The sequence below is a fragment of the Silene latifolia genome, chromosome 5, assembly GCF_048544455.1.
Source record: "Silene latifolia isolate original U9 population chromosome 5, ASM4854445v1, whole genome shotgun sequence".
Classification (NCBI taxonomy): Eukaryota; Viridiplantae; Streptophyta; class Magnoliopsida; order Caryophyllales; family Caryophyllaceae; genus Silene; species Silene latifolia.
In genome coordinates, this window is record NC_133530.1 from 83850196 (window position 1) to 83922284 (window position 72089).

Consider the following 72089-nt stretch of genomic DNA (forward strand, 5'->3'; position numbering starts at 1 on the left):
TGCTTGATTCCAGACGACATACAATGGGAGAACCTAGCTTTAAGACTAATTTTGACCTGTGTAGCAACATACTCAAGCTTATCAACAACAAATTTCAGACGAGCAGAATTCCTTTGAAACCATATAGCATACCAACAAGCTAGGAGAGCTGTAGTAGCCATAGTCTTCTTAAGTATACTCCATCTTCTTCTATTAATGGCTTCCAAAATATTATTCTGATTGAGATCTACTGAGAGCCATGAACCAATCTGCTGCAAAACTGCTTTGCTGAACATACACTCTGAAAATAAATGTTTCTGGGTTTCAGAGCATTGCATACAAATGCAGCATAAATCATCAGTACATACTTGAAAGCACTTCAGCCTGTCCTTCAACATAAGTCCCTGGTGAGCAATAATCCAGGCAATAAAAGAATGCTTAGGAACTGCCATAGGGCACCAGACAACATTATACCAGTCCACCTGAGCCCTCCTCTCTCGAACCCATTCATAACACCTCCTAACAGAGTACTCTCCCACACCAATACACCACTGACCATCCAAAAAACCCTCCTTAATGATCTCCTTCACACTGCACACTTTCTTCCAGTACCAAGTGACATCAGTAGAAGGCTTATAATCTGACCAATTAGAATTTTTAATATAGATGTGGTTCACCCATTGAACTCACAGTCTGTCAGGCTTACAAAATAACCACCAAACAAGTTTACCAACCATTGCCACATTCCAATAATAACTTTGCTGCAATCCTAGGCCCCCTCCCTCTTAGGACACAAACTTTATGCCACTCAACAGAAGGTACCTTATTATACTCAGTGTTTCCTTCCCAAAGGAAGTTCATACAAATGGCATCCACTCTATTAAGAACTCCCTTAGGTAAAACAAAAATAGAAGCCCAGTAATTATGCATAGTGGATAAAACATAAGACACCAAAGACAAGTCTTCCAAAGATAGAATAAATTTCTAGCCCCCAAACTTCGATTCTTTCCACTATCTTGTCTATCGGCCTCCACAATCTTTTTCTTGACCTACCCGCAGAATGGTGGTACCCCTAGGTACTTAAAAGGCAGTTTACCTTCTAAAAACCCAGAGACAAAGAGGATTTCCTTCCTGAGACTGTTACTTACACCATTAAAATAAGCACAGGATTTTTGAGCATTCATCCTAAGACCTGATGCTTCATTCTCAATCGCTCTTAATGGTGATATTTTTGGCTTCTTCCCTGGAAAGAGAGGTCTTAGGCAAGGTGACCCCATGTCACCTCTTTTATTTACCTTGAGTATGGAATACTTGAGTAGAATTATCAAATGTGCTACTGAGAAGCTTCCTTTCAATTATCACCCCTTGTGCAAATCAATGAAGTTAACCCATCTTATGTTTGCTGACGATCTTCTTTTGTTTTGCAAAGGGAATGCACATTCCATTATGGTGTTGTTAAGAGCTTATTCTGCTTTTTCTATTGCTTTCTTAGTTGAATACACAATGGATCGCAGAAACGTTCTCGCTCGGCTGCGAGAGATTGACACTCAGTTGGTGGATCTAATCAACAGAGCGTCTCATGTACGAGACTTGGCGATAATAAGAGGGATGCAGGACGTGCAAGCAAATATGGATGATATGATAAGTTATGTAAGGGCAAATCGCGAACCAGCGCAAGTAGAAATTAGGAAAATTGAAAGGGAGATTGTTCAACTTGAATCTCTTGGATTTTAATTAATTTTAGTTAATATTTCGTATTTTGTAAGGATTATTATAAATATGGTTTGTACTATATTTTATAAATCTATAAATATCCTTTTTAATTACCAAAATACTCCACATGCATGTCTCTTCAGTTGCAATATGTGGACGCGGGCCACGGGGGCGCTTGGGAAATAAGCGTTTGCATTTGTGGAGTCGCCACCAATTTATTGTGGAAAATTGGAAACCGTTCGAATACCTCGTGTCATGTCAAGACACAAAGTAGTGACATGAACACCAAGAACTCGTTACCCTTAGCATTCTATGTCTAGAATGACTCTCGTGGATGCCAATGAACACGGATGTTCACAGAGATCTGGAGTAAGGGGTGAGGGTACGTATTAGGAAGCTCTTTTGATCGAACACCTAATCCCGCCCGCCTCGATAGCGGCCTCTACTAATGATTAGGGAAATTATCTAAACTCGATATATTGTCGATTATATGCATGCAATGCAACATCCAATAAATTGATCCTAACATATGAAGAATTAGACTAAGTCGGTTATCAATTAACTTAGCATACAATTGAGTCGAGGTAGGGATTTAGATTCAATTACATGTGAAGGCATACAAATGGTAGAATAAAAGAAATACAATAAATACAATAAATAGAATTACAATAATTACATCGGATTCATTGATTTATGTCGAAAATACTTTTAAAACGGATAATTTGAGAAAGAAAGAATAAACAAATAAACGAACAGGAATTAGGCGATAATACGAATAATAGTTAATTACATACGTAAACTAATTAAACTAGGTCAAGGCAGAACGGAAGTTCAGAGACAGAAATCAACCTGGAACAGGCAATGATTGTTGCGTGCATTTCCAAGGCCGAGTTCAGGCCGTGGCGAATCGCAAATCGTTAATATTCGTGGGTGAATTTAATGATTGATTATGATATTCGACTCGGATGAAAGTGATTTAATACATTAATTACATGTGAATGAGTCATAAAAACGATAAAACATGGATGAAACGAATGTAAACAAATTAATTACATGAATGAAAGATTGATTAGTGATATGGGTGAACTAATTAGGTTAAATATGACAAATTAACGAAGAACCAATGACGGAAAAACAGATGGGAATATATCAAAGATCGAATTCCAGAAACTCAATATGAAAGAATCGAATCTCTACAACCCGGATTGATTTTAATGACGAAAACCCGCGAATATTGATTATAAGGGATTAAAGTCGGGATTTAATGATGAATTAAATGATAATGAATTACTTACATGTTAAAATTGCTATACTTAAAATTATCGTGTTAAAGAAACAATGAACAATTGATAACGAAACAAAACAATTGAATTATCAAAAGACGAAGGAAGAAGAAAGGAAGCAGGAACTGCGGCAGCCTCACAAAGAGGCACAGCAGGTGCTGCGTCCCTTCGAAGAGGCGCAGCAGTTGCTGCGTCCTTTCTCGACGTCTGTCTCCTGATAATCCGTAAAAAAGGTTTTAAACATGGTTTTACAAATCGGTTTTAGAAGTATTTTCGACATAAGTCTTACATGATGATTACAAAAAGTAAATAACAATAAACAAAGAAGGATTTGTACCCTCAGATTTACATGTTTGACGAAACAAGATGAACTAAGTTTATGTTTTAGTGATGCTCGACTCGAATGTAACGAAAGTGCCCTTGTAAGAGGAAAACGAACAGATTAATTAAGTTGATTGTTGTGGAGTTGGTCAAATTGGCCGGTCATGCAAAACGAGGCTGGTACTCAGAAAGATCCGAGCTTACGTGGTCGAAAGTTCAAGCATGTAGGCGCCAAAAATTAAGAACGTGGTCTAGAATGCAAAGGGAGAAGAGAAGGGCGGACACTCGCGTGAGAAATATGAGGAGCGAAGGCTCCTATTTATACTAATCACGTGAAGGATTTAGGGTTTTCGGAGAAACTTTGGAAGTGAATCTCGAAAAGATATGAAAAGATACGAAAAATACGCAGAAAAGGACTTGGGAAGAGGCGCAGCAGGCACTGCGTCCCTTGGAAGAGGCACAACACCCGCTGCGTTAGTTCCCAGGTGGTTTCCTCCTGCGGAAGAAAGATTTCCGTGTTTAATTTATGGAATAACGGAATAATCTTGTTTTCCTTAATATTTTGTATGAATATTACGGGAAATTCTTTGCCAAAGATTAAAAGATTGTGAAATATGGAATAGAAATATCCGGAACATTCCAGAACATTCTGACTCGGGATTTTAGCGGTTATCAGAAAATGAAGACGGTTTTAGGCCCGGACTCCAAATGTACTCTAATTATCACAAAACGACCGTCACTAGCGCGTAGATGACAATTAAGAGGTAGACACCAGTGTTTGAGCAATCACTTGACGATAAACTTACGAACTGTCACAAATCGTTCTGCGTACCAAACATGCGGCCCAATCATCACCGGGTGGTTCGCGGGAGGTGCGGAAATGAGGTATCTACACAATATGATTTAATTTCGAGTTAACATTCAAATTATACTAAAAAAAATAATTAGAGGATAAAACCTCAAAATGTAACAACCAAAATGGATTATTATTAAGATAAACTTAAAAAAAGAAAAGTACAATATTAAGCCTAATCCTTATTAACTAAGGACTGTAAAGTCTTAATATCATCTTCAAATTCTTCCCTAAGTTTGTAACATTTTTCATAAGTACCCAACACGGATTTGATGAAACCATCCGTTTCCTTCTCCATTTTCTTTATGCCTTTTGTATATCAATCGTTGCGAATTTCAATCACCCCGACCACCATCTTCATCACTTTCAACTCCTGTTCACGGAGTATGAAAACTTGTTCATCTAAAAAACTCAAAGATTGAATCATAATATCGTTACGGCCCCCATTTGAAATTTCTGAGTTTTTAGAGAGAAGATAAAGAGAGATAAAGTGATTGAGTAAGAAAAGTTTAGGTAGAAATGAGATTCTTCTTTTAACCCCCCCCCCCTCCCCCGGGTATTTATAATAAGGATGGTGACCTTTGGTGAACCATAACATGAATAAAATTAAATAAAATAAATTAATTTGGTGGTTCATGAATAAATTCAATTAAACTATTAAATTAAATAAGACGCCTCGGAATACTAAAAGACAGAATTTTCTAAGATTACAATATTAAGGAAAATAACAATATTAAGAAAAATTAAAGATTACAATATTAAGGAAAATAAAGATTACAATATTAAGGAAAACTAAATTAATAAAAACTAAAACTAAATTAAAGGTTACAATATTAAGGAAAAAAAGAAAACTAATTTCTAAGATAAAAAAGGCAAAATAGCCTCTAAGGCCCCGATCTCCCTCTCCAAGTCCTTCCTAAAATCGTATGTTCTTTGATATTCACTTAGGAAGGATTGTATAAGGCCCGCGAGTGATTTGTAGAAATCTTTGACACCTCTTTCTCGCCAACGGTTGCGGCGTTCCATAATGGTTTTCATCATGGAAACATGCTCCAACTCCGTCACACGGAGCTCATCCACCAAAGCTTGTTTACCTCTGATTGATCTTTTAACAACATCAACGACGCCGTTTTCCATCTTGACGTATACAAAATTAAGGATTAAATTAAAATTAAGAATATTAAAGGTATTATTGAGAGAAGAGAGAGGGAGAGGGAGAGAGAGAGAGAGAGAGAAAAGTTGAATAAATAGAGAAGAGATAAAAAAAGTATTATTGAGAGAAGTTAGAGAGAGACTGTGATTATGTTTTAGTTGATATGATAACAAAAAAAATGCTTATAAAGGTTGTAATATTTACTAATCCGTGGCTTTATTTGTGATTGGTCACTTATAGGATGAACGGCCACGATTTAATGTGGAATATCATCTAATATTTTATTAACAACTGAATGGCCACTGATACGTGCAATTTATATAGACTTTTTAGCCTCTTATTGCACGCATTTCTATGCTATTTGTATCGCTTTATATTGCAAAATGCCCGAATTGGCTACTTTGGTTTGTTTTGTCTTAATTGCAGAAATGGACTTAAAAGTAGTGGAATCGTCCCTTATTCGTCCCATTTAGCATGCATTGTAAGGAGGCGGAGATTTAGAGCAGAAGTCGTACCTCGGGAAGCGTGAAGGGAGGTCTTAGGAAGCTGACCAGACGAAGTCAAGGCTGATTCATTGGATATCCACTCGATCAAGATGATACGATTCCGTATGATGGCATATTTAAAAATTCATTAGTTTATTTTCTAATTTAGTTATCTCCTTATCTCAATTTTAGGAAGTTTAATTATCTATTATATCTTTTAGGTAATTTATTATTTAGCTAGAATAAGAAAGATCTCATCAGAGATACTAGGTTGTTATTCAGTTATTTTTGAAGCCTATATAAGGCGTGTAATTGCGGTCACAATAGATTGATTTATTGAATAAAACAGTGAGTTTTTCGTTTACAGTTGTAAACATCGGTTCGACGAGTTCGTTCCAAAATTGTTATTGTTTGATACGTTTTCAAGCATTAACCCGAGTTATAATCAATAGGTCTTGATTATAGTTCACCATTGTTCGATCTATAGGTCTAGATCGCGCAAATATCCCATTGTTTCGATTTCAAGACAGATTTCGAAGCAAATATCCTTATTTCATTATTGTTCTTTATTCTATTAAACTGCTTCCGTGCAACTTTCGTATCATAATTGGTATCAGAGCTTCGGCTCTTGATTTCCCTAAATCTAGACGGTCCTAGATGTGTCACACCAAGCTGTTAGTTGAATTTCTGATTGCGATTGGAGTTCAAGGGTTAAACTCGTACAGGTAGTTCGAGGATTAATCGGTTTTACATCTCAGGAGCATTCTAGTAACTTGTTATTCAATACGTGACAGTTACAAAAAAAAAAAAAAATTACTGTTCACGCATGGTACTGTTCATCCGCGAAAAAAAAAATTGAAAAAAAGGGCAAAAAGAAGAAGACATGTCGAGGGTATTCTCAAGTCAAAGCATCTACGAGAAAAATGTTAAGTTTGATCCGAAATTGCTTCCTATTTTTGATGATTATAATGATGAAAAGACAATTGAGGTTAATGGTGATGTTATTTTTCAAGAACAAGATCTAGTTAATAGGTGCGTCAATGGAAAATTATTTGGTAATGCTGATGGGCATAATTATTTTATGAACCGGATTCCTGTAGTTGACATAGGTGATTCAAAAGAATTAAAGCTTGATGTTGTGCAAGGAGGGTGGTGGGGTGGAAGGCACGAGCTCATATGGGAAAAGATGGATAAGCTTGAAGGCTGCATTGAAGATGGCGAGCTGAAAAGGAGATCAATGATTTTCACGAATAACTTCATGTTCTTAGTCAATTTTGCATCTGAATTTGCTAGGATTGTATTCGATCCCGGTGGATTCCATGGTTCTAAGAATCGGGACGATGCTTTTGAAGAAAGGGAGTATGATACAAAATAAAGGTTTTCCATAAATCATTAGGACTAGTTTATTTCCTAATTAGAGATTATTATTATTATTAGTTTATTTTATTTCCTAGTTAACAGAATAAGGCAAGACGGTTTTAGGTAAGTTTTATATTGTGTTTTAGGTTAGCTAGGTTGGTTTGTAACTCCTATATAATGAGGTCTAATGTATTGTTTATCACAGAGATTGAGTTATTGAATAAAAACAGTGAGTTTTTCGTTTACAGTTGTAAACATCGGTTCGACGAGTTCGTTCCAAAATTGTTATTGTTTGACGCGTTTTCAAGCATTAACCCGAGTTATAATCAATAGGTCTTGATTATAGTTCACCATTGTTCGATCTATAGGTCTAGATCGCGCAAATATCCCATTGTTTCGATTTCAAGACAGATTTCGAAGCAAATATCCTTATTTCATTATTGTTTTTTTTTTTTTTTGCAACCGTCACACCTTGAGTAGCAAGTTACTAGAATCTTGCCCCTGAGATGCAAAACCGATTAACCCTCGAACTACTTGTTCAAGTTTAACCCTTGAACTCCAATCACAATCAGAAATTCAACTGATAACTTGGCTTTGACACGCCTAGGACTGTCTAGATTTAGGAAAATCAAAAGCCGAAGCTCTGATACCACTTATGATACGAAAGTTGCGAGGAAGCGGTTTAATAGAATAAAGAACAATAATGAAATAAGGATATTTGCTTCGAAATCTGTTTTGAAATCGAAACAATGGGATATTTGCGCGATCTAGACCTATAGATCGAACAATGGTGAACTATAATCAAGACCTATTGATTATAACTCGGGTTAATGCTTGAAAACGCGTCAAACAATAACAATTTTGGAACGAACTCGTCGAACCGATGTTTACAACTGTAAACAAAAAACTCACTGTTTTTATTCAATAACTCAATCACTGTGATAAACAATACATTAGACCTCCTTATATAGGAGTTACAAACCAACCTAGCTAACCTAAAACACAATATGAAACTTACCTAAAACCGTCTTGCCTTATTCGATTAACTAGGAAATAAAACAAACTAATAATAATAATAATCTCTAATTAGGAAATAAACTAGTCCTAATGATTTATGGAAAACCTTTATTTTGTATCACAAGAGCTTCTAGAGTTCGATCGAGTGGTTTGGCAGTTGCGGGTGTAATACTACGGTTTTATGAGTCTTCGGGTACTCTATCGAGTGGGGCTCTCTGTTGAGTAAGTATGTTTGGTATACGAAACAGTAGTTTGCCTGTAGGTTACTCGATCGAGTAGCCTTGGCACTCGATCGAGTAAATGGCACTCGATCGAGTAAATGACACTCGATCGAGTACGTGACTTACTCGATCGAGTAAGTTGGTTATCGGGTGATTTGCGTGCGATGAGTTTGCTAATAATGCGGATTAAAATATAATACTCCGTCATTTTTTTCCTAAACACTTTTACAAACCTAAAAACACAAAAAAAAGAGATTGCAAGTTACGTTGTTCAATTCGTTCGCATTATTGGCAAATCCCGGAGCTAGAAGCGTCGGTTTCCTTTATCCTTTATACCGTTATGATCCTTGTGTCAAGGGTAAGTTCTACGTATCATTTTTATAGCAATTGGTTAATGTTAGTTAAACCCTAATTTTGGGAATTGGAGGTTTTTATGATTGTATTGTTATGGTAGTAATTGTATGAATGTGTGTATAGGAGGAGGGTTCGTAGAAGAGAGGTTTTGAGACAGCTGCTAGATCATCTGATTCTGTGATTGCATTCCAGGTAGGGTTTCCCTACTCGGTATTAATTACATGATGTGTGTGGTGGTTGTATTCTTATTGTTGATTTATCATATAGCTGGTGTTTGAGACGGTTGTTGAATAATATCGTTGATTGTTATTGTATCTGTCTGTGATCTTCGGGGTGCGTCCCTGGCTGTGTGGAGTCACTTGCGGAAGTGGCTTCACGCCCTTGATTCGCCTTCTGTGGAACCCGCCACAGAAGGGATGTGCACATTAATGAACATGGGTTTATCACTCGATGGAGATGAGCGGGGCTTAGGTGGGAACGGCTGCGGTCCTCCACTGGCGGTGTGGAGTACCTGTTGCGATGGGTACTCTGGCAGGACTACACACTTTAGTGTGTAGTCAGTTGTGTGGAGTTTGGTGATGGAGACTGGGATTTTGATGTGTTGATTGAGTTGTTTGGCATTTGTCTCATGTTGGTTATATTGTGTAATTAGTACTGACCTCGTTGTTTGTTTTGTAAAATTGTGGTGTCCATTCGGGGATGGTGAGCAGTTGTTGATCAGGTTTGATACGATGCATTTGGGCTAGCTGAGATGAGTCATCACCTGGCATTAGAAGCGTCTTCCGCTGTGTCAGACGATGTTTTAGTTGTTCAGTTTTGTTAGTAGACACTTTTGGTTTTGGTTGTATTGGATTTAACTGTTTTAGTTTTGAACATGTAATCACCTAAACTATATTTACTTTTAAAGTACGTTTCTTTATTGTCTTTTGATTATCATTGCCTCGGTAACCGAGATGGTTATGTTCCTATACCTGAGTGGTCCTGGTAAGGCACTTGGAGTATGGGGGTGTCACAAAGTGGTATCAGAGCGACGATCATGAAACCTGTAACTAATGAATCTAATAAACATAGGGAGTCAAATTAAAATGAACCCGGGGTAGAAGTTGTAGGAGCTAATGCAAAGGCTTGGGAGACGTCCTAAAGTCGCGAACTTGCCCTGCAATTTTGAACCGGTCACAAGGGGTACGTGTAATACAATATTTCCCTCCAAAAAAAAATCAAATTTACCCCAATTAGTACTGACCCCGTTGTTTGTTTTATAAAACTGTGGTGATCCATTCGGGGATGGTGAGCAGTTGTTGAGCAGGTTTGATATGATGCATTTCGGCTAGTTGGGATGAGTCATCACTTGGCATTAGAAGAGTCTTCCGCTGTGTCAGACGATATCTTAGTTGTTCAGTTTTGATAGTAGACACTTTTGGATTTGGATGTATTGGATTTATCATTTTGGCTTTGAACATGTAATCATATAAATTATATTTACTTTTAAAGTACGTTTCTTTATTGTCTTTTGATTATCATTGCCTCGGGTAACCGAGATGGTGACGTTCCTATACCTAAGTGGTCCTGGTAAAGCACTTGGAGTATGGGGGTGTCACAAAGTGGTATCAGAGCGACGATCCTGAAACCTGTAACCAATGAATCTAATGAACATAGGGAGTCAACTTAAAATGAACCCGAGGTAGAAGTTGTAGGAGCTAATGCAAAGGCTTGGGAGACGTCCTAAAGCCGCGAACTCGCCCTGCAATTTTGAACCGGTCACATGGGGTACGTATCGGGATCGTATGTGTTGTCTTCTGGTTTGTGTATCTATGTAGTAGCATGTGATGTGAATTGATGGATGTATGAATGTGGAGGATTGGAGGAATGGAATAGAAGTTGAAAAATATGTGATTTATATGTTGGATTGGATGAAAGCATGTTGTTTGTTTTATAATGTGGCATATTAGTGATATGAAGCAAAGTTATTATGTTGAGTATATAAAGAGCTGCGTTTACACATATGAATTGTTGTTGTTGTTGTTGTTATGTTAATAATATAAAGGTTGTATGTATAGTTGGGAAAATAAAGACAAGAATGCGGGTAGTTATACGAGTCTGCATGACTCGATCGAGTGGGGGGCACTCGATCGAGTAGGTGAGGTGCTCGATCAAGTGGGTCTGACTCGATCGAGTAGGTAGTTTAGTGTTTTCTGGGCAAAAACGTGTTTTTGGGAACTCGATCGAGTACGTGGAGGCACTCGATCGAGTGGGGTCAGCTCGATCGAGTGGCTTGTCAGCTCGATCGAGTAAGTTTTTGAGCAGAGGTCTGATCAGGTTCTGGAGTCGAGGCACTCGATCGAGTAGGTGTGGCACTCGATCGAGTGGGTTTTGGTACTCGATCGAGTGGGTTCTATACAGGTCGCAGTGTTTTGGGTTATAGTATGCGTGTTTATGTCTACCTTTTCTTATCAAGATGCCGCCAAAGAAAACTGCCTTGTATGCTAGAGCTGAGAGCATGAACATTGATGACATGTTAAAGATGTTGGAGCACCAAGATGCTCTTACGGAAGCTTTAAAGAGAGTGGGAAAGGATAAGGAGGTTGATCACTCCAAGATAAGCATCCATATAGCGAGGTTTAATCTAAAAGAGTATAAGGGAACTGGGGAGCCAATTCTTCTGGATAATTGGCACAGGGAGATGGAGAATATCCTGGAGTTGGTGCACCACCCGGATGAGTGGAAAGTGGAACAAACTGCATTCTACTTAAGGGAAGCGGCAGGTGAGTGGTGGGGTAAGGTCAAGGTGAGTGTTAGGGAGATGTATATGAAGCAGGGACTACCTGCAATACCTTGGGATGAGTTCAGAAGAGCCATGAGACGTGAGTTTGTGCCGGAACATGTGAGGAGTAAGCTGAGGGAGGAGTTCGATGAGTTTAAGATGGCATATGATATGACGGTGGCTGAGTACTACCGTAAGTTTAATAAGAAGTCCAGATACGCTGAGGATATGGGGCTGAGTGAGGAGAATCTAGCTTTGAGGTTTGAGAAAGGGTTGACCCCCAAGATTATGGAAAAGCTACCGGTGGGAGTCCTTACAGATGTTAAGCAAGTTTATGAGAGAGCAGGGAGGGCTGAGAGGTTGGTGGATATGACCAGGGAGAGAGGTGCTGAGAAGAGAAAGGCTGAAAGCGAGGGTGGTGGTCAATCCAACTATAAGAAGGGTAACCACACTCAGGCGAGAACATATTCATCTGGTTCGGGGTTAAGTGCTGGGGCTTCATATGGGCCCGGCCGTGGGAATGGTAGCAGTAACTGGGAAATGACCTATTTTAACTGTGGTGGTGTGGGCCACAAGAGACATGAGTTCACCAGTGCGCTGAGTAGGGGTTTCCAGAGGCCATTACAGGGGAGCTTTTCACAGGGTCCTGCATAGAGTTATGCGAGTAACAGACTGGCTGGGTCATGCAACAACAGGAGAGGTCAGAACAACAACGGTGGGGTAACCGCAATGGCGGTAGTTCTTATCAGAAACTAGCTACGAACACCAACAACAACCAGGGGTCGGGTGCTAAGCCCACTACCTCAGCTAGTACTGTCCATGGAGGTGGGCAGAAAACCAGTGGCAAGCTGTTTATGATGGAGAAGAAAGCAGCTGAGGACGACGCTCATGTTATCACTGGTACATTTCTTGTTAATGGTGTTTATACCTTTGTTTTGTTTGATTCGGGAGCGTCACAGTCGTTTGTATCTTCGAGTGATGTTAAACAGTTGGGTTTGAGTGAGTATGAGTCTGTAAGAGAGGAAGTTTTTATACCTTCGGGTGAGTCTGTATCTTGTGGGAGGTTGTATAGAGGTGTATCCATGATAGTTGGGCAAGTTAATCTACCTGTAGGCTTGCTAGAGTTTCCTTTAGACAGTTTTGAGATGATAGTCGGGATGGATTGGTTGGGAAAGTACAAAGCTAAGATAGATTATCATCAAAAGAAAGTTTCTCTGAGAGTTCCTAAGGGGATTAGTGTGTCTCATCTTGGGTTTGTTGTCAAATCCAAAGTTAAGTTGATTGTAGCCGTGACCTTGAAGTCCTATCTGAGGAAAGAGTGCCCGTTGATCTTGTGCCATATGAGGGATCACAGAGTGGAGAGTCCGACAGTTGAGCAGATACCAGTTATAGAGAGTTTCCAGATATCTTTCCATAGGAGATTCTGGGGTTGCCACCAAAGAGGGAGATAGATTTCAGTGTCGAGCTGAAACCGGGGACGGGGCTAATCTCTAAGGCACCGTACCGTATGTGTAACACCCCGTATTTTAATAAGTTGGATAAAATTCTTTTAATTGCTACTTTATATTTAATTTCGTTGGTTAACGATTTATATATTTATTTTTTCAGCTAATTAATTAATTTCATTATAATTCGTTACGTTAAATTTAATAATCGTTAATAAGTTCTTTTAAAAGTTAGCTCGAGTTTGTTTAGTTGACTTTTTATGGGTTCATGTAAATAGTTTTATTTATTTAATAACTTTTTGTTTCTTTCTAAGTCCCTTATCGAAGTCGAGCTAAGTGGGCTCCAGACGGATCAATTAGCTATTTCGAGTTTGTTCCGCTAAATTAGCAAATATCTTTAAAAGCCGCTAATTTAGTTAAAATCTCTAATAATTCCGATTCGAGCTAATTTCGTATTATTTTAGTTAACTGGCTGAGTTTATTTTATTTTCACTCATTAAATTTATTTATTATTGATTCCGTTTTATTACTGAAACTTTTACTAAAACCGATTTTATTAACTCGAGACGGTTTTAAAAACGAGCGATATTACTTAACGATGAAGAAACGTACGTATAATTAGTAGCTAGCAAGCTAGCTGGTGTCTCATTATTATTATTATTATATTTATTATTACTAATATTATGTTGTTGTTGTTGACCCGTCCCCGCACCCCCCTTCATTTCCTTTCTTCCTTTCGAAAGGACGGACAACAAACCAAAACCAACAACAGCAGCTAACCTTCAATCGTCCACCATTTTTACAGACCTTAAAACCTCAGATCCCGCCTCCATTCTCAACCAAATTCGATAATTTTTGTACCATTCTCTTCCCCTTTCCTTCCTCCTCCTTTTAAGGTAAGAAAGTCTCCTTTTTGTAGTGGTTTCGTCTTTCGCCGTCTTATAAAAGTGTCGTCTTTTAGCTTCTTTATTCCGTTTTCTTGCCCTTTTATGAAGGATTCGAAGACCCGGGGTGAGGCTCGTGCCTTGTGGACCATTTATTCGAAGAATAAGGGGCGTTTAAGGTAACACGATTTTACCGATCCTAATATTAATACTATTGTTCGGGGTTATATGAAATCTGTGCTAACTATTTTTCGTATTCAAAATTAAGTGGTGATATCCGTACTAGTAATTTAATATTTTCTACTCTTAATTTTATTATTGTGAGATGGGTTGAATTATGATGGGTTTAAACTTAGATAATTGAATGAGTTGAGATATATAACGGTACTGAATCGGGTTAGTTTGGAATAGAGTGCCATCGGTAGCGTCGCTTGAGCGTGTAAGTTTATGTTGCTGTTGAATTGTAATCAAGCACCAAGGCACCTTAATCAAATCTTGTCATTTTACGGAAGTGGTCAATGATTCGGTGCACAGGAGATGTTCTTTTAATAAGGAATTCAACTTTGGTTTTTTTTGTCATTGGGAGGCTGACATTATTTATTTTGAGACTAAGGTTGTAAATTAATTTTGTATTGTTAATCGTCGTATCTTTCGGCATCGACTAGTGGGTGAGTAGCTTAGAATTATACTCTAAATGTTGAGCAATTCCTTTAATGGAATATTTGACAATATCGATATTGAATTTGAGATGGAAATCTGGTTACTATGGAGTATTATTTTATAGGACGGAGTAATGAGAGAGATGGGGTAGAGAGTTGAGATTGAATTAATTTTTGGGACGAGAGTGACTTTTATAAGGTTGGCCTGTTGTAGCCTAGCAGCAGCTGGTAGTGGCCTAGCTGTGGCCTGGCTGTGGCCTGGCCGTGGCCTAGGCAGTGGCCTGGCTAAGTCGCGAGTTTGGGCCGTATCTATAAATTGTTTTGACGCTAGTTTGGTTTATTTAAAATATAATTAAATTAATTTCCGTCTCATATTTTATATAACGATAATTCGTTAATATCGTCCTTTCACATAATTATTTTAGGTGACTCATATGTGGTTGAAGATGAAGAGTAATTTTGGGTTTTAGAAGCTTTCTCAAGTTTATTGCTTGTCTCTTTGCTAGCTTAAGGTAACTATTCCGAGTTACTCGACGAATTAATGTCACATTAGTAGTAAATGTGGTGCTTGTTGTTCGTTAAGTGTTTAGGTGATTGATAATGTTTTACTTTCATTTTTCACATGATAGAAATTAGAAATAGCATGAGAATAATATAGCGATAATTGTAATGTTGGATGATTATGCCGAAAACTGATCCTTGGTCCCGTTGACTGATTCGATGTCAGTCAATTGTGTGATTGGTCAGCCGCAATTTAACCCGTACCTGTCGCAGGGCTGGGGTTGCGGGTAAAAATTCGGTTGGATGAAATTTTGAATGAATTAGATAATCGGCCTTTTTCTTGTTTTAGGCCATTTATTATATTTTTATTTCACATGTGTAGTTAGTTAATTTAAGTAGCTTCTTATATTGTAGAAACGGCCCTAGTTTCCCCTGAAGCCTTTAATATGGTTACTATTGTTAGAATTAGAAGTTAGTATTGAATACTTATTGAGGATTCATTGGGATTGTATCTTTGTAAATAGACATTATAAGCCTTTCACATGATAGAATGCTAGAATTTATATTGATAAGTAGGACTTTTTGCCCTCTTAAGGTTAAGTGGGTGTCTTACTTGACTTGTGTGGTGAGTCATGTGTGGTGTGGGTTAAAATATTCAAGCTGGGACTAGCTGGGACTAGGTCCTAGGTGAGTATTTCGGCCTCCATCATAGATAGGTCTTTATAGTCTTTGACGAGTATATGTTCACCGCTTGATAGCCTTTGTGTTCTGACTAGTGGATGTTTATCCAAGTTGGGGCATGACCTCGGTACTTATTTTGATAGTATGGGGTCGGCTTAAGTACTAGCCAACCCTTCGGTGGTGTCCTTAGGGTACTCACTTCACTTTGTTTTAAAAAAGTTGTGGGTCTTGGGTGCGGTGGTGTGTATCCGCATGTCTAGGTCTCTGTGATTTTAGACTAGGGTTGTGTTGTCTCTTGGCCATGTTTTCTTAATAGTAACCGCTGAGCCAAGATACCGGTTCGATTACCTTCCCTACCTCGTGGTATAGACTTGAGTTACAAAGTGACTATTGACGGTACTAAGAACTTATGCCTGTCTTTGATATATTGCCCTTTCTTGTATGGTGATTCTATGAATCATAGAAGGTGAGATGCAAGCCGGCTATGGTTGATAGAGTTTGGATTCTGGATGTTATGTGATTCACATGATAGTGTAGTATGAGTCGGTCTAGTATTCACATGCTAGGACTATGTGTTGTTATATTGTTGTTCACATGATAAGCACGATTGTCTAGCATCTATATGCTAAGGCTATGTGTGATTCGTATTCATATTCTTATGTTTACATGTTATATTAATTATGACATTTCGTGGCTGGAAGAACTCGGAGTTACTCCCCACTGACCGTGGCTTTCGTATTTGTATAAAATGCGAATGACAATTGTAGGTGATGCATATATGGGGTACATGGACGAGCTAGCGAGCAAAGTAACCTTGGGACCTAGACTGGTTTTATTTTATTGTGACCCTTAAACCCTTTTTATGTCACATACATTTTAGGGACATATGTCTCCCTTTCTCATATTTGGTTTGTATAACTTGTTTCGCGACTTTAGCGATGTTTCATTCTTGAGATTTATTTTGGACCTTGCATGTTTGACACCTTCCCTTTTGGATATCTTTATAACAGGTTCAGGTTTTAAAAATTACAGGTTTTTACCCAATTGAACCTATTACAAACATATCCTGTCAGTTTTTCTGTAGAATTACGTGTTTACTTTTCCGCAATAAATGAGGGTGTCACAGTTGGTATCAGAGCATGTTTGCTCCCGACGCACGTTTGTGCACCCTACTATAAATAACTTGACCTTAAAATAATAAACTTGAGAGACGGGTAAGATGGGTAGACTTAGGACCTTATGTTGTAGTCTCTTTGTGTTTGCTCTTTGTTAGGTACTAACCTGTTTGTTGATTGTCATTTAATAATTGTTGCGTTCTTGGATCAATGACCGTGAGCTTATCTATAGCTAATGGAGTTATTACCCTTATTATAAAAAAAAAAAATTTTAAACTAAATGTTTTGAAAATATTTTAATGTTTTTCACTGGTTTTAACGACAATTAGTGTTAAAGCTTGTTATTGGAGACGTCTGATAATTAGTTTTATCATTTGTTGGTGTAAAAATGTATTTTTATGTCTTTTAATTGGAATATTGATGTTCTTGAGTGATCGCCAAGAGTATCTCCGTTCCATTGAAAGGACACTTATATTTTACAAAGATCAAGATTTAGTGCCTATTGCTGAGGATTGAAGATTTGTTCAACCTTTGAAGAATGCTTCTACTTCCTTGAAGATGTTTCTTGTTCTTTTTGTATCTCGCCTTATTCTTAATCTCTTGGTGCTTATCCTCCTTCTAAACTCCCTTCTGTTTTACTTTAAAAGCTACGTTTGTATCCTCCCAACTTGTCCTTTCACCCTTGCTAATCCTCCCTTAACGCCTTTTAAATAGTTTTCTTTCTTTTGTGGGGTGTTAACCTTGGTTGAGATTTGAGTATCTGACATTTTCTTGTTGTCTAATTTCCCTTTATCCTTGACCATAAGCGTTACCGTTCATACCTCATTTCCTCGCTTCATCTTGCTCCTCCTTTAAGTTTAACACTCGTATCTTGTGAAACTCTATCTTTGACATCCTTGTAAATTTGACTTCAATTCTTATCCCTAGGAAGTTCATCATACCTCTTTTGTTGGTTAAGCTTGAACCCTCTTAGCATACTTGTATCTATGATGTCTAACTTACTTTTCATTTTACACAATTTCTAAATATTTCAAACTACTATTTTTGGTTCGTTGTTAAAAATTTATGTTACCATTACAAAATTTTCCCTACTTGTAAAGATTTGGAAAATGAAAATTCGATTTGATTCTCTAATTGTTCTTTGAGTATAGACTTCCTTATCATGGTTTTGAGTTGCTAAACCTTAGATTTTTGTAAATTTTATCCAATTTCTATTCACTTTGATCTAATTATGATGCCTTTGTCAAAGTTTAATATTATATTTCAGAAATTTAACTCCCCTTTTGGTTTAAAGGTGAAACCTTTATTTCTATTTTGGCTTTTTGCAAAAGAAAATTTGAGTAGATTACCTTTCTCTTATTTTGATTTTTACGTTGATCGGATGTTAGAACTAGTTATTGAAAACGTTTGATAACTTGTTCTACGCTTGTCGGCGAATAGTTTTTGTTTTAATTTGTCTCTGACTTGGAAAGTTAGTGTTCTTGTGTGCACGACAAGAGCAATTCCGTTCCATGAATGAGACTTATATTTTTGAAAACTCTTCATTAATGTTTTTGAAGGTATTTTGATTTTGACTTATACAAATAATTTGCCTTTTGACCTTATCTTTGATTTGGAATGTGATGTTCTTGAATACGTAACGAGAACACATCCGTTCCTCTGATGAGAGTCTGGTTCTGTCGGAAAATTTTAGTTGAAGTTCTTGAAAGAATTTTAGTTCTTACGATAAGTAACCTTTTAAATGTTTTGGTTACCGAATCCAAAGTTCCAGTTTTGTTTTATATAACCTTTCATTTCTACTTTCAAGTTTCGAGGACGAAACTTTTTAAAAGGTGGGGTGATTGTAACACCCCGTATTTTAATAAGTTGGATAAAATTCTTTTAATTGCTACTTTATATTTAATTTCGTTGGTTAACGATTTATATATTTATTTTCTCAGCTAATTAATTAATTTCATTATAATTCGTTACGTTAAATTTAATAATCGTTAATAAGTTCTTTTAAAAGTTAGCTCGAGTTTGTTTAGTTGACTTTTTATGGGTTCATGTAAATAGTTTTATTTATTTAATAACTTTTTGTTTCTTTCTAAGTCCCTTATCGAAGTCGAGCTAAGTGGGCTCCAGATGGATCAATTAGCTATTTCGAGTTTGTTCCGCTAAATTAGCAAATATCTTTAAAAGCCGCTAATTTAGTTAAAATCTCTAATAATTCCGATTCGAGCTAATTTCGTATTATTTTAGTTAACTGGCTGAGTTTATTTTATTTTCACTCATTAAATTTATTTATTATTGATTCCGTTTTATTACTGAAACTTTTACTAAAATCGATTTTATTAACTCGAGACGGTTTTAAAAACGAGCGATATTACTTAACGATGAAGAAACGTACGTATAATTAGTAGCTAGCAAGCTAGCTGGTGTCTCATTATTATTATTATTATATTTATTATTACTAATATTATGTTGTTGTTGTTGACCCGTCCCCACACCCCCCTTCATTTCCTTTCTTCCTTTCGAAAGGACGGACAACAAACCAAAACCAACAACAGCAGCTAACCTTCAATCGTCCACCATTTTTACAGACCTTAAAACCTCAGATCCCGCCTCCATTCTCAACCAAATTCGATAATTTTTGTACCATTCTCTTCCCCTTTCCTTCCTCCTCCTTTTAAGGTAAGAAAGTCTCCTTTTTGTAGTGGTTTCGTCTTTCGCCGTCTTATAAAAGTGTCGTCTTTTAGCTTCTTTATTCCGTTTTCTTGCCCTTTTATGAAGGATTCGAAGACCCGGGTGAGGCTCGTGCCTTGTGGACCATTTATTCGAAGAATAAGGGGCGTTTAAGGTAACACGATTTTACCGATCCTAATATTAATACTATTGTTCGGGGTTATATGAAATCTGTGCTAACTATTTTTCGTATTCAAAATTAAGTGGTGATATCCGTACTAGTAATTTAATATTTTCTACTCTTAATTTTATTATTGTGAGATGGGTTGAATTATGATGGGTTTAAACTTAGATAATTGAATGAGTTGAGATATATAACGCATCTTGAATCGGGTTAGTTTGGAATAGAGTGCCATCGGTAGCGTCGCTTGAGCGTGTAAGTTTATGTTGTCTTTGTTGAATTGTAATCAAGCACCAAGGCACCTTAATCAAATCTTGTCATTTTACGGAAGTGGTCAATGATTCGGTGCACAGGAGATGTTCTTTTAATAAGGAATTCAACTTTGGTTTTTTTGTCATTGGGAGGTCGACATTATTTATTTTGAGACTAAGGTTGTAAATTAATTTTGTATTGTTAATCGTCGTATCTTTCGGCATCGACTAGTGGGTGAGTAGCTTAGAATTATACTCTAAATGTTGAGCAATTCCTTTAATGGAATATTTGACAATATCGATATTGAATTTGAGATGGAAATCAAGTTACTATGGAGTATTATTTTATAGGACTAGGAGTAATGAGAGAGATGGGGTAGAGAGTTGAGATTGAATTAATTTTTGGGACGAGAGTGACTTTTATAAGGTTGGCTATTTGTTGTAGCCTAGCAAGCATGGTAGTGGCCTAGTGTGGCTTTGGTCGTGGCCGCGGCCGTGGCCTAGGCAAAGGCTTGGCTAAGTCGCGAGTTTGGGCCGTATCTATAAATTGTTTTGACGCTAGTTTGGTTTATTTAAAATATAATTAAATTAATTTCCGTCTCATATTTTATATAACGATAATTCGTTAATATCATCCTTTCACATAATTATTTTAGGTGACTCATATGTGGTTGAAGATGAAGAGTAATTTTGGGTTTTAGAAGCTTTCTCAAGTTTATTGCTTGTCTCTTTGCTAGCTTAAGGTAACTATTCCGAGTTACTCGACGAATTAATGTCACATTAGTAGTAAATGTGGTGCTTGTTGTTCGTTAAGTGTTTAGGTGATTGATAATGTTTTACTTTCATTTTTCACATGATAGAAATTAGAAATAGCATGAGAATAATATAGCGATAATTGTAATGTTGGATGATTATGCCGAAAACTGATCCTTGGTCCCGTTGACTGATTCGATGTCAGTCAATTGTGTGATTGGTCAGCCGCAATTTAACCCGTACCTGTCGCAGGGCTGGGGTTGCGGGTAAAAATTCGGTTGGATGAAATTTTGAATGAATTAGATAATCGGCCTTTTTCTTGTTTTAGGCCATTTATTATATTTTTATTTCACATGTGTAGTTAGTTAATTTAAGTAGCTTCTTATATTGTAGAAACGGCCCTAGTTTCCCCTGAAGCCTTTAATATGGTTACTATTGTTAGAATTAGAAGTTAGTATTGAATACTTATTGAGGATTCTGTTGGGATTGTATGCTGTAAATAGACATTATAAGCCTTTCACATGATAGAATGCTAGAATTTATATTGATAAGTAGGACTTTTTGCCCTCTTAAGGTTAAGTGGGTGTCTTACTTGACTTGTGTGGTGAGTCATGTGTGGTGTGGGTTAAAATATTCAAGCTGGGACTAGCTGGGACTAGGTCCTAGGTGAGTATTTCGGCCTCCATCATAGATAGGTCTTTATAGTCTTTGACGAGTATATGTTCACTGCTTGATAGCCTTTGTGTTCCTGACTAGTGGATGTTTATCCAAGTTGGGGCATGACCTCAGGTACTTATTTTGATAGTATGGGGTCAGCTTAAGTACTAGCCAACCCTTCGGTGGTGTCCTTAGGGTACTCACTTCACTTTGTTTTAAAAAACGTTGTGGGTCTTGGGTGCGGTGGTGTGTATCCGCATGTCTAGGTCTGCGCAGATTTTAGGCTAGGGTTGTGTTGTCTCTTGGCCATGTTTTCTTAATAGTAACCGCTGAGCCAAGATACCGGTTCGATTACCTTCCCTACCTCGTGGTATAGACTTGAGTTACAAAGTGACTATTGACGGTACTAAGAACTTATGCCTGTCTTTGATATATTGCCCTTTCTTGTATGGTGATTCTATGAATCATAGAAGGTGAGATGCAAGCCGGCTATGGTTGATAGAGTTTGGATTCCTGGATGTTATGTGATTCACATGATAGTGTAGTATGAGTCGGTCTAGTATTCACATGCTAGGACTATGTGTTGTTATATTGTTGTTCACATGATAAGCACGATTGTCTAGCATCTATATGCTAAGGCTATGTGTGATTCGTATTCATATTCTTATGTTTACATGTTATATTAATTATGACATTTCGTGGCTGGAAGAACTCGGAGTTACTCCCCACTGACTGTGGCTTTCGTATTTGTATAAAATGCGAATGACAGGTAGGTGATGCATATATGGGGTACATGGACGAGCTAGCGAGCAAAGTAACCTTGGGACCTAGACTGGTTTTATTTTATTGTGACCCTTAAACCCTTTTTATGTCACATACATTTTAGGGACATATGTCTCCCTTTCTCATATTTGGTTTGTATAACTTGTTTCGCGACTTTAGCGATGTTTCATTCTTGAGATTTATTTTGGACCTTGCATGTTTGACACCTTCCCTTTTGGATATCTTTATAACAGGTTCAGGTTTTAAAAATTACAGGTTTTTACCCAATTGAACCTATTACAAACATATCCTGTCAGTTTTTCTGTAGAATTACGTGTTTACTTTTCCGCAATAAATGAGGGTGTCACAGTATGGGTCCTAATGAGTTGGAGGAGCTAAGGAAGAAGTTAGATGATCTGATTGAGAGGGGATACATTAGACCTAATGTATCACCGTGTGGAGCACCAGTTCTGTTTGTGAAAAAGAAAGATGGGAGCCTGAGGTTGTGCATAGATCACATAGAGCTGAACAGAGTAACGGTGAAGAACAAGTATCCTTTACCAAGGATAGATGATTTGTTTGAACAGTTGAGTGGTGCGGCAATCTTTTCTAAGATTGATTTAAGGTCGGGGTACCATCAGGTGAAGATTAGAGAGGAGGACATACCAAAGACAACTTTCACGTCGAGGTATGGCCATTATGAGTATGTGTTGATGCCGTTTGGGTTATCTAATGCACCAGCCGTGTTTATGGATTTGATGAACCGGGTCTTCAGTCAGTTCTTGGACAAGTTTGTGTTGGTTTTTATAGATGACATATTAGTCTTTTCTAAGACTAAGGAGGATCATGAGGAGCATCTGAGGATTGTGTTACAGACCTTGAGGGAACATGAGTTGTATGCCAAGTTGTCCAAGTGTGAGTTCTGGTTGGAGGGAGTTTTTTTTCTGGGGCATGTGATTTCAAAGAAAGGGGTAGCTGTAGATCCTGCAAAGATTGAAGTAGTTACCAAGTGGGAAGCACCAAACAATGTAGCTGAGATCAAAAGTTTCTTGGGTTTAGCAGGGTATTATCGACGGTTCATGAAAGATTTCTCCAAGATTGTTAGACCTATGACAGCTTTGATGAGGAAAGAGAACAAGTTTCGTTGGGATGAAAGTTGTGAGACGGTGTTCCAAACATTAAAGGAGCGTTTGACCATAGCTCCAATCCTAGCATTGCCTTAAGGGAGTGAGAACTTTGAAGTGTATACAGATGCTTCAAAGAATGGGTTGTGATGTGTGTTGATGCAGAATGGGAAAGTGATTGTCTATGCTTCTAGGCAGTTGAAGCCCTATGAGGAGAATTACCCTACACATGATATGGACTTGGGTGCAGTTGTGTTTGCTCTTAAGATTTGGAGACGTTACCTATATGGGGCGACCTTTAAGGTATTTTCAGATCACAAGAGTCTCAAGTACATCTTCACTCAAAAGGAATTGAACATGAGACACATGAGGTGGATGGAGTTGATTGGCGATTATGACATGGATATTATCTACCATGAAGGGAAAGCCAATGTGGTTGCAGATGCTTTGAGCACGAAGAGTGTGCATTCTTTGTGCACAGCTATATCTTTGATGAGATTGAGAGATGAGGTGGGGAAGTTCGGGATCCATATGATCCAAAAAGAGGATGCTATGGGAGATTTGACAGTGCAGCCTGATCTTTATGATGATATTCGCGGTAAATAGGTGTTGGATCCTAAGATTGTGGAGTGGAGAGCTGGGGTAGAGGAAGGGGCAGTGTCTAGATTTTCTATTCATACAGATGGTAGTCTGAGGTTTGATGGGAGGTGGTGTATCCCTAATGATGAGGAGCTGAAAAAGATGATCATGACAGAGGCTCATTGTACACCATACTCGGTACATCCAGGTGGTGACAAGCTATACAAGGATTTGAAGAAGACTTTCTGGTGGCTTGGGATGAAGAAAGAAACAGCTGAGTTTGTGGCTCGTTGTTTGACATGTCATAGAGTAAAGGGAAGCAGCGACGACCACAAGGTAAGATTCAGTCTCTTGAGGTACCTGAGTGGAAGTGGGAGTCCATTTCTATGGATTTTATCGTGGGTTTACCGAAGAGTCAATAGGGTAACCACATGATATGGGTTATAGTGGATAGACTGACCAAGTCAGCTCATTTTGTGCCAATGAAAAATACATGGACTAAGGCACAGTTAGCTATGGTTTATCGGAAGAATGTGGTGAGATTGCATGGGGTGCCTAAAGATATACTGTCTGACAGAGATTCGTGATTTATCTCACGGTTTTGGAAAGAGTTGCAGGAGTCCTTGGGAACTACCTTGAAGATGAGTACAACATTTCATCCTGCGACAGATGGTCAGACAGAGAGGATAATCAAGACTCTAGAGGATATGTTACGGGCTTGTGTTATGGATTTTGGTGGTAGCTAGGAACAGAGGTTAGATTTGATTGAGTTTTCCTACAACAACAGCTATCACACCAGTATTGGCATGCACCATTTGAGGCTTTGTATGGGAGGAGATGTAGGAGTCCGATTTGTTGGGACGATAGTGCTGAGGCAGTGGTTTTGGGACCAGAGATGGTACATGAGATGGTACAGCAGATTAAGCTGATCAGACAGAGGATGAGAGCGGCCTAGGATCGACAAAAGAGTTATGCTGATCTACATCGACGGGATATATAGTTTAGGTTGGGGACAAGGTTCTTTTGAAAGTGTCTCCTATGCGTGGGGTCATGATATTTGGTAAGAAAGGGTAGTTGAGTCAGAAGTTTATAGGACCGTATGAGATCTTAGCCTGTGTTAGAGAGGTTGCTTATCGGTTGGCTTTACCGTCTGCTTTGGATAGGGTACATAAAGTGTTTCATGTGTCTCAACTGCGGAAGTATGTTAGTGATCCGTCACATGTGTTAGAGGTAGAGAACATAGAGCTGGATGAGTCCTTGCCTTATCTTGAGGTGCCTAAACAGATTCTTGATCGAAAGGTTAGGAAAACTAGACATGGTGAGACAGTGTTGCTTAAGGTTCTTTGGTCTAATCATGATGTTGAGGAGGCTACATGGGAGGCGGAAGAGGCCATGAGAGAGCGCTACCCGTCTCTTTTTGATCAGGTATGTATGGTTACGGGGACGTAACCTTGTTTATTTTAGGGGAGTAGGAGATGGTCACGAAGAGTTTTTACATGTTTTTATATTGATTTTGATATAGTTAGTAGTTGTTTGAGTCTGGTTGAGTTTGGTTTGGTAAGTATGTTTTGGAGTTTTATGTTGAGTTTTGGTTTTTGTTGTTGTGTCGGGAGAGTGTTAGTGTGTTTTTGTTTTGTTGTGGTTTGAACTTCGGGGACGAATTTCTTTTTTTAAGGAGAGAAGACTGTAATACTACGGTTTTATGAGTCTGTGGGTACTCTATCAAGTGGGGCTTACTCCGTCGAGTAAGTATGTTTGGTATACGAAACAGTAGTCTGCTTGTAGGGTGCTCGATTGAGTAGCCTTGCCACTCGATCGAGTAAGTGGAACTCGATTGAGTACGTGACTTAATCGATTGAGTAAGTCGGGGGTACGGGTGTTATTTGACGGGTTTTGTTAATAAGGCGGATTAACATATAATACTTTGGGTTATTTAATAGGAATACTCTAATCTATGGATGGTCTTCACAAAATACTCCATACTTTATTTAATTCTAGAATAAACCCAACTATTAACCCCAACTTCTCGTAATAGACTTGGGTAACCTACTACCCGATTATCAGGTCAACTTTGAAAAAAAAAAAAAAAAAAAGATCATCTCAATAGTATCACCGACCTTCTTCACCATTGTTAGATACAAACACACATCATTATTAATACCTTCTGCCCAATTATTTTGACACCATTAAATACAACCACACAATATAAATCTAATAACCACCGTCATTACCACCACCATAAATCAACACCATACCAGTGGCCTCAAATACGAATCCCTGCTCCTGACCAACCTATTATCTTCACCTTGAACCACTTATTGCGGTGGTGAATTGGTCAGATCTGGAAGTTCCGTTGACCAACCTAATAATCACTGGGTTATTTGAGGAGTTGTTGAAGGGTGGTTTTTGTTGGATTGCCGGGATTGGTTCCGGTTGTTGAAATTAGGGATAGATCGGCCAAGGAGAGTGAGGGTAGGTTAGAGTTGACAGAAGGCGATCTGGTAATGCGGGGCAGTAGGGTGGTTGGTTGGTCGGAGGTGGTATGTTGATGAGGTTACTGGGTAATAGTTTGGAGATAGGGAACATAAGGGTTACCCAGTTACGTATGAATTTTGTGAGGGTTACTAGGTAATAGCTTTATTGATTTAAGTGATATCTTACTTTAGATTATTGATTAACTATTAAGGTTGGACTTAATAAATGAACATGAAAATGGAGGGAAAATTAAGGAGAAAGAGAGAGGGGAAAGTTGCAGATATTGAGGAGGAAGATGAATAAAATTTAGAAAGGGGCAAAAGTGAGACCGGTGGATGACTTAACCTACTACTACAGGTTAAAAAAATACAATTCTATTATAAGATAACGGTTATAATAGTTGCGTATATTCTGAAATTAAATGAAGGTTGGAGTATTTTGAGAAGACCACCAATAGTATAGAGTATTCTCATTAAATAACCCTAATACTTTTTGTCATCTTCTTTAAACACTTTTACAAAACTTAATTCACTGTTAAGAGAGATTTCAAGTTACGTTGCCTTGTTCTTCCGTATTATTAGCAAATCCCGGAGCTAGAGGTGTCGGTTTCCTTTGTTCTTTATACCACTGTGATCCTTGCGTGAAGGGTAAGTTCTACAAATCATTTTTATAGCGATTGGTTAATGTTGGTTAAACCCTAATTTGGGGAATTAGGGGTTTTATGATTGTATTGTTATGTTAGTAATTGTATGAATGTGTGTATAGGAAAAGGGTTCATAGAAGAGAGGTTTTGAGACAGCTGCTAGATCGTCTAATTCTGTGATTGCATTCCAGGTAGGGTTTCCCTACTCGGTATTAATTACATGATGTGTGTGGTTGTATTGTTGTTGTTGAATTATCATATTGCTGGTTATTGTGACGGTTGTTGATTAATATCGTTGATTGTTGTTGTTGTATCTGTCTGTGATCTTCGGGGTGCGTCCCTGGCTGAGTGGAGTCACTTCCGAGAGTGACTTCACGCCCTTGATTCGCCTTCTGTGGAACCCGCCACAGAAGGGATGTGCACATTAATGAACATGGTTTTATCGCTCAATGGAGATGAGTGGGGCTTAGGTGGGAACGGCTGCGGTCCCCCACTGGCGGTGTGGAGTATCTGTTGTGATGGATACTCTAGCAGGACTACACACTTTAGTGTGTAGTCAGTTATGTGGAGATTGATTATGGAGTTTGGGGTTTGATGTGACGATTGAGCTGTTTGGCATTTGTCTTATTGTGATTTGTATTATGAAATTAGTACTGACCCCGTTATTTGTTTTGTAAAACTGTGGTGATCCATTCGGGGATGGTGAACAGTTGTTGAGCAGGTTTGATATGATGCATTTGGGCTAGCTGGGATGAGTCATCAATTGGCATTAGAAGAGTCTTCCGCTGTGCCAGACGATGTCTTAGTTGTTCATTTTTTATAGTAGACACTTTTGGATTTGGATGTATTGGATTTATCACTTTGGCTTTGAACATGTAATCACATAAATTATATTTACTTTTAAAGTACGTTTCTTTATTGTCTTTTGATTATCATTGCCTCGGGTAACCGAGATGGTGACGTTCCTATACCTAAGTGGTCCTGGTAAGGCACTTGGAGTATGGGGATGTCACACAAACAAAATTGGTCACATATTATAATCATCATATAATCGTTTAATAATGGATTTTTTTATACAACCTAACTACTAACATAATTATCCAAATTGATAACACTTATCTATAAATAATCAAATGCTACTAATTTCCTATCAAATACTATCAAATAAATGTCTTACCATCATTAAAACATTTGTCATATACAATTAAAATGGTCAGATTTAACTAAGTATGTTATAATTATTGTATTCAACATCTTAACAAGTTGTTCCACATTTTACAATGCAAAATTATGTGTCAAATATACTAAAAAGGACTATTCAAAATCCATAACAATTTTAAATAAAACGGCAACATATTTACAGTTTCTTATGTGTCTACATATAAAATCATATTTACATCGTAAATAGTAACAAATTGCACAAAAAAAGTAACATATTATATAAAAAAAAAAAACCCAGAAATCCACAATTTTGAAGTTTATTCAAAAGTAAGATACAAACCCAAAAACGAACCAGGTCTTTTGAGTTTCAATCAAAAAAATTAAGACATCAAATTCTGTAATAATTAAAATCAATCCATTTTAATAATTTATACAACAATGACCATTATTATGTGATTTTAGAACCTTCTTTTTCATTAGTGATTTATTTACTACTGATTCTTATAGATGAAGATTAGATGGAGGAGTAACTTAATGATGAAGATCAAGGGGTTTTGGATCTAAATGATTTTAGAGCCTTTTTCTTCATTAATGCGGCTGATTAGGAAATCCTTTTCAACTAAGGTCAAATCATAAATATGTTGTCATTTTAAAATAAATTGGTCATAGATTAAGATAAAATCAAATATTTTTCCATATTTCAATTATACTCTTCTAATTTTATAAACAAATTGGTCACATATTCCACAAAAAAGGTAACAAATTACACGTATAATACCTCCCTATGAACACCAAATACTCAATAAACCATCACCAATAAAACATGCAAACACTATTTTATCACAACCATTCATAATATATTATCTAGTAATATATAATACAAATTCAGGAAAAAAAAGTGTCCAATATACTAACATATATTACCAAAATTAGATCATCTTCGTCGTTGTCGTGGATGAATATTTTTGTAAAAATTTCATAATTTTGCTTGTAGATGAGGATGTAGATGAAGGACTATTTTGAAGATGTGGAGTGAAGAGGGAGAAATGAATTAATTAATTGATAATCTTTCCTATTTTTTTTTTTTTGTTAATTAATTAATTGAGCTTTATTTTCAGAGAAATGATGAGTGAAGAGGGAGAATTGAAAATGGAGTGAGAACTGAAACAATGGAGGGAGAAACGAGGTGAAATGATGGAAGCTGTGTCAAGAAATTTTAAAAATTGAAGATTTTTAGTCAGTACCGCAGATTTGCAATTAATGCCAACCACCAATCCGTCTTCTATTTCTCAGCCCATATTTGCAATTCAGTATCAAACTGACCCGTCTTATTAATAAGACGGATACATATGGTCATAAGTAAGGCTTATTGTTTGTCCTCAATCAGGTTGTAGTTTACTACGAAGTACTATTGTATAATACTTAATATGCCAGAATCCGAGGAATAAAAGACACGCGAAATCAATTTTGTCCTCAATTAGGTTGTAGTTTTACTACGGAGTACTATTATATAATACTTGTGATTTTTATTATAGTACCATTTTCTTTACGCACACTCCTCAAAATGTCTGATTTACCCGTCAATCACTACAATGGCGATGATAATTTGAAAAATCATGCCTGGGACGATATCGTGATTATTATCGCCCTGGTCGTTTTTCTTGTTATAATCATAGTATTTTGTGTCCTGTGGTGGGCTAGAGAATATGTAATCAAAGGACACAATGGCAGTAAGAATGAAGCTGGAGGGGAACGCTCAAATAGCAGTAGCAGTGAAGCAGCGGGGGTGGGAGCCTTACTATGGTTTAATCGTGGAGTGCAGAATGTTAGTGTTAGTGTTAGTGATGGTGCTTAATTTATTGTTATGAACTTATTTTAATTAGCTTATATTTAAGATATGGTGCTTAATTTAATGTTAGTGTTAGTGCTTAATTTATTGTTATGAACTTCTTATTTTAATTAGCTTATATTTAAGATGGGGTGCTTAATTTAATGTTAGTGTTAGTTTTTTTTAGTGTTAGTGTTAGTGTTGGTGCTTAATTTATTGTTACAAACTTCTTATTTTAATTAGCAAAGATGTTAGGAGTACACGGCGTGTACAAGGCCTTGGTACACGGGCCAATCAGCGCTCGCCACGTGTAAAGGTGAGTCAAAGATTCTTTTTTTGTTTGGAGGGAAAGTTGGAAGGAAAAATGGGAGGGATTATTTGGGTTTTGGCGGGAGTAGTATTGGGAATAACCCCAAGATTAATTAACACTTATTTTAATCTAATCTCTATAATTAACAACACTTATTTTAATCTAATCTTTATAATTAACAACACTTATTTTTAATCTAATCTTTATAATTAACAACACTTATTTTTAATCGAATCTTTTTAATTGACACTTTATCTCTCTTATTATTTTCATTACTTAAATACAGTAACTTATACTAGAACAAAAAAAATACAGTGATTAAAATTTTGGAACCTTATTTTTTAATACTCGTTGAACATCTACACCAAAAAAAAAAAATACTCGTTCAACATTTGATTAAATGGCGCTTGATTTTGATCTCAATAACTTGTATGAAGAAGGTGAATGTTCACGAGCGTGAAAACAAAAGGCAACGGTGAAGCAGAATATAATGGCGATGTTGATTTAATGAAAGAGTATGTCGAGTTGTATGGCGACGGTCCAGTGGATGATGATGACACTGTCGTTACTGCTGCTGAGAACGACAACATTGTTGAACCTGTTGTAGGTTTGACTTACAAGTCAGCTGAAGAACTCGCAGCTTTCTCCCATTCATACGCATATAAGAAGGGGTTTTCATGGTACATTCGCAGTAATAAACTCTTTAAAAAGTTCAAGGAAGACGGTGTTTCAAAAAAAGGTTCCTTTAAGAATGAACCGCGTTATCATATGTATGAAAGATTAAGGCTTTGTTGTGGTCATGCTGCTAAAACCAAGGATGCTTGCAATGCTTAAATTGAGTCCCGTTATTTCGACGATGAAGACGTAGTGAAGATAACGCAATGCCATTTAGAGCACAACCATGAGATGGATCCTAAGAAAAGCCGGTTATTTGTTGGGTTTAGACATATAAATGACTACTTCAAAAGAGGATGATGATCAATGATGTCTTTGGTATTTCAATATTAAATAATTACAAGTCGTTGGTCTTGGAGGGGGGAGGTCATGAGAACCTTGGCTTTAAGTTTAGTGATAGTCGAAACGCCATCAATCAAGAACGAAGACGTAGCGTCATAGATGGCGATGCTGAAGAATTGAAGGCATATTTTGAGAAGATGAAAGAGGAGGATCCTAATTATTTCTATGCAATTGAGCTCGATGATTTGGGGGCTCCAATGAATGTTTTTTTGGTGTGATTCACGCTGCCGAGCTATGTTTAAATCGTATGGAGACGTTGTGTCGTACGATATAACTTTCTTGACGAATATGTAAGGCGTTATATCTCAATTTATCTGTGTTAAAATGTTATTTTGATTAATCGTATTTGTTTGTTTTGTTATGTAAGAGTAGGAGTGTTTTACCGTGCTTCAAGAATTCATAAAATTTAAATTAAAATTACCAATTTAATTGTACTATAGAAATTATTCTGATTACTGATTTTATTTGTTTGGTTATGTAAGTATAAGTTTTGTAGTATATCATTAATCTGATAGAGTAAATCATGGTGTTACAGGTATCGCATGCCTTTTTCCCCTTTCATAGGGGTGAATCAACATGGGAATTCAATTGCTTTTGCTTGTGCTTTGGTTACGCGTGATTATGAAGAAAGTTTTGAGTGGGTTTTTGCCAAGTTTTTAGAATGCATGGATAAAGCTCCATCAGTTATATTGACAGACCAGGAAAGAGCAATTGGTAATGCAATTAAAAAAATCTTCCCAAACACTCACCACAGGCTCTGCCTTTGGCACATATTGAAAAATGCTGGTAAAAATCTGGGAAAACATCCACTTTGGAACGATATCTCAAGTGACCTTAATTTAGCAGTTCACGACAGTTTGGAGGTGCATGATTTTGAGATAGCATGGAAGGAAATGGTTCGTAAATATGGTATTGAAAAATGTTCGTGGGTGACGGAGTCGTATTTGATCAGGGAGAGTTGGGTCCCCGCATATTGGCGTGGGATATTTTGTGCTGGGATGTCGTCGACGCAGAGGAGTGAGCAACAAAACCGGTTTTTCAAAACTTATGTCAATGGGAGGACTACTTTAAGTCAGTTTGCCCAGAAAATTGAGGAAGCCTTGAAATTGAAAGTGGAGGAGGAGACCGCGAACAATCACGATTGCACAGAGAAACCATATAAGATTGAGTGCAACTTACTTGTTGAGCAGGTTTTCCATAAATTGTATACTAAGAAGATATATAAGTTGGTACGTGACGAGGTAATTGGGTTAATTTATACGAACACTGATCCGCCGAGAAGACTTGGGCATAGTGTGACATTTAACGTTGAAGATAAAAAAAGTGGCGCCATTTGGTAAGTGTAAGAAATATTGGGTTGATATTGACAGAAGTGTGGGACTGCTCAAGTGCTCATGTAAGTTATTTGAGTTCAAGGGTATACTGTGTCGACATATTATTAGATGCATGGTTATCGAAGATGTGAAGTTGATCCCGGAGAAGTATATACTTGATCGATGGCGAAAGGACTTGGTTAGAGAATACGAGACAATCAAAACTGGGTACTATAATCCGGAAGCCTCAGCTCGTGCGAAGAAGTCGTTGGAGGTAACTATAAGGAACCATTACATTTCCACACTAGCGCTTCGAGACGATGAAACTTATGCAACATATGATAGATTGACTTCTGAATTAATTAAGGTGTTGGAGGGGATTGTTGGTGTTGAAACTATAGACGCCTATGTCCCTGGCGGTGTTTCTTCTAGGGTATGGGGTCATAGAAGGCTACAACCTAAGGAATGCAATATTAGATATATGAAGAGGAAGGCAGCAGAGAGGGAAGGTGGTTTGCAGGATCCTGTTGACAGAAGAAGATCTGGGAGGGTACCAAAAGGCAAGAGAACTCCCGATGCTAGAAAGAATAAGAAGGTGAGTAATATAGTAATTGTTATTCATTGTTGTACTAAATTCTTTACTCGGCTTTTTTGCATAACCCTCTAAATAACGTCATAATTTTTTTAATTGCAGAAAAAAACTAATGTTCCAAACCCATTCACCGCTAATGAGAGCAATCATTTAAATACTGCATGTAGCGAGTTTGGTGCATCGCAATCTACTCCTACAAGACAGTTTGGTGCGTCGCAATGTACCCTACGAGGAGCCGCTTTGGTGCGTCACAATGTACCCCTACGCGGAGCCTGTTTGGTGCGTCACAATGTACCCCTACGCGGAGCCAGTTTGATATGTCGCAATCAACTCCTACAAGGAGCGTATTTGGTGCATCGCAATTACCCTCACCTTATTCTACCCCTAGCAGAAGCACATTTGGTGCATCACAGCCTACTCCTCCTTTGCATGCGATGGAAGGAGATGTTAATCGATCGATGTATGAGTCATCTTAAGAATTTTACCGTTAGTATGTTTGTCATGTAAATTGCATATGAATGAAATTGCATTTTGCATAATGAAGACAATCATCTACTTAATGAAGTCTAATTATATTGACCAAGTTTAATTTCACATACCATAAGTTTAATTCCAGAAACCATGAGTTTATAATTACAAAATTACATACCAATTTAAACTTAGAGCCCTAATAGATCAACTTAAAAGTAAATATAGTCATGGACAATATCGCCTCTTATAATCTTTGTCGTAGAAGAGGTTCTCAGTACGCAGTTGCTCTTCAATACGTTCAACGGTCGGGCCTGAGTGGAACCACCAGGTATACCATCCCCTTGTTGCCTTGCTCACAGAACGTTTCCACCAGCCGCACCTGGGTATTATATAACCCACCATCAAGTCCTCATTAGAACCCAATTCGTAAGCGGATGATCTCTCATCTGTCCCTTTGAGGATGACCTTTCCTTTTGGATACGCAACTGAATTTGGAACATTCCTAGCCCTTCTAAGAAATCTTTCTTCCTCTAGTTTTGTTATTTCTGCCTCCCAAGGACAATCCGGATTTGAAACCGCTTGTCTTTTATTTGGATGTTGAAACTTCCACCAGAAAGGGTCGCACTTCCGTTTTCTGTTCATATCCATAATTTCTTCGAAAGATTCCAGTAAGATCAAACATGCATAAAGATTAATGAGACACATGATGTTACTCAAAACTCACAATCATCAATCCTTTAAACCTAAACCTCAATATATGTAGAACATGCATATTTAGGGATTACATATCATATAATCAGAATCATCATGACATCAATATATGAAGAACAAGCATGCATCTTGGACTGACTAAGCAACAATAATCATTTAAACTTGTACAGAGTATAAATTTAGGGCAACATTTGTATACAAAGAACAATATTCCATCAAGTACTTCATCTTCTACTGATGAAGAACAACAATTCTTTAACATATACGGTAACATACATACTTGTTAAATTATTAATAAACATATTTAAGTTTAAATGTGAGATCAAACCTACCTTGTTGATAATGATGAAGAAGTAGGCGTGATGTAGACGTTATCAGACGGTATGTCTCTTCAACTTCTCTGTGCAGTCAGTTTATATGGGGAAGTGGAAAAAGAAAATGAATGGGTGCCACTTTGTTGTGGGATATTAAATAAACGATTTGCATTTTTTTTTTTTTTTGATTCAGTACAATATGAACATGATTATAGGATTATACTGTGGCAGCAAATTAAAAAAAAAAAGAGATAAGATCTTAACAATATTGCGTTATTTTAATAGCTTTATGATACGGATATTATAATATTGCATTATGTGATATGATGATCTAACAACGAACGAAACCTACTTAGATAAACATAAACATTATAACATTAATATATTTTCTTCTGTAAAATGATCTAAAAAGAACGAAACTTACTTAGATAAACATAAACATTATATATTAATATTTTTTGATTATTCCATAAAATAAAAAACAAACAAGACATTTCCTAATTGAATATTGTCCATTTTCATGGACAATATGGTGGTTGTGGCCAACCACCACTAATTGACATTTTATACTTCTTCGTTTCATCACGGCCACCTTCGTTATGGTACCAACTGCCACATGCTCTGCAAACCAGGGCAGCATTCAGCCTAGTTTCCGTATCGCATCTTGGCAGGATGTAGGACATGATAAGGTCCCTGCACGAACCAACTCTGAATGCCGGTGATGTCTTGTTGTATCCCTTGACCTTAGAGTTATTTGGTGTATAGACCCTTGGTTCCCACCTCATTCTTTTGTATGGGTAAACAACTCCCATTTAGGTTTTTTAGGGTTTTTGGGTTGTGTTGATAGAATGGTTGACAGAGAAAAAAATTTATGGGGACATATATATATATATATATAGGAGATGGAGATGGTGTCTTTTCATTTTTATACTCCATATTCAATGGTCAGTTTTACGTATATTGTATAGGTTCAATGTACATACGCCGTACGGTCCGTTTACTACGTATATTGTATAGCTTCAATGTACATACTCCATATTCTCTGGTAATTAATTTGAAGATGTGTGCGAAATGGTCCGTTTACTACGTTGTATTCACGTGGAAATGCAATTCGTTAATTTAAAGTGTATACAAACAAATTTACATAAAATTAAACAAGTCATTTTCTTAATAGACTTCCCCGATCAGTTTCTTAATGATGTAATTGCTCCCGTTATTTTGGTGACCCAACATAAATCTTAACGCTAACTTACGGCACATTTTACCGTCTTTCTCAAGTTCTGCCAAGTTTCCATCAGATGGATATAGTAACTTAAGAAAACGGTGCATGACGTAAGTTGCTGAATCCCCTCAATTGCCACTCCTTTCTTCTCCTTCAGTTGCCATTTACTGCACTTGAGCGAAATCCCACCAGCCAAACTTGTTGCTTTCTCCAACGTCCTTTTCTGCAAAAACATATAGAAAATTCCATCTATTAGCGTTGTGCTATTTATGCTTTAGTAGCACATAACATATACGAAACGTTATTAGGACATTAATAACGCTTGCTTACCACAGCTTCATGAACATTCGTGTTGTCAACTGAATCATCGGTTGTCTTGTAAAGGCGTACTGACTTTTTACACTTGTTTACCACATACAACATCCAGAGGCCATCAACAAATACAGGTACATGGAACTAGTCAATAAACATGGAAGGTTGAGGCACAAATAAAAACAAATACGAGTGAGGCACAGATAAAACCATCATGCATGCAAATTTATGAAGAAAAGGCACTTACATGGGTTGTCTCACTTAGTTTAAACCCCTTACTTACATCTTTCTTTACTAGGGTGGCCATATTCGGCATGAACTTATGACAGCCTCTACCCTTCACAACCAGATCAAGCATCTCCCCCTACATAAATTGAAGAAACATGTAGTTCTAAGATTGTACATTACAAAGTTAGTTGAATATGTCTCACAATTTACCATAAGTTTTGGACAAAGTATGTAGTGTTGAGTGTCAATCGGATCTTCCATAAATAAAGTATAATTGATTACCCTTGCCAAAGCCTCCATTACCTAGTAAAAAAGTTAATCAAATTCTGATTTAGTAAAAATTAAAAAATTAGTTAATGTAATTTAGATGGAAACCTTTTTCAACAACCTCTACACCAATTGGTTCTTCTCCAAGAATAGCTTGACGAACACGACGGACCGACAATTCAACTTCTCCGTCATTGAAAATTGAGTCGTCTTTGCACCTAAAAAATAACAATATGGACGATATCAAAGTACACAAACTGTATTATTTTATGAAAGCAACTACGAGAATCCTAAAAATTCCCATGCACTAACCCATACGCAGACTTTGGCGGGATGTAGAACTATACGGCGTAGAAGTTTGTCAACCCTTTCATTGATAAATGTCTTTTGGTCCACATCTTCAACACTACGTTATTTGTTTCCTTTTAAAGTGACCTTTTAACTCGCTTACGTCCTACCGTTGTCGGCTTTACCTTAACCTTCTTCAAATCCACGTCAACACCCATTTCCTTAGTCACCGAGCACCCTTTACCTTCAAGCCACTTTGGTCTACAGTAGCGTGGACCTATTGGGTACGGTTGGCCATAAACGACATTCCGAACAACATCAGACCTTCCAAAATGATCCTCTGAATCACCTACCCTATCAGCAACTATTGCCTTTTGAATATCAGAGTGTTGCCATGCACCCAATCTTGGCTCATCAACTTTCCACCTAAGACCCTTACCCTCAAAGTTCAACCTATCAAGATAAATAATCTTCAAGTACAACACGTGACAGAGACAATGCACAGTTATGGAGTGCAACTTTCAGGGAAAATTAACAACCATATCTGAAGCTATTCACATATAATGAGGAATCACTTACCATCAAGACTAATGCACACTGAAATACCATCACATGTACCTTCACCAAAAGATATTTCACCATCCACTGTAAAATGAACTTAGACCAATTCCATTTCCAACTTTCGAAACGTAATCGTAAACAACCGCTCGTAGTGACTCGGACTTGCAAAGTTGCTCTTCGTAGTACAGAGAAGGACACCTAATACATAAAAAATGAAATGCCGCAAGAAAAGTACTCTACTTTTGACCTCAGATATACATGCATTGTAGATGAAGTTGTAGGGGACACCACCATAACATTCATAGTGTTTCTTCAATTCCTTAAACTCTAGACGCCTTGAAGACGTTTCTTCAAAGTCGAAGGCGTCATCACCATATGGTAAACCAAGCACCCACCCAATCATTTCCTCATCAACTTTAACAATATAATCATCACGAATTTTCAGTTCATAGGATCTAGGGTTCCACCTACGACTCAATCATGCCAGAAAAACGGTCCAAACGACTTGTTTATTTTCGGTCAAGGATCGTCGAAAAATGGACCGCTTTACCCACTGGATTTGATTACTATTTAAGTTGACAATGAGCTCCATTACTTTATGAGGATAAAGGCGCATTGGAGGATACTGAAATTAAAGATAAAAAATTGGGGTTTTTATCGAACAAATTGGAATTAATAGGGAGTACTAATTAAAATTTAAAATTTAAATATTACCTTTCTGGGGCCAGATGATTTGTGAAGCTTCCTTGGCCTTCCACGCTTTCTGGGTTTATCGATGCTTCTATCCTTCGAATGGGTGTCCTTCAAAAGAACCAAAGAGATTAATTTTAGTACATCTCCTGCAATTAATTAGCACAAGGATTTACATGAGTATGAAATTAATTTAAAGACATACTGATTCGATTTCGTCTCCGGATTTTGATTCATCCTCTTCATATTTGCCATCGATTCTCCCTCGTTGTTAAGCTTCATGGTGAATACGGTTGTTCAATTAAATCTAAAATATTGAGTAATTAACAAATGAAAAAGTGTAAAGAAAGTATGGAAATACGTTATCGTTGACGTCTTCACGACTTTGGTCGAACATGTTACTTCGTCTTCTACTGTTTTGTCACCCATGTCTATTCCCTTATTGATATCTTGACAACAATCTAGAACATTTCCCCAATATTCTCTGCCTACATCCATTATTTTCGACTTGGAGGAAGTTAATTTTTTTAATTTTTTCAAAAATAGGGTTTTGAATTCTGGATTTGGGGATGTTTTCTTTCGATTTTTCATTTCGCGCTGAATGAATGTTTTCCCTATTTATTTTCCCTTTAATTTTTTAAGAAATTTTTTCACTTATACCCTTGAAATATTGCAACTATGGAGGGATGAATTTAGTGAAATTGAGGGGCATTATTGTCATCGACATTTTGTTTAAAATATTTATTTCTACCAAATAATTTAATTACGTTAAATAATGTTTAACCATATTACTTTGGACATTCTCCGGTACCAATTTTGTTTAAAAAATGTTTAGGTTTTAGGGTTTTAGGGTTTAGGGTTTAGGGTTTAGGGTTTAGGGTTTAGGGTTTAGGGTTTAGGGATTTAGGGTTTATGTTTAGGGTTTTAGGGTTTATGGTTTAGGGTTTCAGGGTTTAGGGTTTAGGGATTAGGGTTTAGGATTACCTACACGGGAATCATATTAAACGAAGAAACATTATGGAGTATGGGGTTGATATACACTCTTTGGATAACGTCCACTCAACCAACTTTGTATTGTGTTAATCATCCTACATGTGATGTTACAATCCTCAAATATGAAGCATTATGGAGTATGGGATTGATATACACTACTTTGGATAACGTCCGGTACCAACCTGTATTGTGGTAATCATCCTACATGTGATGTTACAATCCTCAAATATGAAGCATTATGGAGTATGGGGTTGATATACACTACTTTCGATAACGTCCGGTACCAACCTGTATTGTGTTAATCATCCTACATGTGATGTTACAATCCTCAAATATGAAGCATTATGGATTATGGGGGTGACATATACACTACTTTGGACAACCTCCCGTACCAACTGCGTAGGGATTACCTACACGGGAATCATACTATACGAAGAAACCGGCTCAAGGGTGGCAACATTGTATTAATCATCTACATGTGATGTTACAATTCTCAAATTAGATTGAGCTTATTTATAAATCATTATTTAGTATAATTTATTTTAATATAATTAAAATTATTTATATTAACCATTAAACCATAGAAACCCTAGAAACCGTAGTAAATGACCTATTTATCGTCGAATTATTTAATAGTTCTATATAATGTAACCTAGTTGCTTTCCCTATTAAATAGTTACATAACACACACTTTATTATCAACTACTCATATCTACCCCAATATTTAAATCCAAATTAAATATATTATCAGCTACCTTCCGAAGATGATGTTCAATGTCGACAAGTGACGAATGTCCAAAGAATCCGGATAGACATAATGGATGAAGATAGGAAGTCCTTTAAGGAAAATCACGTAGAGGACCAAAAAAATGCAATGGAATGGCTCTTTAAACGTACCCACACACTTGAAGAAGATGGTGTAAGGAGAAATCAAAGTCGTAACATAATTCTCAATCTGGAAGAGATTGTGAGAGATGGAATCTTTAATAAGTTAGCATTGGGAGATAAGAAGAATATGGCCGAGGTTTGCAAATCCTGGGCAAAATGGTTCCTCATTGGAACAAATGGTCCTAGGCTTGACAGAGTTTATGATCAAAGTTTGACATATAAACTCCGGCTAGGAACGCAAGTCGTTAGTCGAGGTGATTTAGATGTTAAGAGATACTGCCTCTATCATTATATGAACGGAAAAAACAGCAAAAGAAGCTTCCATCTTCATCAGAGAGTACAATTACTAAGTTATTTTGATTAATAATTTAATTAAGTTGGAGGACATGCATATTATGGGAACCTATCTAATATCTCTTTCTTATCTGTTGTTGTTAATTTGTTTTGCGATTTTCCGGGTTGATGTAGAAGTCCCTTATCTCGAAGCAATATGATGGTTTTATTGTCTTCTTTTGTATTTGAAAATCATTATGTATTGTTGACATTATCGTTTATGCAATTTCAAATATCGTTTTAATTTGTGTTCCATTATCGTTTCGATGTTTGAATTTCAATTCATGATGTATTGTTCACATTATCGTTTATGCAATATGAATATCGTTCTATTTTCTGTTCCATTATCGAATTATATAAATTTGACTTAAGTTCAGAAGTACAATTTTTTTATTTTTTTTAAAATTGAAGAAATAATCAAAACAAGTCATCAAGCTTCAAATATTTCAATATCGTTCGATGTTAATTTTAAAATTTCATGATATTTTTTTTAATCAAAAAAATAAATAACTAAAAAAATATCAATTGACCAATTGAAAAAGACACTGAGTAATGAACAGACATCTTCATAGAAACTCTGTCCAACAATTAACCATCTGAAACTTTATTTTTTAGTCGCAGAAAGGTTTCTCTATTAACAGGTTGTAATTAATTATAATTAAAAAAAATTTGAGTAATCAACAGACATCTTCATAAATACTCTGTCTTGCACAATTATCCATATCAAATGTGATATTTTAGTCCCAAAACGTCTTTTCTTATAACAGTATTCATTTATTATAATTAAAAATTATAAAGTATTTACTTTTAAACGGTTCATATTAATCCCACTTCCCCGTAAACGTCAACCGTCATTGGTCAATAAAAAGATAATTTCTGAAAAGTTCTTACACGCGTCGTCCCTATTAATAGGCTCATTGGTTTACCATTTCCACCAATGGTCCACATTTCCCATTTTACTCATTAATCATATTAAATTGATTTTTAATTTTAAAAAAAAAATCCCACAAGTTAACTTAAAACATGGCGGATAAACGATGCCTCCGTGAGAAGTTTGAAGAAGATAAAAGGAGAGAAAAGGCCATAAGACAAGAACCATGGTATTTAGAAGTGAAAAAGAGAAAAGTGGAACAACGTCAACGGCTTGAGAAAGATTATTTGGATTTCATTAGAAATCCCCCACAACAAATTAGTCTCGAAGGTACGGATAAAGAGTCATCTCGCTACCAAGTTGGTTCTTCTGAGGATTTGATGGTGGGGTATATATTACCCCGGTGCGGATGGAATGCAATTGTCGTGAGCAAAACAACCAGAGCATGGCATCAATGGTGGTTTCGGTCCGCGTGGCTAATGGAGGAGATGGAGGAAAAGACTAGAGAAGAATTGGACTTCTACGGCGTATATGATGGAAAATTATATTGTCCATGAAGTTATCTATTAAGTCCGTAATATTTTGGGATTTCATAATTTAGTTATTATAAGTCTTCAATTTAGTTATTATAAGTCTTCTACGGCGTATATGATGGAAAATTATATTGTCCATGAAGTAATCTATTAAGTCCGTAATAATGCTGTTTATGTAATATTGAGTTTCTAACGTTGTTAATATTTGATGGAATTGAATCATATGTTTAATGCAAAATAGTAGGAACTAGTGAATTCTAATATCTAATGGTTTTTAAATGTAGATACATGTAAAACGTAAACTTCTACAATAAAAATGTATTTGAAATGAATTTATATTAAACCCTACCGATGCTTAAATTTTGTTGATTATACCTCTAAGACGTAAACTTCTACAAATATATTGGTTTGTGAAATTAACTTAATTTAAAACGTAAATATAACGATTTAGACAATTAATCCACTTGATATGAAAATAAACTCCATTAATGAAAGTTATGCATGCAAAATAGAAGTACAGCAATTGCGAAAGATACTGCTAACCCCGAACCCCCCCCCCCCCCCCCATCCCTCCTCATAACTAAATTAATATTAATCCTTAGATTAAAGCTTGTTAGAAGTGTAGTCTTCTAACAATTATATTTTCAGATCCATATTTCCTTTTCATTCCTCTCGTAAGAACATTTGGCCTTGGTGACGGCGTGTTAACTGTTGGGGTTGCTAACCTTACACGGTTGCTCCTTCTAGCAGTTGGTGTCTCAACAATATCAATCTTGACCGGGTAGAGAATGACATCTTCATCACTTGGCCTTGCAACATCAACGACCCCGTTTATTTCCCTCGTGTACACCGATCTCTTCTCGGCTTTGACTCGAACATTAGGTTAAACTCCTCCTCGTACATGTTATTTAGTAAGCGATTTGGAGTTCTAGGGATTCTAGAAATTGCGTTGGATACTGCAATTTTTCCAGATTCCTTGAGCATTTCCCTCATGAACATCCTTAAAGAAAGAAGATCAGCCATGTGGGCCTTTCTTTCCATCGACATTGTTTTATATAGAGTAATAAAAGGATTTTTCTTTTACTTGAGTGTTAAGTTGTGTGTATAAAAAATGGAGGGAGGTGATTATTTTATAGTGTAAGCTTTCCCTCCATAATTACCCTAATGTAGTAAAATTTCCCTCCAAAATTACACTTAATGTAGTAAACTTTCCCTCCAAAAAACTAAAGGCCAATATAGTAAATTAAAAGTAACATATAACATTAAATCTAAAATATTTGATACAATTTAAAGAAAATTAACCACTATCTTTTTTTTGGAGTATAAGATATACAATATATACATATAAATAACCTTCCTTAAATTCGATTTTCATAAATTTATATTTTAATCTAAAAGGCCATTGAGTTCTGACATTTCTTTAATATTCCAATGTTATTTCATGATGATATTGTTCTTTTTTAAGTCACAAGTAAATTGTGTTTCTTAAGTTCCCTATGTAATCTTTATTATGTCATCTATTTACGAGGTAATGTGTTTATTAACCTAGTTTTAGGCGTACGTTTTTGGTAGTAGATTTAATATTTTAGTATACCTAATTTTGTTCATCAATAATTTATTTTGTAACAAAATAAAACATGCCATGAGTAGTAAACGAATTAACAATTAATTTGTAAACAAATTAACATAAATCCTTCTCAATTTTAAATGACTTCAACAAAACATAAGTTTAATCCTAATAAAGAAAATTTGACATAACAACCACCAGAAAAAGGAAATAGCTAACAATTGGCCCAGACGGATGGACTATGACTCAATTGTTATCTAAATCTATTTTGAGTAATACACCCAAAAAGGAAAAAGATAACAACTGACCGAGACGGATGGCGTATGACTGAAATGTGGATATTTATCTATTTTGAGTAGTACACCGAAAAAGGAAATAGATATTACTCAAATATTATCTAAATCTATTTTGAGTAATATAAGAAAAAAGGAAATAGATAACAATTGACCGAGACAGATGGAGTATGACTCAAATGTTATCTAAATCTATTTTGAGTAATAGAAGAAAAAAGGAAATAGATAACAATTGACCGAGACGGATGGAGTATTAATCAACTATTATCTAAATCTATTTTGAGTAATACAAGAAAAAAGGAAATAGATAACAATTGACCGAGACCGAGACAGATGGAGTATGCCTCAAATGTTATCTAAATCTATTTTGAGTAATAGAAGAAAAAAAGAAATAGATAACAATTGACCGAGACGGATGGAGTATTAATCAACTATTATCTAAATCTATTTTGAGTAATACAAGAAAAAAGGAAATAGATAACAATTGACCGAGACAGATGGAGTATGACTCAAATGTTATCTAAATCTATTTTTAGTAATACAAGAAAAAAGGAAATAGATAACAATTGACCGAGACCGAGACAGATGGAGTATGCCTCAAATGTTATCTAAATCTAGTTTTGGTAATAACATTTCAGTAATGAACCCAAAAACGAAATAGATATCAACTAACAGACAAATTTATAGTATCACTCAATAGTTATATTATGATAATTTTAGTAATATTTGAGTAATACACCCAAAAAAGAAATTTAGATATCAATTGACAGACAAATATGGACTATGACTCAATAGTTATCAAAATCTATTTTTAGTAAATAACATTTGAGTAATACATCCAAAAAGGTAATTTACATATCAATTGACAGAGAAATAGGTACATAAACCTAAGATCGAGACGAAATGAGTAAACCTTTTTTAAAAACAAACCCTAAAATAAACCTACCCTAGTAAAAAACCCTAAAAACCCTAAAACCACCAAAACCAACCCTAAAATAAACGTGACGTAGAAATAATTATACTTAACAAACACTAAATACAACCCCAACCAACCCTAAAACACTAGAAACCCTAAAACAACCAACCCTAAAATAAACCAAACCTAGAAACAAAGCGCCATAAGTTAGACCTACTACTTCGTACAAAAAATAGTTGATCAATTAAGTTGTATAAACGAACATTGTCTAGTAATGTTCACTTAAAATAGATATCATAATATTATATTTGGTATCTTTTCAAATAATTTAGTTTCATGTAACCTTTCATTATCTGCTACATTCTTCAAATAAACAGTTGTGTATTTAAGGCCACCGACCCATTACGGTCACGCATCTTAAATAAATACCTTATGCTTCCAACCTAAAAGACTATCTCAAGTTAAATTAAACATAATTTAACATAAAAAAATATTCAAATATGAGAATTGTTGACTGTCGATTTCATTCAATCAATAGATTGGAAGAGGACAAACAATTGTTCAAAGAAGAATATATCGCCAACAAAAAGCGCTCCATGCAAATGGATTTCGATGTTGAATATAGTGTTGAAAGAAACCGGGGAACGGGTTCACCTATTACCGAAGTCCTCGGCAATGTGGATATTATGAGTACTCATATATTCAATAGGTTAGCCACAAAATGTGATAAGAAGAATGTAGCAGAGGTATGCAAAGCTTGGGCTAAATGGTTTCTTCTTGGAGACCATGAACCATCATTTATAAGAGATTACCGTCTGTCCTTACGCCGAGAGGTGAAGTTTGGTATCCTTACTATAAGAAGAGGGACTAATTTAGTCAAGGAATATTGTCTATGCCAGGGGATAAGAGACCCAGTAACAAAAGATTTGTTTCATCTTGACCAAAGGCTTGCCATAATAGAGGATAGGGTTGCAAGAATTTTATCAAGGGTGGATCAAAGAGTTTACTAAATAACTTTCATGGATCCTTTTAATTTCAAGTAGATTCATAGTCTCGTTTCGATTTTAGATGGTCGAATTTGTTATGTTTCTATTTTCAATTAAGTATTAAGTCTTATCTACCAGTTCGATTTTACGTTTCAAATCCTTGCACTCTTTAATTTACCTTCAAATGTGCTAAATTAAAGTATTTAAAAATTATGCCAATTTCAATTATTTATATAATTTCAATCAAAATACAGCAATGGCACGTCAACAGCCACCAACTTATTTTTTTATATTTAATAGAGCAATGGTGAAGCAACGGTAATTAAAAAGTAATTTTAAATTAAATTTATATTAATTTAATTTAATTTAATTAATTTCTTTGATGTCATGGTAGTAGAACAGTCACCAACTTAATTATAAATAGTGGGGAGCTAGCACAAAGTAGCCATTCTAAAACATAACTATTCCTCTCTTTCTAAACTATTTCACCTTTTATCTTCTCTCTAAATAAATCAACTAAAATTTTTAGAATGAGAAACCTTAATGAATTGTTAATTGAATCGTTGCTATTTTTAGAAGAACAAGTTTCCAATCTTCGTGAACTCGAGTTCAAAGCAATGAAGGTGGTTGTCGGGGCGATTGAAACTCGTAACGATTGTTATTTAAGGGGCCTTAAGGAAACAGAAAAGGACGCGGATGATTTCATCAAATACGTGTTGGGTACGTATGAAAAATTTAACAATCTTAGAAAAGGGTTTGAAGAGGATATTGACGCTCTAAAGTTCATTATTAATAAGGATTAGGAGACCTTATTTTATTCCTGTTTGATATTTAGTTATATAATTACGTTGTACATTTTTTTAAGTTTATCCTGGTATTATTTCTAAATTAGTTAACATTGTTGGGTTTTCTCTACTTCTACCTCTTACATTAGGTGTATCATTCATTTGATTTCTATGAAAGTGGCCATTGTTTGCAAGGTAAATGAAATTGGCAATCATCAACAGTCATAATTTATGAACCAATTTGTCAAAAATAAAAATAAAAACGCAAGTGGCAATTTTTTTTAACTATTCAACGCACGGTTCTCCAAAGGTCATAAATTCAATTATAAATATTAGGTGGTTAACATCATTCTAAAAGAAAACAATTTAAAATAACAATAGTTATCTCTTTCTTCTCACTAAAACTACAAAAGATTTCAAATGGCAAACCTAAGTGGTATGTCAATGGGTTTGATCGCCAATTTGCAAGAAAACATTCAAACGGTACTTGAACAAGAGTTGAGAGCGATGAAGATGATTGTTGGTACGATTGAAACTCGGAACTATTGTTATGTACAGAGCGTTAAGGAGATTGAAAAGGAAGCGGATGATCTCATACAATCCTTGTTTGTTTCTTATGGAAAATGCATCGACCTTAGGAAAGAACTTGAGGATGATCTAAAGGCTTTAAAATCCTTAAATTAGTAAGGATTAAAAGAAGTCCTTAATTAGATATTCATGTATTTAATTTCCAATTAATATCTATGCATGTTTTATTTTTATAATATTATTATGTTGTACTTTTCTTATTTAAGTTTATCTTAATATTACTTCATTTTAGTACTATCATGGTTGGGTTTTCTCTTCTACCCCTTTTATATTTTGTTCGATTTTGAATGTTAACTATGTGACGTCATTTTAATTTCGTACTTGAACAAGAGTTGATAAATAAATATCGGTTTTAAATACTCGGAATTATATTAATTACGTAAGATTTATTAAAATACAATTCATTGTACCGGAAGATTAAAGGACAAGTTGTCATTACCTATAAACATATTAATTTTAATTCAACTTCCACTTGTTAATTTTAATTTATAATTAAAAATCCTCCTGTGTGGCATATGAAAAGACACGACCCACACTTTATTTATATATATGATACATATATTCAGTAAATCCTAACCACATCTACTACCCGAGCCATTATCTAATTTGATTTGTCTATCAATATTTCAAACCCTAAACCTTTAAAACCTAAACTGAAAACTTCCTTCAAAATAATGGATCAGAACATTACCAAAACATTGATTACAATCGAGTACAACAAATGTTTCATAAATCGCTTAGAGGAAATCGAAAGGAAGAACAACCTATTCCTTGTTAATGTTCAGATCCCACTCAAGGTGGCCAAAGATCGTGGCTTTATGCCGGAGTTGGAGAAGATCCAGGCAGATATTGCATCTGCTTTACGAGACCTCAAACTAGCAAAGGAGGTGAAGATCAAAATCATGGAAGAGAATGCCTCCCTAAGAGCCTCTATTTCTCGTTTAAGTTCTATTTAATTTAGTGGGCATGCATGATGTCACTTATATTAAGTATGTAAATTTTAAATGTGGGTTTTTAATATTTTCCATTTGAATCAGTTTTATTATCATTGATTTTCTTTGGTTTCGATATAACATATGAATATCTATTAATAGTTAAAAATGTGGATTGATTTGATTATTTTGATTTGACTAAACACAACACAAAAAGAATTACAATTGATTTGATTTGATTTGATTATGTGTGTCGTGTAAGCAAGCAACGAAACGGCAGAAATCTAGCATGCATGCATGTTGATTTGACTTCCAATTGACAGGATTTAAACACATCATCACTAATAAGAAAAATAAAAAAATTTGTCTTTCTCCCTATTATAAAAGGAAAATGGCACTATTTTACATTCATCTACAAAAATAAAACTACCTTTAGATCTCATATATACTTGTAAGGAGGACTCCAAACTTGTTCACAACTCTTGTGTTACTAATTCATTCATCAAGGTATTTAACCATTCATTCCTTTAAATTAAATCGTTTGTATAGTTTACAATTTTTGCATGTATGCGACAATCAATTTAATAAGTCCTCAATCATAATTATATTTTAATTGAATATAAACGGTTTATGTGATATGAAAGGTTGTTATATTTGTTTCTTTTACATAACGCTTTAATTTTTTTAATTAAATATAGACGGTTTTAAACATCACTAATTACAAAAATTAAAAAATTGTCTTTCTCCCCATTATAAAAGGAATATGCCAGTATTTTACATTCATCTACAAAAATAAAACTTCCTTTACAACACAAACCCTAGATCTCATATATACTTGTAAGGAGGACTCCAAACTTGTTCACAACTCTTGTTACTAATTGTTTGATCATTCATCAAGGTATTTTAACCATTCTTTCTTTTTTACTGCTCATTTCATCAAGATATTTAACCATTCTTTCTTTTAAATGTAATCGTTTGTATAAGTTTAAAACCGTAAATGATTTTTGCATGTATGTGACAATCAATTTAATAACTCGTCAATCATAACTATTTTTTGATTGAATATAAACGGTTTATGTCCATATTGGCGATAGGATATGAATGGTAGTTGTCATCCAATTTTCCTTTTACATAACGTTTTATTTTTAATTTAATTAACTAGTATGAATTTCAGATGGTTAGACAGTTCATTCCTATATTAGTACAATACACTATCAATCGCAGAATCAAACTCGCTCGGTTGCGAGAGATTGACACTCAGTTGGCCGATCTAATAGACCGAGCGGAGGTGATAAGGCAGCGGGCAATAAGTAGAGGGATGAACGACGTGCAGGAAAATATGGAAGCTCTTATACATGAAGTGAAAGCTAATCGTGAACAAGGGGTGATTGAAATCCAGAAAATTGAGTTGGAGCTTCATCAACTTGAACTTCTTGGTTTTTAGTTAGGTTAAATATGGTTTATATAGTACGTATTTTGTAAGGATTAAAAGGTTGGTTTATATTTTCCAATGGATCTATGATTATCAACTACCCATTTTCCTTTTCAAATTCCTGTTATTTTTTTTTAATTACTATCTTACGTCATTCGTTAAAAAAATACCCATAATTTTACCAATGTGTGATGACTAATTTTAATCCAAAATAAATCCGGCACATGAGGAGAACACGGCCAAGCGAGTAACAAACGCCACAACGAGATCTTATGCTGCTACAAATAATTATGCAATTTAATTTGGTAGGACTGACCATTATTCACTTGGGCAATTAATATTCATTTTCCATGTTTCTATGTTAAAAACCAGACCATTAGGAATGTGGCCCCAATAGGGGAAAAGCTCAATCAAAATATAGGTCTTATATAACAATTTGGGCTCATTCTATTTATCAACTAACTTACTTGGGCCTTCGGTAACTAGACCCATTATTACTTCCTCAATTGGGCCATTTTCATCGATTACTTTTCGTCGACCCATTTACTTCCTCAATTGGGCCATTTTCATCCATTCATTTACTTGGGCCGTCAGTAAGTAGATGTCATTTGCAATTTGCAATTTGCAAAGTTAACACATTACAAATTAAATGTTTTTCTTTTTGCAATTGATTCATTTTAAGTTTTTAAAACCTTAATAATCAAGCATAACAAACCGAGACCGAAATTATTTTTGATCGACAACGAATAATGGACAACTATCGTCAAAATACAAATTTAGATCAACAATCAATAACAAATTAAAGCTTCTTCTCTTATTTATGTAGTATTATCACAATACAAATTGATAATAATAATACAAATACAACCCATGAATAATACAATAACCGACGAGCTAACTTTTCTGATTTAGTAGCACGTAACTTCTGAGATTTCAATTTAATATTTTCCGATGTCAATTGCCGTAACCTATCCTCCAAAGAGTTGTTTAGATCAATCAACTTTGTTCATGTTCGATCAACCTCCACGCATTCATCCCATATGAAGTAACCACAATCTTCAGTCTAAAGATGCATTAAAAATTAATTAGAGCAATAAACATAGATATTATACTAATTATATTATTTTGAGCTATAAACATAAATATACCTTCCATAAGGGACAACGATAAAAAAAACCTTCCTTTGTTAGGTCCATTTTTCTTCACGAGTTGACGGATTGGAACCAAGTTATGATAACAATGTGAATCGCAAGAACAAGATTGATTAAAAATCATATTTGAAAGATGATGGTGGTATCGATACAATTGAAATATAGTATGAGATTTTAATAATTAAATATGATTATTAGATTTGGAAACAAAATATACTTATTTTTTTAAGGAATTATTAGATTTGGGAAAAAAATATACTGATTTTTTTTTATGGATTATTAGATTTGGGGAAAAAATATACTGATTTTTTTAAGTGAGAGAAACGATTTTTTTTAGTTAGAGAAATGAGGTTAAAATAAATAAGAACATAAAATAAATATAAGAAACAAAAAATAATTAGTATAGAGATTAGTATAAAAAAATTAGATTAATATTGCTAATGATCTTTGGAAAATGTAGCAATTAATAGGTTGTCTCTTTTTGAATTTGAAATTCAAAATTTTCAAATTTATCCCTCTAAAAACTCATTTGAAAAAGATTCCATATGGTCCCTACCAGTCTCCACTTGGCGTGCTCTCACTGGCCTGTGTACCAAGGCCCTTGTACACCCCGTGTACTTGTAGCCTTTTCGTTTTAATTAGCTTATATTTAAGATATGGTGCCTAATTTAATGTTAGTGTTAGTGTTAGTATTAGTGCTTAATTTATTGTTATGAACTTCTTATTTTAATTAGCTTATATTTAATATATATCATCATGCTTGTTATGTTAGTTAAGTACACTTCCTCAGTCCCAAAAAGTTAGTGAATGACGAATTTCTCGAATAAATTTTCTCTTCATTATTTCAAAAACTATTTATTATCAAGCCCATGATCCACTCCCAAGAGAGTCGTTGCTCACCAAGACAAATATACAAGAGTGTTATTCTAATGGACTAAAATAGGAAGAGATTTTCCACAAACATACTCTTGTATATTTGCCTTAGATAGTTTATTCTTTCATATATATATAAATAGTGTGTAAAGATAGGTTGTAATAATCATCATTACCTTATGTTAATACAGTCCGTCTTGCTTATGACGGAGATACTCATCGCAAGCTTGCGACGGGTCGGATAGTAGCACTTGCATTAAACCGGGTAGAGAAATAACGGAAGATGCACTTTGGAGCATTTATGGGTGAGTTGACTTGATGGGATTAAAAACAATAAAAAAAAAAAAAAAACATCTTTCCCAATGTGTTTTACAGTCTACAAATTTGAAAAGCCAACTAACCTAATTAATTTTCAACTAGTTGAGATCCCGTGCTAAAGCACGGTATTTGAGAGCTAAAGAATGATATTTGTGAGTTTTGCTTATATAGTGGCCATTTAAGATATTTGTATAAATGAGCTGTATTTATTATAAGTTCTAATGTACGTTATAATGTTAGTGATATATTTACAAAAAAAAGTGTACTATTTAAAAGACTTTTAGATTAAATTATTTTTGTGCAAGCCTTTTTTTATTATTACATATAATGAAAACCGATTATTATTCAAAAACATACTCTAATATAGGGTCACTACTAATAGGGATATGATCATTGAGTTAAAAACAAAATGTAAGTAAATCGCATATTAACTTTATAAACGGAAACAAATATAAAACTACTATCTGTTTTGTCAATAACTCTCAATACATCACTCCCCTTTCCAACCGACAAAACAAATAATATGATTTAAAAAATTCCCGACGACCACCGCCAGATTCCACCAACACCAAACAAAGCGCCGTCGATATATTTCTAATGCCGATCACTGAGCTTCATCTTCAACACACAAATAACCCAAGTCGATAAAACATATTTTTATTACAAAGATATGTAAAATTTAGATATTTAGTGCATATTTTAATTGATATTGGTGGACTTATTTGCTGCATATACATTCCTCAATGATATATTACTCCATTTAGGATTATTTGACTATATAAGTATAATCTCGTAGTATATATAGGATATATATATTATCATACTATATAATATCACGTAGCATATAGTCAAAATAAATAAGTATATATATTATATGATATTCATAAATCAATATATCACGTGCATATATTATTAATTGAGATAATTATAATATCACGGGATAATTATAATATCACGTATCATATATTCACAATATGAAAATTATATACCTAGTATATAATTTAATTTCTTATTTTACATAATTTACATTAATATGTTTTTTAATTTATTTTCAGGTTTTTTTTATGAAGATTGGAGTGCGAATGCGATATTAAATAGGAAGTTAATTGAATGCAAAATATTTTATTAAATATGGGAAAAATTTGTGGAATTTTTCTTGCCAAATATTTTATTTATGACAAAGATTAGACCTGGCAAACAGATCGGGTCGTGTCGGGTTCGTGTTCGTGTCACATGTAAACGGGTCACAAACCCTTCAACCCAAACCCGACCCGTTTAAATCTCGTGTCGTGTTCGTGTCGACCCACTTACATAAATGGGTCATCAAGCCTCAACCCTAACCCGCTAATATCGTGTCGGGTTCGGGTCGTGTTTTCGTGTCATGTCAATATTTGGAAAGTTTTAAGTATATTTATGTGATGAAAGATAAAAAAAATTAGGATTAATTTATTAAACAGGTCATTCGTGTCGGGTTCGTGTTTAGAGAGCTCAACACAAACCCGGCCCAATTAAATATCGTGTCGTGTTCGTGTCGACCCACTTACATAAATGGGTCATTGAGCCTCAACCCAAACCCGTTAATTTCGTGTTGGGTTCGTGTCGGGTTTTCGTGTCGTGTCATTATTTGCCAGCTCTAACAAAGATTGAGCCAGTATTTTGATTTTAAATTTGATTTTATTAAAGATTTGTAAGATTTGGGAAAATTATCAGCTGGGTAGATTTGAAATTTGGGCCATTATTAGAATAAGTATATGGGCTGATTTGATACGTTGAAAAATTAGGCCCTTTAAGAAGGTGAAGACAATTGAGCGGGAAAAAACATAAAATTTCTTATTCTTTTAGTTATAGGGGGATTAGTGTCACATGTTTACATCTTCTCTCTTCCCTTCATCTTCTCTCCTCTCTTATTTTTATATGCTTTTTCATTTTTTCATATCAAAAGCTTATAAACTACTCACAAATCATCCAAAATCAAAAATATTATCAATAAACGAGATTACTAAATGATAACATACTCAATAAAACTTGTAACATATCAAGTAAACATTCAATCAAACTAAAGTATCAAGCAAACATTGTTTAATTTTTTACGCAAAATCAAAATAAAAAATATAACATTATTTAAAATAATATCGAATAATGAGAATAATGATGGTAACATAAAATGCATTTGCTAACGAAATCAAAATGTACTGAAAAATCAAAAACCACCATAAACCGTAAACAAGAAAAAGGTGTCCCTCTTTTAAACCGTAAACCGTAAACAAAAAAGAACAAACACATAAACTGAAAAATTTATAAATTTATGGAAATTAGAATATCTCATCCGACATCTCGTTGGTTATGTTACCATTTTGGGTATTAAATTGCAACATTGTTGTAATATGTTACCAGTTTTGTTGGATATGTTATCATTTAATGATATCGGCTATTGATATATATTGAGATGATATCATTTTGTTGGTTATGTTACCAATTTTGTTGTATATGAGTTTTGCAAGGTCGACGGTTCAGTAGTTTAAAACATTGATTTAACTCGTTTGCACTTGACCTTTTGCCACTTTGTTATTTGTTGCATTAAATTGGCTTGGGTTGACGATTTGTGGCTGGTAAGTTGGTCCCGTTCCATTATTATCTTTAGTTGCATTTATAGTTTGCTTGGAGACAAGCCAAGGTTTGGTTTGGGAAGGTTTGATGCGTGTATTTTATATAAGGTTTTTACCCTATATTTACACGCATTTCCATCTTATTTATGTGGCATCTAGCTACAAATGTCCCCCAAATAGTCTACTTTGGTTTGTCTTGTATTAATTGCAGGTATGAATCGGGAAGGAGCAAAATCGAGCCTGAACCTGTCCCAATCGCATACATTATGGAGAAGGAAGAATCGGAGCCTGGAATCTGTCACTTAGAGATGCGTGAAGTGGCATCGGAAGGCGTTTTAAGTTCATCCGCGCTAACACAGATCGATCGACTAAGTTGGCTGCTGGAAACTGGTCGATCGAATGCTTTATCCTGTTGAAGATCCTCGATCGAGTAACTACTGTACTCGATCGAGAGGGGCGTTTTCTGGGTTCCTCCTCGATCGAGCACTTATTATCCTCGATCGAGATGTTTGGTCTGGACTTTGCTCGATCGAGGGGTTTTATTTTACTCGATCGAGTAGTTTCTGCCGCGAGGATATTTTCTACGCAAGGATATTCTGCTTTGTATCTTAGAATTAGAGGTGATCATGGGTCGGGCCAATGCGGGCTTGGGCCGAGCGTTTATAACAAAAACGGCCCATTTGTGTGGGCCGGGCTGGGTCGGGCCAGGTGCTTGAGCTTATTTAGCAAGCCCAAACCCGACCCTTATGGGCTAATGCGGGCTTTTGGGCCTAAAAGGGCTTTTTCAGGCCCTAAAATTTACGATTTACCCTAGAAAATAATTAGCGTAATACCTTCAGTTACAACTTTTAAAACATACATAGTTTATAAAATTGCACAAAATATGATGAAATGCATATGAATTGCTCTCTAAAATAAAATAATGACAAAAATTGCCACTTTAGAATGCTTAATCATGCATTCTTAGATATGATTTATGTTATGTATACTTTGTTTTATAAATCTAAAAAAATATACTTGAGTTTGTAAAGAGTTGGGTAAAACTTTAACGCTACTTTAATAGGTTTTATTAGAAAAAATATTCATTATTAATAAATATGGGGCCGGGTTGGGCCAAAATATTGGGCCTAACGCTTGGCCCAAACCCGGCCCCAAAATATTTTGGGCCTTTTTAGGTCGGCCCATGGGCTTTTTTGGGCCAAAACTAAAGGCCCAAGCCCTTCAAAAAACCGGGCCGGGCCAGATAGGGCCAATGGGCTTGGGCCATTTGATCAGCTCTACTTAGAATAAATAGATGGCGGCAGTAGAACAAGATATCACTTCTTTTACCCTGAACTTTTGGATCTGAAACTTTCATCTCTTCCCTTTTTGCACTTTACTCTTAGACCTAAATTCTCCATTGCTTGGAATTCTCTTGTAATCGGTACTTCGGTTCTTTACTTCAATTATTATTATTGCAATTATTATTCTTGTTCTTTCCATCTTTCTCTCTATTGTTCTTTCTCTTGTTTTGCTTAACAATTTATTATCATGTTGAATTTGTTTGTCTTATTTGTTATCATTAATTTCTTCATAATAATTATGCATAGTTAATCCTCCTATGCTAGAACATAGGGGAGCCATGGTAATTAGGGAGAATATGAATAGGTGATTAGGGCTTGGTATAAATTGAGTATGTGTTGTTAATCATTGCATTTAATAGCGATTAGTTGCTTGAGTCGACGCATTTAGCTAATTGATTTGGTACACCTCGATCTAGATCGAGGGATTGGAAGGGGTAAGGCTTGCAATGAACATTAGAGCATTCTAATGAGGGTGAAAGCTAAGTTAGTAATGTTTTAGGGCGAATAGCGGACCGAGATGACCTTTTTATTACCCTGCAGACCGAGTTTATGCTGACCTAAGATCCTAGATTGAACTCCTAGAAAACCATGGTGAACCGACTGTCCCAGTTGTTTCTCTCTATTTGTCAATCTCTTTAAAGTTTAGTTGTTGTTCCTCTTTTGCTCCATTTCTCTTTTAATCTCCGTAGTTTAGAATAAACAATTAAACCCCAAGAATCGGTTACTTAGAGAGACTTAGTTAGCATACATAATTCTCATCTCCCTTGTGGGTTCGACACCCGACTTGCCTCTGCTGCATTAGTTAGAGCCGGTTGGTTTTATTTATGATAGGGTTGCGACAGCCGTGTCAATATTTAATGTAATTTTATTTTGTAAATTTTAGATTTTAGATGTAATTTTTGTATTAGCAGCCAAAATATTTAGACAGAATTTAGACGGAATTAACATCAATATATTAAAAGACGGAAAATTAGATTTGAAGAAGATTGTCTCAATGTAGAGGGAGAGTAATTAATTCAAGTAAATTATATAGGGCCCACATCTGCTGAATATGAGAAACCAATAGAGAGCCAAACAAAAATAAAGTTTCCTTATTAAGAACACAAATTCTTGTTTCAGACGGAGGTATCCGTCTGAAATGTTAAGACGGGTCAAATAAATCCGTTTTGTGCAAAATTTGCCCGCCAGCTAGCAAATGAACATGGCTTTGCATTTATTGCTATGTGTCCCACCTAATTTTTTATTAATAAATTTCATCAACATATTAAACATACTGTCATTTGTACTCCTATGGTCATAGTCTTATCAAACCATCTAAATTTTCATCGGTATTCAATCTTCAATTCATCTCCTTGCATATTCAAAGCATCCAAATTTATTTTTGATGATTTCGTCAATATTCAAGCATCCGTAAATTTATCTTTCATCCATAACTTACATATTCTTAGATTTTAGTCTCTATATATCTAACTTACTCATTAGATCTTATAACCCTACTTTAGGCCTTTAAGTCTAGATTTAAATCAATAAAACTTGAAGCTTCAAGGTTGGTTCATTATCTAGGTAATCAACTATTAAATTTATTATGTGTTCTTGTGTAAGAGAGATTAACTGTTATATTAAAGATAACAATTATGGTTTGAAAATTAGGAAGTTGCTAATCTTTGTGTATATCTAAGTTTTGATGGGTTATATTGTATTTGCGTAAAAAGATTTTTCACTGTGAATATATTTTAAATTATATGATTTGCATAAATTCTGATTTTTTTTATTTTTTTACTGATTTTTAGTGTTATTTTGCAAAACTTGTTAAACAATTGATTTAGTGAGGGGTTTTCACATAAATAAATTTGCCTGTTTCTCTTCTTTAGAGGGTTCTTATTATATTTTTTCCATTAATTTTCATTAATTTTGTGTCTTTGTTAGCTTTATCAGTGATGTGGTAGGTTGGATGTTAGCTTTGTCAAGGGTTAATGTTAAGTTTAATGTACAATTAATGTTGGTGTAGAAACGAAGGTGAGTGTTATGATTTAAGTCTAACTTTATGAATGGCGAAGGACATGTGTAACTTTATTCAATATATTTTGTGAAACTGAGATTTCTTATCTATTGCAAAGAAAACACTCATTTAATTCATATTTGCAGACAAATGTTACCATTTATATTGTTTATGTTTACGGTTTTAATTTTAATGTTTGTGGTCTTTTTTTTTTTCAAATTCAACCGTCATTATTGAAGAAATGGCAGATTAAGTGATATATATCATTCAATACCAAGATAGGTCACAAAGGTTTAAAGTGGTTACATTTTTACACATGGAGTCCTACTTATAAACAAGCAGTATTAAAATAAAAACATATATTGTAACATTTATAAATATGTTGAAGTAATTATGAAATATGTTACTATTTCAATGATATAAGGAAGCATTTCAGTTCACTATATCATTACTTACTACCAGAGACATACAATCCGAAAGTGATCATAGATTTAGATTTTTTTCATGTAAGCATTTTTTTTCTATATGTTACTATTCAACAACTGATCACATATATAAAAAAAATGATAACATATATATCATTTCGTTTATGTTACCCATTTCATCAATATAAGTCCCCATTTCAAATTACTAATAAGTAACTGTTCAAATATATTACATGAAGTACTATTAATAAACAAACAGTCTTATAATGGTAACATATTAGTTTTTTATACTTGTTGACAGAATTATTCACTATGTAACCATGTAAGCAACATAATCATTAATCAATAACATCACTCAAGTAAAATGTAGTCCATAAATAGTTACATATATTATATATATGTTCACAAAATGTATTTATAGTTATCCAATCCATTTAAACAACATTGTTATCAATTTTACAATCATTAAATTTTAATTTTGTCGAGAGAATTGTTCAATATGTAACCATTTAAACAACATAATGAGTAAAATCATTTAAGTAACATGTATTCTACAAATGGTTACATATATACAATCATTAAAATATATGTATAGTTGTCTGTTATGTCACTATTTAAACAACACGGGTATCAATTTTACAATCATTAAAATGACGACATATTATACTTTTACACTTGTTGACAAAATTGTTAAATATTTAACCATTTTTACACTTTAAATCAAAACCGTTTTCATCTGATTATTTACAACCTTCAAATTGGTCTTCATTGGCATCATCTTCACCTTCAATATGTTCGTCGATGGAATGATCTTCATCTGATTCCTTCACTTCGGAACCGCTTTCATCTGTTTCCACTATCATTGTCCGCATTTGGTTCTCGTCCACCCTCTACCAAAAACAACAAACCAAGGAAATAAAAAAACCTAGAAAAATAAAATAACAAAGCAAATAAATCAAACAACAAACCCCAAAAAATAAACCTATAAAATCAAACAACAAACACTTCTACATCATGTTATTATTTATGTTTCCATTGTCCTCTATCAACATGTTATCATTTTCACTGTTACAAGTATCCATTTCAATCGTTTTTGTTAACATATTTCAATCACTAATCATCAACCTAAAACGATATAATAAATATGTTGCCATTAGTTAAACAATATATTACCAGTTATAAGCTTCAATATCAGAAAAGCAATATGTTCACCTAATTGTGCAATATGTTACCAACATTTATAGCCAAAAAGTATATTTACTCTAAACAAGTAATCTATATATATCGTTGATCATACTTAAGCAAACACGATCACATTTAAAATAAATGTGGTGACATTTTTAAAAGGACATTTTAATTAGCAAAACAACCAAAGGCTTTATTACAATGCATTTCTACAGTCATAATTAAACAAATGTTTAGCACAACCTAAATAAATATGGTCACATATCATATAAAAGAACAAAGTAATACTTTTATGTATGAATCTCAATAATATATAATGTATGAATCTCCATCAAATTTGATGGAACAAATAAATTAAAATTCTTCTTTTGTACCGATTTCTTCATACCTCCAACAAATGTAATTATTTTTATGGCGAATCTCAATAATAATGTTAACACGAAAAAATAAAAATACCTTTTGGGTGGAGGTTTCTTAGTCGTGTCTTCCTCGCCGCGGTATATCGATTTTTGGTAGAACAAAAGATGAAGATGGTGACAAGAAGAGAGTTGTGGTTTTATGGGTTTCGGATCAAAGAATAAGAGAAATGTAAATTTTTGTTTTTTTATGAGTTTTTGGGTTTGAATATTGAAGATGAATTAAGAGAGAATTTGAGAGGAAGAAGATCTGAAATCTTTTGAAAATAGGAAATGAGAGCAGTGAATATTGTCCGTTCAAATTGCATGGGGACTATAAACAAATTAGTTTTTAATCTCTAATGGTCAATTCATGTACAATGCCCTACCCTCTAAATAACACCTACCCTATATTATGATTAGTTTATTCATATGGGTCATATTCTACCATATTCATACAATATGATACCGATTCGACCCGTCTTAACCTTAAGACGGATACCATCCGTCTTAAGGAAGACTAATTGTATTAAGAATAAGGCCGAACCTCGCAAATGCCCAAGTTTTGGTGACAAATAGTATCGGGCGAGGAGTAGATAGGGGTTGGACTTCTTGTAGAGTTAGAATCCTTTTTACTTGTAATTATTAGTTGTCGTCATTGTATTTCAGCTGATTTTTTTTCTCCTTTTGCAATCACAAAAGCCGATAACAAATCTTACGTTAGAATGGACTAATAATGGTTGAAATGTTTCATTTCTAATATAATCAGCCATTTATCAATAAAACTATTCACCATTTTAGTTAGGAAAAATTACAACTTACCACCTAGTATTTAACGTATTTTACAACTTACCACCATGTATTTCGTTTATTATAACTTACCACCTACATTACATAATATATATCCCAATTACCACCGTATTTCATTTCCGATATCATTTCACTTAAATCCCGACTCGTTAAGTTAATAAAAAACTAAATCAATTAAAAATTAAATACAATACCCAAGATGCCCCTCAATCTCTCATCCCTCCCTCACTAGGGATGGCAATGGATAGGATCTGGATAGGATCCTATAAGATCCAGATCCAGTCCATATTTACAGGATCTGAAATTCCCATATCCATATCCGATCCACAGGATCTGGACTGGATCAGGATCTATCCATATCCTTTTGATAGTAAACGAAAACTCCCTTTTAAAATATGAAAATATTAATTTTTGGATTTTATTGCGACATAACATAATAATTTTCTCTATTAGATACAAATAATAAAGCCAAAATTTTAATAAGATAAAAATAAAGTCTTATGAAATTACAATAACACTAAAAAAAATATTATTTTAACTGAAAAATGTTAATCAGAAAAAATCATGGTTTGATTTATGAAAAAATATTAAAAAAAACAAAGCATATAGTTTTATTAGTTGTTTAATTTAACTTATTGATTCATAAAATAAAATAAAAATGGATCTAAGGGTAGGATCTGGATCTCGACCATACGATCCATATCCGTATCCTTATCCACTGGATCTAAGATATTGCGATCCATATCCGGTTCGTAGGATCTGGATCTCAGGATCTGGATTTCATTGCCATCCCTATCCCTCACAATTCATCTGCCACCCTCTTCTTCCCTCATCCCAGATCCACCAACGAAGTCGTCTTCTTCACCACCGTAATAGCTGGTGACTCTCATATGTCACCCACCCAACATGACCACAACTGCTACAAGTCACCACTCACCACCTGTTAACACCCAACTGTCGCCGCTAGCATCAGCCCGTTCCTCACCAACGACGTCGGATATTCGCCCATTACCGATGTTCTCTAATCTCTTCACTAAATCAGTCGATTGACACCCACTTCCATCTCGAACTCTTAGGTCTGTTGACCACTCCACCACCTAACACCACCAGTCAACTATGCCACCATCACAACGAACCCGACCCCATCTCCAAAACAAAAGCAAAATCCCAAAAAACTCAATTCCTCTAAAATACCATTGATAGTGTCAAAAAGTGTCGAGTCACTAGGGCCTTCTTAGGCCAAATTTGTTTATATTAAGGGTCCTTTTTGTCGGAATAAAGAGTTAATCTTCCCGTCCCAATTATTGTCATAACTAATGCATTTTGATTCATGTGTGGAGCTTCGTATGAGAGGAGAACCCGAAGTCCCGAGCACGAGCCTCTAGCCACACTAGTAGACAAACAATCATGCGGAGACGGCCTTACATGAACCAGTTTCAGAGCCGACATTCCTTGATAGGAAGCATGGAGGCTAAGTATTGGAGAACTCGTGTTGAGGAAGTGAAGAAACAATTTGCAATCAGGCATTTTGGCAGACTGCCACCAGCCACAGCAGTCTGCCACGGCAGTCTGCTATTCAACAAGCAGTCTGCCACGGCAGTCTGCCACGACAGTTTGCCACTCAGCCGGCAGTCTGCCGATGTGCTGTACTCATGACTTTTGCTTAACCCTTTGGCATAAATGAAAGCACAATTTTCCGTGTTACCCTAGATTTTCGTGCAGCCCTATAAATAGTTCACATTTTGGAGACCTAAATCGCATCTTGTTTAGCAATAATTTAAAAAGGCTTGTGTGTTAAGAAAAGTTGATATTTTAGGAAGAAAAGTGTAATCTTTGACATTGGATGTTAATCTTTCTTCATTTTGTGCGTTGTAACAAGATTATGGAAGGCTAAATCCTTCTTTGTTTGGTGTAATTCATCCAAAGTTTCCAAATTTGGTATTGTAAGATTCTATTAATCTCTTTTTATTTATCCATTGATCTTTCCTTATGCTTAATGTCTAGAAAAATGGTTTATTCTATCTAGGATTGTTTGGAGCAAGCTTGTTGTATGTTGATTTGGTTTAAAGGATTCATGCAATAAGTAGGAAATTTCTGGTCTTTTCTCATTTATTAATCCTAGCCTCTTATCTTGGCATAACTCTTAATGCTCATGTTTGATTTGCACTCATGGTTTAATGAATTGTTGATTTAACTTAAAGAATATACATGGATAGTTTAATTTGTGTATGTTAACATCTTGATTTGAGAGTATTGGGTGGATAATAAGAAGAGAGATACAAAAGAGTCAAACTTTATCATTGTTGGTTACTAAGGAAGGATTACATCAAGTCCTCTTTAATATTGAATTTTCTTACTCACCAAGTGTTTGTTATATTGTTTGTTAGACAAGGTTGCAACTTTACTTTGTTTTCATATTACCAATCAACTCAAAACCCTCCCTTTATCTATGTTCATCTATTGTTTGTCATTGTTGATAACCATTGTTTGTTTATACACTTGTCATTAGTATTCAATAGTTTATAATTCAAGTATTTAGCTTAAAAGACCTTCTCTTGGGATCGACCCTTACTTGCACTATATTGCTTTATCAATTGGAGTAATCTAGAGTATAGTTTGGCTTATAAATTGTTAATTTGGTAGTTAATTCTAGCATTTACGACATCTAGTTGTAGCATATCAAATTTTGGCGTCGTTGCCTGGGAAGGGCAACATAGCTAAAGGCTCGATTTGTGACATACATGTTTAGTTGTTTTTCTTCTCTTTTTGGTATTAGAAGTAAGTGGAAGTTCTAATTTTTTTGTGTAGTGTCAAGGTTTATGTTTAGTTCTCAACAAAGTGGTGAATCAACCCCCGTTGAAGAGGACTCTTTTGGAGCATATTCTTGGTTATTTACCAATCCGTGGTATCAAAGAGCACATAGGGAAAACCGGGTTGAAGAAGTAACACCTTCGGAAGATCCTATTGAAGTAGAGTATCCTCCTATGGCGAACGATACTAGAACCATTCGGGAGATAAGAGCAAGAAACTACGATGAACAACCATTATGCATCACATACCCTTCTTTGGGAGCAAATGCCAACTTTGAGCTTAAGGGTTTTTTCATTCACAACTTACCCAAATTTCATGGGCATGCGAGAAATGATCCTAACCGACATTTATCGAAATTTCACATGATGTGTGAAGGAGCCATCCCAAATGGAATGACGGAGGACCAATTCAAGCTTCGTGCCTTTCCATTTTCCTTGATGGATGCGGCTAAAGATTGGCTTTTCTATCTCACTCCGGGATCCATAAGTACTTGGAAAGAAATGAAAGCGGCCTTCCTTGAGAAATTCTATCCCGACTCGCGCCACAACCGTGCAAAGAAGGCAATCACCACTATAGATCAAAACCCTAATGGGGAAACCATGTATGAATATTGGGAAAGATTCAAGAGGTTGGTGGCTCAATGCCCATACCTTGGGTTGAGTGAGGATGACCTTCTTGTTAACTTTTACAAAGGTTTAGGCCAAGAAGATCAAAGGATGGTCAATTCTGGCACCGGAGGAGGTTTGGAGAATTTTTCCATAGTGGATGCTAAGGAGATCATTGAGAGACTTGCCACAACCACAAGAAATTATGGTAGAAGTCAAAGGGGGACAAGAAACACATCTTCAATGGGAGCCTCCTCTTCTACTCAAAATCTTGAGCAAAGTATGAATGACCTAACTCACCTAGTGAAGAACATGATAGTGAACAATCCAAACAAGGATGAAGGTCAAAGGAATCAAGTGGAATGCAACTATTGCCAAGGTCCTCATTTGGAGGAAGCTTGCCCCATTATGATTAAAGAAGGAATTGGGGTGGAAAATGTGAGTGCAATGGGTTATGGAAATTACAATGCTAGGAATCCTTCCGGTGGAGGATATTACAATTATGACCCTAATGGTAATACTTACAATGTTGGAAGTAGAGACAACACTCGACTTGGTTGGGGTGGTGATACTTCAAAGAGTTTTGTTAATGGCCAATTCAATCACTTGAGAGACCACAATTCCCGACAAGGTCAAGGTTCCAATTCTCAAGGAAATAGGAATGGTAATTTCAACAACCAAGGTCGAAACCAAAACCAAGGTCAATCATCTCAATTTGGCAACCAATGTAACAACAATTCTCAAAAGGAACCAAGTGTTCAAGACTTGATTAATAACATTTTGCAAGAGCAAGTTAAAACAAACAAGAGGTTTGACAATATTGATACCGACAAGAGTGTTAGTGATGCCAAGGTTGCCAACCTTGAGGTCCAACTTGGACAAATTGCCCAAGAACTTGCCAAGCAAAACCAAAGGAATTCCACTTCTATTCCCTCCACTACATTCCCTCCTAAGGAAAATGCTAGTGCTATGACATTGAGAAAGGGGAGAACTTTAGAATCTCCTCCAAAGAAGAAGAGAAGGGCCAAGTCACATGAGAGGATCATTCACATTGAAAAACAAATTGAAGAAGAGCTTGTGATTGAAAAAGAGAAAGAGACACCTTCTAAAGCTAATGGAGAGAAGGAGAAGACTCCCTTGAGAAAGGACAAAGAAAATCAAGGAAGCACCAACCCCAAGGATCGAATTGAGGAGATCGAAAGAGAGTATGAACCGGAGGTACCATTTCCTAGTGCCTTGACAAATCCCAAGAAGTTCGATAAAGACTCCGATCTTTATGAAACTTTTAGGAAATGTGAGGTCAACATCCCTCTTTTTACTATCATCAAAACCGTCCCTAGGTATGCAAAGTTTCTCAAGGAACTTTGCACCCCTAAACGGAAGCCAAGGAAAGGAGTTGAAAAAGTCACGGTTAGTAGGCATGTCTCGGCAATTTTCAAACAAAATCTTCCCAAAAAGTGCGATGATTCGGGCATGCTAACTATACCGTGCTTAATTGGAGGCAAAGCTTTTGCTAGAGCTATGCTAGACTCGGGGTCCTCTATTAATGGCATGCTTTACTCCGTTTATGAGACCCTAGAATTGTCTCCCTTGTCTAAGACTAATGTTGTGATCCAATTAGCGGACCGTTCTACGATTCACCTCAAGGGCCTTGTAGAAGATGTGTTAGTAGAGGTTGATAAGTTCATGTTTCCGGCCGACTTTTATGTTTTAGACATGGAACCGGACTCCAAGGCTACACCCTTTTTTTAGGGAGGCCTTTCATGAGAACCTCTAAAACAAAGCTAGACATGTATGATGGAAATTTGACCATGGAGTTTGAAGGGAAAATCTTGAAATATAATGTGTATGAGACAATGAAAAAGACCGATGATTTGAGCTTTTGCTAATTTCTTGATGTGATTGAACCATGGGCAAATCGAGTCTACCAATTAAGTCATAGGGACCCACTTGATGTTGCCCTCACTAACAATGTAGAGAAGGAAGGGTTGCGGTTTTTGTTGTCTAATGATGTGCAGGATTATGTCAACAAGTTAGAGGAGGAAATAACCCTTGAAGATGACCAAATGGAAAAATGAAGAGGCCGGAATCAGGGATTTTGGCAGACTGCCAAACCCCTCGGCAGTCTGCCACGGCAGTCCGTCGAACAAACCGCAGTCTGCCAGTCTGCCAGCCCCACGGCAGTCTGTCAAATCCCCTGTTCCACGAATACTTGTTTTGCTTAAAGACAAATCCTAGCTACTCCAAGTTCATTCCCCTTGATGCCTCACTTGAAAAACAAACTTCCCTCTATCTTAAAACCCCCAAAACATGAACTAAAACCCCTCCCAAGTCATCTCAAATACACTTTCGTGGGGGAAAACAATACCCTTCCCTTAATCATTTCAAACCAACTCAAAGAAGAACAAGAGGAGAGGTTAGTTACCATGTTGAAAAGGCATAATGAAGCCTTTGGGTGGAGCATTGCCGATATTAAGGGAATAAGTCCAAGCACTTGCATGCACAAGATCCGGTTAGAGAAGAAGGCCAAGCCCGTAATACAACCGCAAAGGCGACTCAATCCACCTATGATGGAGGTGGTGAAAGACGAGGTAATCAAGCTCCTTCAAATGGGAATCATCTACCCCATTAGTGATTTCCAATGGGTAAGTCCTACTCAAGTCGTGCTTAAGAAAGGGGGGGTGACGGTAGTCGAAAACTCCCAAGGGGCATTGATCCTCACCCGTTTACAAACGGGGTGGAGGGTGTGTATCGATTATCGCCGCCTCAACCAAGTCACTTTGAAGGACCATTTCCCCTACCCTTTCTAGATCAAATGCTAGAAAGGTTAGGCGGGAAAGAGTACTATTGTTTTTTGGACGGGTACTCCGGGTATCTTCAAATCCCCATACACCCCGAGGATCAATCCAAAACAACATTTACTTTCCCATTTGGTACTTATGCTTACCGCCGCATGCCTTTTGGATTGTGCAACGCCCCCGACGCATTTCAAAGGTGCATGATGAGCATCTTTTCAGATTATGTGGAGCGTATTTTGGAAGTCTTCATGGATGACTTCACCATCCATGGGGACTTATTTGACTCGTGTCTAGACCACCTCGCTATGGTCCTATCACGGTGCATAGACTCTCACCTTGTTTTAAATTCTGAAAAGTGTCACTTAATGGTGAGTAGCGGGATCGTGTTAGGGCATATAGTGTCGCAAAGAGGGATTGAGGTGGATACGGCTAAGGTGGAAGTAATTAAAACCTTGCCAAATCCATCTAATCCTCTAGACGTGAGGTCGTTCTTGGGACACGCGGGTTTTTATAGACGATTTATTAAGGATTTCTCCAAGATCGCTAACCCCTTGTGCAAACTTTTGCACAAGGATGTGGAGTGTGTGTTTGATGCTCATTGTAGGGAAGCATTTGACCTATTGAAGGAGAGGCTTGTTTCGGCCCCAATCATTCAAGCACCCAAGTGGGATCGGCCCTTTGAGATCATGACCGATGCGAGCGACTTTGCCATTGGAGCCGTATTGGGACAAAAGGATGATAAAGCTCTATATGTCATTCAATATGCCTCATCCCTCCTCAATGATGCCCAAAGAATTACACTACCACCGAGAAGGAATTCTTTGCGGTAGTGTACGCTCTAAAGAAATTTTGATCATACTTGCTAGGAGTCAAGGTTATTGTGTACACCGATCACAAGTCCATCACTCAACTTGTGAGCAAGAAGGATACCAAACCAAGACTAATGAGATGGGTTCTCCTCTTAAGCGAGTTTGATATAGAGATTAGAGAGAAAAAGGGATTGGCAAATGTGGTGGCTGACCACCTAAGTCGACTACAACTCAATGATCAACAAATGCAACAAATGGGGGTAGTTGATGGAAGTTTGCCTCACGAGACTCTCTATGGGTTGAAAATGATGGATCCATGGTATGCAAATTTGGTAAACTACATGGTAACAAAGAAGTTTCCAACCTCATTCTCATCAAGTCAAAGAAATAGGATAAAGGCCGATGCTAGATTCTACATATGGGATGACCCATACCTATGGAAGATGTGCCAAGATCAAGTCATTCGACGTTGTGTACCGGATGTAGAAATCCCATCTATCCTCAAACATTGCCACGAGTACGCTTGTGGGGGTCACTTTGGGCCTCATAGAACGGCACGGAAGATCCTAGAGTGCGGGTTCTATTGGCCCAAGTTGTTCAAGGATGCTCACATTTTCGTCAATACTTGCGATAGATGCCAACGTTTTGGCAACATCTCACGACAAAACGAAATGCCCCAACAACCGATGCTTTATTTGGAGGTTTTCGATGTGTGGGGAATAGATTTTATGGGACCATTCCCTAATTCCTATGGATTCCTCTACATCTTCTTTGCGGTTGATTATGTGTCTAAGTGGGTGGAAGCCATCCCCACGAAATGTGATGATGCGAAGACGGTGAAAGCATTTGTCAAGAGCAACATATTTTCAAGGTTTGGATTCCCAAAGGCAATTGTTAGTGATAGGGGAACTCATTTTTGCAACAAGGTGATCTTGACTTTGCTTCAAAAATATGGTGTGCTCCACAAGGTTTCTACGGCCTATCACCCCCAAACAAACGGTCAAGCGGAAGTCTCTAACCGGGAGATTAAGCATATCTTGGAAAGAACGGTCAATCCCGACCAAAAATATTGGAGCAAGAGGCTTGAAGATGCTCTATGGGCTTATAAAATGGCCTATAAGACCCCAATTGACATGTCTCTATATAGGCTAATTTATGGGAAGGGATGTCATCTTTGTGTATAAGTTGAACATAAAGCCTATTGGGCGGTCAAGGCTTTCAATCAAAATGTCGATGAGGCGGGATTACACCGAAAGCCAAATTCAAGAATTGGAAGAGCTTAGGCAAAATGCCTATGACAATGCTAGCATTTACAAAAAGAAGGCTCGGTCTTGGCATGACAAAATGGTGACAAGAAGGTTTTTGAAGAGGGGCAAGATGTATTGGTGTTTCAAAGTCGTCTCAAGAATTTTCCCGGCAAGCTAAGGTCAAGATGGTTTGGGCCTTACAAAGTCAAGAAGGTCTTTCCACATGGAGCGATGGAGGTGGAAAACCCGACCTCGGAAAAAGTAATAAAGGTTAATGATCAAAGGTTGAAGCACTACTTCAAGGGAGTCGAGTTGCAAGGTGAAGAGGATCTTCTTTTAGAGGATCCAATTTACAAAGATTAATTTTCAAGCAATGACTAAGTCGAGCCATCGACGGTAAAAATACGGCACAAATTTGTAAATATCCTCTTTTTAGTGTAGAATTTCCCGTTTTCCATAGGTAGAATTTAAATCACGTCATTTATCATTACGTCATTTATATTCTTGTTAATAAATTGCATTAACACTCATGAAGTTACTAATCCTTTTATGAAGTTTGAATTTGATTTTTACACTACCTCGGAAAGCGTGCCATTGGTGAGTGACGGAAATTTGGATAGGAAATTGAGTGGGAGCATGTTTAGCAAAGAAGCAAAGAAAAGGAGAAGATTTGTGAGCTAAATTTTGGTGTAATACCAAAAATTTAGCCAACGAAAAAAATGAGGAATCAGGGATTTTGGCAGACTGCCAAACCCCTCGGCAGTCTGCCGTTTTTGCCACAGTGTTATTTTTCCCAAACATAACCACGAGAAAAAAAATACCCCTCTTTCATACCCTCGGATTTTTCGAGCAAACACAAGCACCCCATACCCTAGCCTTCATCCTTTTTCCACCCAAATCACTCAAAATTCCTCCCAACATTTATCAAATCTTCAATCCTTCACTCTTTTGGCAACAATACTACCATCACAAACACAAAATACCATTGATTCCACCACAAATCAGAAATTTTCCCCAAATTTTTGAAGAACCCTAACTTTCAAGACTTACAATTTCAAGCTAAAGGATTGGAATTCAAGGGTCTAAGACGGGTTTTTGAACAACTAGGAGCAACAAGGAGCATTATTTTGTGGAATTCGGGGAGGTATAACAACCAAACTCAACTTTTATTTTTCTTGCTCTCTTATAATCCGAATTTAGCCTTGTTTTAGTGAATTTGTTGGATTAGTTGTTGTCTCTTGATGTTATAGTTGTTGTTGGTGGTAAAATTTTATGGGTGAGGCAAGACAAACACCAAACACAAGGTTTTGAAACCTTCTTGAGCTAGTGCACACCAAGTGTTTGGTGAATTGTCCCAAAGAGTGAAAAAAATTTTGAGTGCCATATTTTGTGTTGTATCAACTACTCCCTCCGTACCAGACCAAAGGTAACACTTATTATAAACGGACGTACCACACCAAAGGTAACATTCCTGATTTGGCCCACAACATTACCAAGTTATCCTTATACTCATTTGATATTTACACAAAATGCCATTATATACCCCACCTACCAACCCACAATTAAACCCACAATTACATACCCCACCAATTTTTCCCCTCTTTACCCTTACTTTTTCCACTTTTTCTTAAATACTCCAATTTTCCCTACGTTACCTTTGGTGTGGTACGGAGGGAGTAATTTGTAGGTACAAGAATGTCAAGCTTTAACCCATTCTGAAGGCCATCTAAGAAAAGGGTTGTAGAGGATACCGAAAATGTGGAGGAACCAATTTTTACCGGGGAGGAAGGGTTAGATGCCAACCAATCCAAAATCTTTCAAAAACTTGGCATACCTCAAAAACAACCAATCAAAACCACCCGTTTCCTTGCCCCCCACACCCTAAATGCTCTAGGTATAGGTACACTAACCCGAGCTATACTTGCTAAGGTGGGTCTAGAAGCATACTTTGATGATGAGTTATGGGATTACACCTACACCTCCTACACCCGAGAGTTCGTTTTCACCTTGACGGAGTGTAATGTGGCGGAGGGAAGAGAAAAAAAAATCCGGTTTAGAGTGAATGGAAAGTGGCACACCCTTACCCATACTCAAGTGAGGGAGGTCTTGCACATTTCCAAAACCTCATCTCCAATTCTCATGCTCGGGCATAGGAGTGATGTGGCTTGGACCGAGATTGTGGGAACCGCCAATGCTAAACATGACAACATGATCTCTTATTGCACCAACCCCGTGGTACAACTCCTTACCCGCTTCATAACCACCATCTTCTATGCCATAGGAGAGCCCACTAAGGTCAACTCAAAAATCCGAGCTACCATGTGGACCATGCTCCCGGAGGGGGTAGGAGTGCCCGATTGGGTACAACTTTTTATTGATGCATGCATGGTTCACAAGACCAAAAGTTCGGGAGGGAGCATCAATTGTGGGGGGCAATCACATTCTTTGTTACACACTTTGAGGGTGACATTTAAGAGTCCCAAGACATCTTCAAGACTAAAGGTTTTCTCTTGTACAATGATGTCGTTCTTGAGGAGTGTAAGATTTTTAAGAAAGTAAGGCAAAACCCCTTTAAAGGGTATTGGTTGGATCCCGACAAGCAAAAATACTTGAGACTCCCTAGGCCTAAAAGCTCTCCTTTGCCAAGTGGTATCCATGGTAAGAACTTCTATTGTCGTATGGATATTTCGGACTTTGACTCCAATGAGGACGAAGAGGAGGCACCAAATGATCCTCCCGTGGACATGGACACCCCCATGTACGAAGCGGGGGAGGGCTCTCATGACCCGGTTGCTCCTTGGCAACAAAGTATGTTCGAGTATTTCAAGGAGACAAGAGAGGTTTTTACTACCATAAGTGGGCATGTGGAGAATCTCCATTCTTGGCAACAATAACAAGCGCCAAGATTGGAGAATCTAGATCAATGGAAAAGTGTGGTTGATGATAGAGGGAAGTTGATAGAGGAGGCCGCAACGGCTCAAACGGCCTTGATGGGGGAAATGATTGCCAACAAAGAGGCTAACCGTCTTTGGCAACAATAACTTGACCAAACAATGACGGCCAATGCAAACATGTGGAAAGAGCAAAATGAGTGGAGAAGCCAAATGGACCACCAATTTGGGGTCCAAAATGAAAGATATCAAGAGTATATCCAAGATTCATACCACGATGCAAGGACCCAAGAGGACACACGTGGGATAGTTAGTGGACTATTTGGCATGTCTCTTCACCCAACACACCTACCCTCCATCACCCAAGAAGATGTGGACCAAAGCTATGCCCGGGCCACAAGAGAAAGAGAAAGAAGAGAAAGAAGATTGAAGAACCAAGGCACCTATGATCAAGGGGGTGCCTCGGGTTCTAATCATTGAAGAAAATATTATGACCTCCTCCACATTGAGGACAATATGGAATGAAAGTGTGGGGGAGGACTATGAAT

The 72089-nt window shown here is 36.1% G+C and overlaps 3 long non-coding RNA genes across 4 annotated transcripts; 2 read left to right on the plus strand and 1 right to left on the minus strand.

Annotated features, from left to right (window-relative positions):
• Window positions 1-13691: 13691 nt before the first annotated feature.
• LOC141656200 (uncharacterized) lies at window positions 13692-15020 on the plus strand. The gene is made up of 3 exons (XR_012548418.1): window positions 13692-13840; window positions 13940-14007; window positions 14913-15020. It is a non-coding gene; the product is annotated as an uncharacterized LOC141656200 (long non-coding RNA).
• A 4288-nt stretch (window positions 15021-19308) lies between these two features.
• On the plus strand, window positions 19309-22179 carry LOC141656201 (uncharacterized). Of its 2 annotated transcripts, XR_012548419.1 has the most exons (4): window positions 19309-19457; window positions 19557-19623; window positions 20537-20623; window positions 22060-22179. It is a non-coding gene; the product is annotated as an uncharacterized LOC141656201 (long non-coding RNA). The 2 variants fall into 2 exon arrangements; XR_012548420.1 differs by lacking the exon at window positions 19557-19623.
• A 36333-nt stretch (window positions 22180-58512) lies between these two features.
• Window positions 58513-59897, minus strand: LOC141656202 (uncharacterized). Its single transcript, XR_012548421.1, has 2 exons — window positions 59632-59897; window positions 58513-58880 (listed from the first exon to the last, which is right to left on the minus strand). It is a non-coding gene; the product is annotated as an uncharacterized LOC141656202 (long non-coding RNA).
• Between the last annotated feature and the right edge of the window lie 12192 nt (window positions 59898-72089).